A 71,574-nucleotide genomic window follows, 5' to 3' on the forward strand; every position below is an offset into this window, starting at 1 on the left:
AACTTCTTGAGAGTGTTTGGAGATACTTCTTTTCACAACATTAAGAACAAAAAGATGTTGACGTGTTCTACTGCTCCTTTCGTCTTTAGTTATTTTGAAGTCAGGGCTTCAAGTCCAGGACCAAGGAGCCAGGCGGGCAGGTTCGCCTAGGCCTGTGAGATGCTGCCATCTAGTGGCCAGTGTGAGCACTACAGAGGGAGGCTGACTGCCCTTTGTCCACAGGTTCAATTCAGCTCAGCTGCTCAGTCGTGTCCGACTCTTTGCGACCCCATGGACTGCAGCACGCCAGGCTTCCCTGTCCATCACCAACTCCTGGAGTTTGCTCAGACTCATGTCTATCAAGTCAGTGATGCCATCCAACCATCTAATTCTCTGTTGTCCCCTTCTCCTCCCGCCTTCAATCTTTCCCAGCATCAGGGTCTTTTCCAAGGGTCAGTTCCTTTCATCAAGCGGCCAAGATATTGGAGTTTCAGCTTCAGCATCAGTCCTCCCAATTAATATTCCAATAATATTCAGGACCGATTTCCTTTAGTATGGTCTGGTTTGGTCTCCTGGCTGTCCAAGGGACTCTCAAGAGTCTTCTCCAGCACCACAGTTCAAAAGCATCAATTCTTCAGCGCTCAGCTTTCTTTATAGTCCAACTCTCACATCCATCAAGTTCTAGGTTATTTGGCAAACCTGTGACCTGCGCTTCACCAATACTGCCACTAATTGTATGCCACTAATACTGCCATTCCTCGGGCCTCGAGTGAATCTTCAGTTTCCTCGGTAGGGAAAGGACAAATGAGCCGCAATAAAACTCTTAGATTGTTTAGGCTGAAGGGTGAAGGGCTTTCTTAGTGTGTTTGTTTCGGATGCATGTTTGAGCAGAAAGAAAATCCAGCCTTTATTTATTTATTTTTTTGCCCCACCTCACAGCATATGGCTTTTTCTTTCTTCTTCTTCTTTTTCTTCCCTTCTTTTTCAGGGCATACGGCTATCCCAGCGGCAAATAGTGGTAAAGAGACCACGTGCAATGCAGGAGACCCAGGTTCGATCCCTGGGTCGGGAAGATCCCCTGGAGGAGAGCATGGCAACCCACTCCAGTATTCTTGCCAAAAAAATCTCACGGACAGAGGAGTCTGGTGGCCCACAGTCCACGGGTCACAAGGAGTCGGACACGACTGAGGGGACTGAGCGCCCGGTCACAGCACATGGGGTGCATGTTCCCCGACCAGCTCTTGAACCAATGAGCCCTGCACTGAACCACTGGACCACCAGGGCAGTCCCAGAAAACCCAGGCTTTCACCCTATAAACATTGGAAGAAGCAGTGCAGATCCACTCTTTCGAGATGTGAGAGGCAGGCGCGCTCTGTGCGAATTCTGGGACTTCTGTGCGAATTCTGGGACTTCGCAAACCCTGAGGATGCATCAACATGTGTGATCAACAGGGCACAGACGACTGTCTCCACGCCTGGACAGCCCGCCAGGAGCTCTTCCCCTGGCGTCCCCCGAGGCTCCCACAGCAGCCCCGCAAGCTCTGCTCCGCCCTCCCAGAGGCTCGCGTGGCCGCAGTCACACAGCCACGAGGTGAGGACTCAGAACCGGGGGTCCATCCTCCCAGAGGCAGACACCCCTGCGTCCCGTGGGCTGCCGGGTCTTCTCAGCTGCAGACAGTGCCGTCACGTCACAGCTGCTCAGCACACGCCCAGGAACGGGCGAGCGAGTGGGTGAACGAGCCCTCCAGCAGAAGACGCCCGGGCTCACCAGTGTCGGGTGTCCCTTCCTCCCGGGTCACGCCACGAGACGGCAGTTTTTGTCTCCTTTGCAGTGAATGCGACCAGCAACCAAATTCTGGCCGGTAGAAGCACTATGTCCAGGCCTGGCCAACGGAAACCGCCCCTGCTTTTCTCTCCCCTCTGCAGGCTGAAAGGAGGGGCTCCGAGAACCTAAAGGAGGGTGGGGCGCCCGAGGGGTGGGGGCTGGGACCCTGAGTGTCTGCGTGAAGCAGAGTCCTGCCCCCGCTAGACTGCAAGAGGGTGAGGAAGCAAAGGGGATGTAGTGTGGGCCACACGATCCGAGGCCTGTCTGTGAGCAGTGAGTCCACCCAGACCAACGAGACTCCACGGCAGTCCTTTTGAAGTCATAAACTCCGCCTTTTCCGTACAAGAAAGACATCCTACATTGCTGTCATTTTAAGTTAAACCTCCCATGACTGAATAAAGAACTCAAGCTTTACGCTTATAATTAATTCACACCCTCATGGGAGAGTCTTTATTAAATCAGAGAAGCTTAAAGGGAGTTGATTCTCTCTTTCTTCTTCTGAGGTTTTCACTGAATGAACCCAAAGGAGAAAGCGTGATCTCCAAGGTGGCGTGAACGGCTGAAGCTTCCATCCACGTTTAAGGCCGACCAAGAGCTCAGCTGTGTTGCATGAACGCACCATCCACTGTCTACCTGCAGACCCAGGCCTCTGACTCTGACTCAGCTGCTTGAGCCACGCTTGACCTCTCTGATGACGCATCAACCCACAGGGTGGGGGCTGAGGGGACAAAGCACCAAGGCCGGGTGGCTGTGTTCACACCGACGGAACCCCACACATGGCTGTGCTGGGGGCCCTCTAGGTCACCTTGGAAACACAGGCATGCGTGGGCCAGGCACTGCGTTTACACCAAAGCCGCTCTAACACACCAGCGCAGTGGGGCGTGCGCCTGCCCACTCACCTCCCTGGAAGGCTGCAAGGCTTCTACTGACACGTCTTCCCCTTTCTGATTGTTCTGATAAGGAAGTAGCTCCTGCTCAGTGTGGCTTACCCACCTCTCATCTCGGGTCATCTGCCTACAGGGGCCCTCGTCTTGGATTGGAATCAAAATGCAGCTGAGAGGAGAAGCCTCGTGGAGAAAGACTATGTCCATTAGCGCATGGGCCTCTGAAATTCAAATACAATACCGCCATTTGACAAGACTATCCTAACAACTATCTGAGAAAACAGACAGCTGAGGATGGTTCGGAAGTTTTGTCAGAAAAGAAAAGTGAAGGAGGATTCGCCTGATTGAAACCAATAGGACGCTCCGCTTTTGGTTTTGGTTTTTTCTTTCTTTTTTTCTTTTTGCCACTGAAGACAGCGCTGATAGACTGCGGACTCCAAGTTCGCGACGTCTGATGCCTCTTCCTGGTTCTTTAAAAATAGGAGAGGGAACTTCCTGGTGGTCCAGGAGTCAGTGCTTTCACTGCTGGGGCCTGGGTTCCATCCCTGGCGGGGAACTAAGAGCCCACAGGCCAGGAGGAACGGCCAAGGGAGTAAAGAATAAGTAAAACAGGCATACGAGAAGGTGGGGCGGGTAAAGGTAGCGTGAAAGAGGCACCTTCGGAGACGCAGCACCAACAGCCGGCTGCTCCTGACCTGTCGAAGGCTCAGCTCTTGAATTCAGCCTCCCCACTGCCGCACATGCCAGACCCCTGCCTGGGCAGCTCCGTGTGTCTGCCCGTGGAAGGTCTGAACCTGCTGGCTTCCTGCTCACCTTACCGGGAAACCACACTTGCCTTCCCTCAGCTAATCCCTTTCCATTTCCAGCCCACTTTGTTGTTCAGTCGCCCAGTCGTGTCTGCCTGTTTTCAACCCCGTGGACTGCAGCACGCCAGGCCTCCCTGTCCTTCACCACCTCTCAAAGTTTGTCTAAGTTCACGTCCATCGCATCGGTCATGCCATCAAGCCATCTCATCCTCTAACACCCTCTTCTTCTGCCCTGTCTTTCCCAGCATTAGGGACTTTTCCAGTGAGCCAGCTATTCTCGTCAGATCACCAGTCCACTTAGATTCAAAAGCGTGCAGGACCCTATCAGACGTACAAAATGACTCGGTGCACCATTACCCTTTGATGCCTCGTTTGTGAAAGCAAAAGATGGCAACAACCCAAATGTCAATTTATGAGGGATTTGTTAGCTAAGTTTTGACTCAAACAGAGGACTTCCATGCAGCCATAAAATGGAATCAGGAAGCTCTTTGCAAAGTGATTTTGAAATGATTTCCAGGATCCTGTTACATGAACAAAGTTGAGTGTCAAAAGAATGCACCAATTGATTTAAAAAAGAGAAAAATTAAAACACGCCTGGATTTGCTTGTAAATGCATAAAATACCTACAGGAGGACCCATAAGAAACTGAAACTCTGGGTGACTGGGGTGCAGGGTGGGAAGAGGGATTTTAAGCAGACGATATTTGGTGCCTTTTGGACTTCGAACCTGGTGAGTGAGTTGCTTCATCAGAAAATAGATTTAACCCTTTCACTGGTGACAGCGTAAGAGGCTTTGTCCAGGGACACAGACACGGCCCCCACCCACCAGGAACCTGAGACAGAATCAGCTCCTAGTGACTGGAGAGGTCCCCAGACCCCCTCAGGGGGGTGCCCCAGGTCACGAGGCCGCCGAGGCCCGGAATGCTGACCTCTGACCTCTGCCCTGCGGTCCCTCTGGACTCGTGGGTGTCCACGTGCCATGAATTAGTCCAGGTCCATCTTCTTTCCCTGACAAGCCGACCTGATCTGCTTCGTCCTCCTAAAGGAAAGCAGCCCACGGTGTGCGAGCAGGAAGCGGGTTCGTCTCCGCAGTGAGAGGAGACGCGGCTTCCGTCCGAGACGCCGAATCTGCAGCCGCCAGAGCTGAAGGCCCCGCAGCCGCGAGAACCTGCGGGCGCACGAGGGCGTCCCGGGCGCCTCCCAGGGGCTCGGGGACCCCGCGGCTCGCTTCCCGCAACGCCCCTGCCGCCCTCAGGCCTCGGGGAAGATCTGAACTAATTAGGACTTTCGGAGGAGGCGCTCTCAGTGTGAGAAATGGGCTGTGAACTGTTTACAACACACGCGGCCCCTCGCCTGGGCTCTCCTGACACGCCAGCCTCGGCCCGCGCCCCTCACATCCCCGGAGAAAACGGACTTTCCGGGCGGCGCCGCCAGGGCCTGCAGGCCCCGAGCCGAAGAAGACCTGCTCGTGTGCTCCGAACGAAGACACTTCGGTGGTGTCTTTAAAAGTACTTAACAGGAAAGGATTCGTGAAATGTAAAACAGTAAACGAGAAAAGCAAACCTGGTGTGTGTAAAAAGACCCGCCTTATTATTCGTCACGTTTCAGAGCAGTTATTATTTCTGTGCAGTAAGGACAACAGGTGATATTTATTTTCTTTACTGCCTCGACTTATCTTACATTTTTACAAAAAACCTTCTTATATTTTTATGATCAGACCAAAAAACCCTCGATCCTTAGAAAAATGTAGGCGAGATGTGGGGGCCATAAAGTTTAGCAAGAAGTTCAGCAGCTCCAGGAGGCCAAATCCAAGATATTCCATTTGCTAGAGCCCTGCCCCACTGCGGGTGAGGGTCCCTGTGCTCTCAACACTCTCGTGAGGACATGGTCCGTGGCGGGGGCTCCTGGGCAGCTGTGGTCAGCGGCTCCCCCACACCCTGTCCCTTGGAGGTGGGGACAGTGGCTGGCCTGGCCCTCTGGACGGACCAAGACCCGCCGGGGGACCGCTAAGAGGACAACGCTGATGGACGGTGAACGGCACGTCGACACAGCCTCTTATCCTCTCTTTGCTAACCATTGTCCCAACCTGCTTTTCCATCCTCCTCCGCAGATCCCAGCACTGGGGCCAAGGGGCTTCTGCTGGTTCCCGGGACCCTCAGCAGAGCTGGGCAGCCTGGAGCCCCAGCGGCTTCTGGATGTCCCGCCTGCACAGTCGGGACCCTGGAGCAAGCACTGCAGACCTCAGTGCGGGAGGAACTTGCAAGCTGGCGGCTGGGGGAGGCCCTGTCTAGGCGCTGTGGAGGGCGCAGTGCAAGGAGGCCGCCAGGAAGAAGCAGGAAGTGTGGGGAGGGAAGAGGCGGAATAGGACAAAAGTTTGAAAAGCTCAGCCTTTTCTCTGGACATTGGCCTCTGCTTATTTACCCGTCATCCTCTGGTGTCCCCTTCTCCTCCTGCCTTCAATCTTTCCCAGCATCAGGATCTTTTCCAGTGAGTCAGTTCTTCCCATCAGGTGGCCAAAGGATTGGAGTTTCTGCTTCAGCATCAGTCCTTCAGTGAATATTCAGGACTGATTTCCTTTAGGATGGACTGGTTGGATCTCCTTGCAGTCCAAGGGACTCTCAAGAGTCTTCTCCAACACCACAGTTCAAAAGCATCAATTCTTGGACTGTAAAGAAAGCTGAAAGCCGAAGAATTTACCCTTCGCTTCTGTACAAAACTTGACAATTTAATAATTATTGTTGTTCTATTGTTGGGTATATGTTCATGAATTTATAAGTAGAAAACAGAATTTTTGAGATTTGAAGGACTAATCCATAGAAAACTATGTATAGTAAAAATTAAATTTTTTTAAATTAAGAAAAACTCAACAACTTAGAAACACTTGGATTCTATCAAAGAAGATAGAACCAAATGAAGTCGCGTCCTGGTTGTCTGTCCGCCTAGTTTCTGATTTGGGGGGTGTGCCCCGCTGTGATCACACTGCCTGGGGACACAGAAGCCAGCAGCGGGGACTTCCCTGGTGCCCAGTGGCTAAGACCTCACTCTCCCAAGGCAGTTTGGGTTCGATCCCTGATCAGGGAACTGGATCCTGCAGGCCCCAACCAAGACCGGAGATCCCGCATGCCGCAACTAAGACCCAAATTAATCAAATTATTGATTGAGCGGCCAAATTAATCAATATTTTTTTAAAAAGCAGTGGCAGCCAGCGGCAGCTGAGAAGCTGTCATTTCTGACCCTGGGAAGCTAGAGGGGGCACCTCTTGAAGAACAGCATCAGAGCCGGGAAGGGTCTGTGGGCACCCCAGGCCTCACCAGGACCAGCACTGGTTCCCCAAAAGCTGCCTCATGACCTGGGGCCCTGCCTTTTCTCTATACAAACCTGTTCTGAAGTCAACTCTATAGACCAAGAAGCGAAGGCAAACCCCGGAGTCCTCGGGTTCCCCAGTGCACGCTCTCACGGACGGGCGTCCCTGCAAAGGCCTCTCCCCACATGCTTCTGTAATGCTGTGCGCTCACGGCTCAGGGGACAATCCAGGAGCCCGGTCTCTTTGCATAAACCACTGCAGCTCTAAAGGAGACCATTCCTGCCGGAGGATTTAGAAAATACCCCAGGAGTCAAGCATCCATTACGTCACAGCGCGAGCATGTTCCAACGGCTATTACTAGGATTATGCTTGGGGGCCGGCAGATTAAAGGGTGTCAGCCCCAATACTTCACGTTCTGCTCGAGAGAAAGGCAAGGAAACCAGCCGCTGAGAAAGCAGCCTCCTACCTGCTGAGTCAACTGCAAGCGCATTACTGTGCTTATTCTCAAGCCTTCTGTGATGAGACGCAAAACAAAACAAAGAGAAAGGAAACACTAGCCGTTTCTGTTACAGAAACCAGTGAACTTTCTGATAATTACCTGTGTACTTTGCAGGCAAAGACACTAACCTAGAAAACGCTAAGCATATGTAAAATAGACGTGAACCTTCGGAAGGGCTCATGTGTTTCTGGCCGATCACGCGACCGACAAGGTCCGAGAGTATCCAGGTGTCTCCAGACGCGTGGTAACTTTGCTCCCTGACAGTGTTTCTTGGAAATGTCTCGTGAACTTTAATTAGACTTGACATTTTGTATGTATTTTCCCGCAGTATTTTCTGAGTCTTGGTATATAAATATGTGAATCCGCGACCACTCTTCAATGCCAAAGCAGCAATGTGTTTCCAAGGGCCATGTGACTAAGCTTTTAGACCCAGGTGGGAGTAATTGCTATAAACCTGAATACGCCCTTACAATGATCTAAAGCAAATGCGTTGGATAGCATTGTTCCCAGTGCTGGGTCACAGGACAAGGAAAAAGGGCCGGGGACACATTCATGCCTCAACAGACAGTGGGGTGGGGGTTTAGGGCAACTCCTGCAACACACAGGAGGATGGAGGCCCCTGGCCGCCCAGAGCCGGGAGCGCGGCTCGTCCCCACCGGCCGAGTGCTGGCCACTCAGTCACCTGCCAAGAGCTGGTGGAAGCCATGCTCGTGTGAATCAGCCTGGGGGCGCCGCTCGGGAGGCCTGCACCCCGACAGCGCTAGGCCCCAGCACCTCTGCTCTGACCTGGAGTTCTGGAAGCCAGGCCTGGAGCGGTCACGGCCTGCTGCGTGGCCCTGGGTCACGGCCCCCAGGTCTGGTCTGGAACTGGATTCAGAACTGTCCGTGGCCCCACAGGCTGGGTCTAGAGACTCACAGGGCAGGCCTTCCACAGCCCCTGTTTACAGAAGTAAATCCCACTCCTCCATGCACCCATGAGACAGACTGCTCTAGGGGCCAAGGAGGTGGGGATCTGGGGGTGAGGCTGGGCAACCCTGATTCCCCACGGCCCACGGCCCACAGCCCTCGGTGGGAACCCCCTGGAAGGTAGCGAGAGGGGGCTAAGGCCTGGCACCTGCAGTGAAATCTGCGTGTTTCTGTGTGTGAGTGTCTGTGTGTGTGCACGTGTGTGCATGCGTGTGTGCTCATGTGTGCATGCATGTGCGCGTGCATGCTCGTGTGTGTGCATGCATGTGCACGTGCGCTCGTGTGTGCATGCGTGCATGTGTGCATGCATGTGTGTGCTCGTGTGTGCATGCATGTGTGCATGCTCGTGTGTGCGTGCATGCTCGTGTGTGCATGCATGTGTGTGCACGTCTGTGCTCGTGTGTGAATGCATGTGTGTGCATGCTCGTGTGTGTGCGTGCATGTGTGCGTGTGCAGGACGTGGCGGTAAGACACATCTCCCGGTCTGACGGCCTGGGCCCCGGAACTCCCCTCATCCTCGCGCCTCCTGCAAGCAGACCCAAGGGCCCCTGCAGCCCCCGGGGCTGCACGGTGGGGGTTTCTCCCCAAGCCCATGCCCCTCCTTCCTCTGCAGATCCCCCGTCCTCCTACTGACCACACTTTGCTCTCTCGCCCACCCTGGGCTCACCCCCACCCCGAGTCCCCAGGCCCCTTGCTGCCCCGGGACTTGCTCAGCCTCAGCACGTCCTGGGTTCTCTGCTCACAGCTCCCCTCAAGCGAGGCCTCCCTTACCCACCTGGAATGGAACACAACCCCACCCTCACCACCCTGGCACCTTCCACCCCCCTCAATCGATTTGATTTTCTCCACAGCACTGTCATTACATACAGGTCTGTGACATTAAATGTATAGTATAACCCTTTATACAAAACAGCTGCCTGGGACGAAGCTAAGAGCTCACATACATTTTACATGTATTCAATCATATTTTAAAAAGCTTATCAGTTTCAGCTTCTGAAATTACACATATGTAATTCATAACTCCATTCAGTATTTAAATGTTAATAGGGTCAAAAGCTTTGGGCCAAAATCCAGTGTTATTCAGAATGATCTATGGTCTATATCAGCGCTGAGAATGGGATGGTCATTTTCAGATGGTTTCTGGTGCTTCAACTGCATTAGAAACATTAATATACTCAAAAGGACATGCACCGCTGTGTGTTGATTTATACTCTTGTTCTGCGCTAGCGAAGTAGGAAACCCACAAAGGAATGGCTGCTTCCTGATTCTCTGTGAACACCAAGTGGACACGTGACGGAGCTGATTGGGTGCCATCCTGCATTTGGCCTGCGTGTGGATTTGCGCTCTCAGCCAGGGAGAGCCAGGCTGGGGCGGCATCGAGAGTCCCTGGGCGGGGACCAGAGGGGGGGCCCGGCCAACTTGCTGGAAAAGACCCTGACACTGCAAAAGACTGAAGGCAGGAGAAGGGGACGACAGAGGATGAGATGGTTGGCTGGCATCACTGACTCGATGGACATGAGTTTGAGTAAGCTCTGGGAGTTGGTGATGGACAGGGAAGCCTGGTGTGCTGCAGTTCATGGGGTCGCAAAGAGTTGGACACGACTGAGTGACTGAGAAACAACAGTGGACATTCCCGCTCCGTGCCTCTGGGCATCAGGGCTCAGGGATGAAGAGTTTTTAAAATCTCCTCAGGTGGTGCTGACGTGCAGCCATGTTTCAGCCCCCCTCGGTGGTCCAGAGCAGCATGCCTGGATCCAGACCACTTGTGTTCATCATTTACCAGCTCTGTGACTATCGGCAAGTCACTCAACCTTCCGTGTTTCACTTTTCTCAACTTTGAGAGAGAGATAATAATAGCTAACTTGCAAGGCTGTTGTGAGGATTCAGTGAGATAATGGATGAGTAGTAAGCAGTGAGCATCACTTTTACATTTAATGAAGTCAGGCACAACTCTCAAGTCACCAGAACATTCTGTCCGCATCTAGCGGGAGCTGCTCGGGGATATCCATGCCAGAGAACAAAGCCTCTTCTCTCCTGAACAACAAAAAACATGCCCCCTGACTTGGGTCCTGATTTATTCCAGCCACCTCTTGGCTGCTGGTCATCGGACATCCCTATTCCTCCTCTGCCCAAACACGATGGGTCTCCGTAGGTCCAAAGTCTTGTGGAAGCTGTTAACACTTTATGCATCACGACTGCCACTCTGTTATCTAAACATGAGGTCAAGAGCGAGGCCGTCGGAGGATGCAGCTCCAGCCACCGAAACAGAGGGGGCAGAACCAGCGCGCAGCCTGCATTGATCTCCCTGGTGGCAGCAGAACCAGCCTGTTCTACTTGTGTGCAAAACTCTGCTCAGAGGCCAATTTTTAAATTTTTACTTTTACTTTATTTTACTTTACAATCCTGTATTGGTTTTGCCATACACTGACATGAATCCTCGGAGGCCAATTTTGTAGTGCCCCTGATGGCATACTGCGAAATGAAATGAAAGTATCAAGAACAGCAATACATCTTCCAAGGGTTACAGATGTCTACCCTGCTCACCCCTCTTTGCCTGAACCCGAGCTGTTGCCCACATGAAATTCCTTTCTAAATCAGAGGTAAACTTTGTATCATCAAACACCACTCCCAGCCACATCAGTCCAACCTGAGCCCACCTTTCTCTCTTGGCCCGAGCTCCTGGACCCCACGGCTCACACAGGGACCAGCAAGGCCCTCCCGTGTTCTCGCCCCAGTGGCGTCTCACACGAAGAGGTGACGGGGCTGCAGCCCACTCTGCAGATCCGTAGGGGCCATGCTTCAGGGAGGCCCTGCTCCCGGGGTGACGGGGAGCTGGGGGCCACTGGGGGCCGCACTGGTGGCCGATGGTCCCCACGAGCGCACCCACCGGGAGCACCTGTCCATGTGGCCTTGGTGCAGCCTGTAGGGGCAGAGAGAAGCCCCACGCGGACCCCTGGGACCCCACTCCCACCAGCCCCTCCTGTCTGCGGGCAAGTGGGCAGCCACACACAGAGTGTTCAACCAGCGACCTCTGCCCTTAGGGCTGTCTGTCTGCAATTAACATGCATCTTTCTGGAGGTTTGGATGAAATCAAAGGCCTTTCACTTTGGAGAATACAGTATATTTTTATAATAAAATTATTAAAGGAAATTGCATTCTATCTCTTTCTTCTATTCAGGGTTAAAATCTTGAGCTATCTGGGGAGCTGTAGATATGTGCACCAGCAGACAGGTTCAAGAAAGTCCGTGTCGTCACTGCTATAATAACCAAAGCTGGGGAATAAGTGGGGAAGGAGCCGTCTGCCAAGGCGACAGGCTGTGGGGCACGGTGGAATGCGGAGCCAGCTGTGCACAGGCTCTGCAGCAGCAGCGGCACTTGCTTTAGGTCATGAATTGGTAATATTCTGCCAGGTAGTCAGGACTGGCGGGGTCAGAGCCTGTGTCAAGCCCCTCTCATCCTCCTCCTATAAGCAGCCTGCACGTTCGGGTCCCGGGGCGACGGTGGTGGTACAAGAGCTAGCCAGCCCACCTTCACAGCACTTTTCCAAGGCTGTACATCACTTCTGCTACGGTCCTCTTGGCCAAAGTCAGTCAGACGACCGCAGCTGCGGCAGGGAACTCACTCGGCCTCAGGAGGAGGCACTGAAAGGCCCAAGGGCATGGGACCCAGGGTGGGAGTGGGGTGGTCAATTCACCCACACACATATAAGCTGTAATATGGGCACACAGTGGAATACTATACAGCAGGGAAAAGGAGTGACCAGCTGCTAGTCACAAACGTAACAGTGAGCAGAAGCCGGACTCTAAAGAGCTCACAGGCCAAACCGTCACAGCGAAGGATAGTGTCACAAGTCGGGTGGTGGCCACCTTTCAGGGGCAATGACAGGAGCGAGCATGCGGAGGGTCTCTGGTGTTCCGTTTCTTTATTAGGTCATGGCTACACTGAGGTCTTCCCGTGGTGAACATGCTTGCAGGACACGTGACCTGCGCATTTGAGGTATTTGTCATGCTTCAATTAAAAGGTCCATTTGAAGAAAACTGAGCTTGCCAGGGAGTATGTCTCACCAAGTGCGGACAGAAAACGAGAAGACATTTAAAGCGTGAATGCCCTGCAGTTGATGCTCTCGTGACGGTACCCAGAACGGCATGAGACAGTGAGCCGCTAACTTCCCTCTGTTTCAGCCGTGAGGTGTGGGGTACCTGTCACGGCAGCCGGGACAAGCAAGCCCACCTCCCCGCACTGACTCTGCTTCCTGCGCCAGGAAGCGGTGCCCAGCCCCCCTGCCGCCTGGGCCCCACACCTGGATTCCAGTCTTCTCCCTGCATCCCCTACGTCCTCCCTCCACGAGGTCACCACATCCGGTCCATTTGGCCCTCTGAACGTTTCTAGGACGCACTCACTGTCCAGCCGACAGTGAGTGACCCCGGCCCAGGCGTCCTGGTGACCACCCCCCAGCCATCCCACCCCACGCCCTGTCTCCCACACCGAGGGACGCTCCTAGAGTCCAAGTTTGCGATCCTTTCCCGGCTTAACCGCGCAAGGGCCAGGCTGTGGGGCCAGGTCTCTCCGATGGCCCATGAGACGCCCCGCCCCGGGCCCCGCCCTTCCCGCCTGGCCCCACCCCCGGGCCCCGCCCTTCCCGCCTGGCCCCACCCCCGGGCCCCGCCTCCGGCAGGGCGCACGCGCAGTTCCTGCAGCGGCTTTCACTCCGCCCAGACCCGGCCAACCGCCTGCCCACCGCGTCCCAGGCCAGGCCTCGCCCGTCTCAACCTGTGGGTGGGGGGCCTGCGGCCCGGCACCGGCCACTGCGCCGCACCGCTGCAGTGACCCACCGTCCCCTCCCGAAGGCCCGCGGCCGCTGTCTCCCGGCGTCTCGGGGCCCGGCCTGCCCGTCACCAGCACTCGGGGAACAAGACGGAGAGACCTCCAGATCTGGGGGCCGGGCAGGACCCGACAGCGGCGGCGGAGGAGGGAGGCTCCCGAGTCACCAACCCGAGGCCGGGCGCACGGCCCGCGCGGCCCGCGCCCACTGAGCCCCGCGAGGCTGGCGGCGGGAGTGAGCCACGTGAGACTGGGCGTCATTCTGGAGGCGGTTCTTGAGTGGAGGAGCCAGGAGATGAGCTCAGAGACTAAGGAGAGTCTCTTGGAGGCTGGTGCGGGGCAGAGCGGGCAGGGGCCCGGGAGTGACGGGGACCCGGGAGTGATGGGGACCCGGGAGTGATGGGGAGTGACGGGGTCCTGGGAGTGACAGGGGCCCCGAGGGAGCGCAGAGGAGGGGCAGGTGGGGTCTCCATGGAGGACAGGCGGCGGGGCTGGTGTCCGGTCGTGGGCCAGGATGAGCAGGGCAGTGGAGCGGGGCTGGCTCTGACACTTGACAGTGACCGTCCACACGAGGCAGGGCCTCCCTGAGGGCGACCTGGTGGGCACGGGACGGGGTCTCATGACTGGCGATGGGAAAGTCGGACACCGACATTACGGACAGGAGCGAGACCACAGACCCAGATGCGACTTTTCACAGGCATCCATTTATTATAACACATTCCATCAGCGCACATGATTCCAACAGAAAATATACTTACCAAAGTTGGTTTAAATATTGTGTAACAATCCAGAGTATAAATATATGTACATACAAAATTTTAAAAGACACTAAAAGGTTTCTGACCAGTGAAGTCCTGAGTTTAGAAAGCAGAAAGTAAGGATTAAATACTGACCATCAAGATTAAAAACTACCACACTACTACTGTAGGAAGTGCCTCCAAGAGGAACAGCCTTCAGGAGAGGTCCCTGCCTGCACACCTGCTCTTCCTAAAACCTGACAGCACAGAGCCCCTTGGCAGAGCACTGACTATGACAGATGCGTATGGACCCTCAGAGCAAATGCAACTCAAATGCCAGAAATAAAAGAAAACACAAGAGCACGTTTTTCAAACTGCACCGTTTTAAAGCACCTGAAAACACATGGTTCATTAGCATTATAAATAAGAACCAGTCACTGCGTGAGAATAAGTCTGCCCCTGGCACCGACTCCCACAGCCGTGCCGGGCACACACACAGCATGTCTGCACGTGTGGGGGACAAGGGGAAATCTGGTCACTCAAAATAATTCTTGCCCAAGACCTGCTCGACCTCACTCACGCCAGGTCACTGGGTATCTCTTCAATTTACACACGTTTCGGCAGCTGAAATGTCAAATGATCTCCTTGAGGGACGAGCCCCAAAGTGCAATATTACCTCTATTATCTGATTGTAGATAAAGGTTTTTTTAAGTTCAGAGATATAATGAAGGTCTTAAATCTTCATCAAATCATGTACAAACTCCATGTGCATTCATCAGACTAGAGTTATCAAGAGAAGACCTGGCCTCGGATTCCCCAACCCCATCCAACAGTTGAATTAATATTCAATCGGTTTGAAGTTACATTCACACAGCCCCTAACATGAAACCCCTGGCAGATAGAAGTGAGCTGGCATGCCAGCAAACCAGGTTATTAATATAAATTATACTATATTAGGAAGCTACTCATAATTTGCAAAGAAACAGGAAACTGTCCTGAACACACTATTCAGAATGGCAACCAGTTAATCTTCCAAGAAAAGGGCTGTCGATTCAACAAGGCAGGTTAAGCTGCCCTGGTTAGACTTACTTTGGCAGCTTCCCCATAAAACTCATCGTAGCTACTGTATTTGCAAGGGAATGAAGATACAGGCATGAAGGCGTCCACTTAGAGGAAATAACTTATCAGTCACCACAGCCCCATAAGGACCAGTACACACAGGCTAGTGAGCCAGCCCGAGGCCACACACTCTCGTTAAAGGCGACCATCGACACCTCCAGGCAACGGACAAGGACCACTCACTCGGTCTTGAACCCCAGTTCCAGCTGATTGCCACGAAGCTGACACGGTCAGTACCTGCCTTTCACCATCTGCAGGGAATCGCGGCTGCACATCCAGGCATCTGGAACCAGCGCCCACACCCAGCAGCAGGCTGCCCACAGAACGGCTGGCTCTGGAGCAGGCCTACTGCTCTCGAGCGGGAGGAGATCCCTCCCCGGCGCCCTCCCGGGTGGGCAGCACACCCTGCTCTGAGCCCCCCAGGGCCGGGCCCGGGAGCTCGTACACCCGCTTGGGCACTCGGGGGCCGGGCCTGTCCGACCTGGGCTGCTCTTGTTCTGCTGCTCTGGGACCCTGATCGCAAGCTTCCCAGGGCCCCCACAAAACAGGTCCTTCTTCAAATTCAAAGCCCAAGAGCAGTGAGGTGGCGCGGGACTCCAGCTCCCGGCGGCTGGCTTGGGCTCTGCTGTCCTCAGGGCACCCAGCCTGGTCGCCGTGGAGACCCCGGGCAGAGCTGCAGAGACGCTGCACACAGTCCTGGAGGAGGGCCATGTCCCCGCGGTGCCCTGTGCAAGGAGAGGGGAGAGGAGGTCACCTCGCCATCCCTCCCCAGGGGATGTGACTTGAGACGTCTATGCCAAAGTGAGCCCTCGGGACACCTCCAGACAGCTCGAGGGCATCCAGTGCACCTGTCAGACAAGCAGCTTGTTCCTCAGGACCTAGTAGTCTAGGCAGAGGAACTTTCAGGTGTTAAGTGGGAATTCAATCACCCAAGTTCCTACAGGTCCTTAAGGCCAACAAGGGGCACTGATGAGGCCTCAGTGAGCGAATCACACTAGAAATGAGAAGATGCCTGAGAGTCCTCAAACTGTCAAGTCCTGATTAACCACAAATTCCATGCGCACTACATACCTCTCAGCGCAGAAATAATAATTTGAATAGTTTGCTCTAAGCCACATTTTAACTTGAAGAATTCTTGGGCAAGATTGATCATTTTCTTCAAATCTTTATATTCAGAATTTTCTTCTTGTACTTGAGTTCTGAAGCTTTTCTGCATAAAAAAGTTCATAGTTTAAAAAATACATAATAGGTTACATGGAGGGAAGGCTCAGTCAAATAATTTAATTGCCAGAATTTTACCTCCAAATTGACAGAGTTTAATATCAAGACCAAAATGTGATATGAACAATTACTATATTCAAAAGAAAAAAAAAGTTTTAATTTAAAAATCAAAGTCCAATTTCCTGTTTTATGAAAATGAAATAAAATAGTACCTACTGTTTACTACCCAGTATCATAAGAGATTAATTTTTAAGAGCTCAACTTTATATCTCCTGCTTATTTTAACAGACATTTTCAAGCTACAGAAATTTTGATTCCATACTTAGTTTGTATTTTTCCATTTACCTGTGACATGAGTAAGATAATCTAATTTGCCTGTATTTATAATCTTTGTGCATACTGATCATTAAACATAATTTTTTAGCCTATGGTGATTATTCAAGCAAAAGCTGACAGCAGCAGAGAGAAACAGGCCCAACACATTAATATGCTCAGTTTCTGCACGCGATTTCATCCATCACTAAGCCTAACAAGTTAGACACCAAGAGGAAGATGCCTGAGAGCTCCTGCGCCTACTTCCAGTAAATGGGCAGAGAGGGGCCACTGGCGAGCGACAGAAACCAAAACACCAGCACATCTACGCCAGAGCCCAGTGAGAGGAAAACACACTCAGCAAAACGCGAGAGCAGTCAAGAGCTCCTCTTACTGTTTTCCATCCAGCGAAGAGGTTTCCGAGGGATTCGATCAGTCCCAGGGCATTAGCTTTCATCTGTTTGGTAACCTACCGAGAATGTTAAAATATTTTACTATACAAATAACTGTTTAGAAGTATAAAAACCCTGGCATTCTATGGGATCTGCCAGGGAGAGGAGTTTTCGTCCAGTGGTCACAAGGTTGGGGCTCAGTTACTGAGACTGCAAGTAAGCAGCCAGAGTGTCCAAGTTACAGAAGTGGGTTTCTTTCTAAATAAGTTGCACACTGGTCCCACGTTAAATGTGGATACCTGAGTCTTCCTGGTGGCCCAGTGGCTAAGTGTCCACCTTGCAATGCAGGGGACACCAGTTCGATCCCTGGTCCGGGAGGATCCCACATGCTGCGGAGCAACTGGGCTCGCGTGCCGCAACTGCTGAGCCCCGGCTCGAGCGCGGGGGAGCCGCAGCTGCTGAAGCCCACTCACCTGAACCCTGCTCTGCAACCAGGAGGCCACGTGCTGCAACGAAGAGCAGCCCCCATTCTCCACAACCAGAGAAAGCCACGCAGCCACAAAGACCCAAAGTAAAAAATAAAACTGTATAAAAAAAGAAATCATAAAAACAAAACTAAAGAAGCATAGCTCCCATTCTCAAGCAGAAAAGCAGAGCCCTAATCAAAGGAGGAAGAAGAGAAGTGGAAAGTGGCCACTAGGGGCCACTGACACGCCGTCCTCTCGGCTTCATCCGCAGGCTGGATCTCTCTCCGGCAGCCACCACGGCCACGGCAGGACCCACAGTGCTAACCTCGAGAGGAGCTGCCGTGACTCAGGTGTAAAACTGGGAAAATCACCAGGAGTGATGATGCCAACAGCCTTCTCAATAAAAAATAACCCAACTAAAATATATAAATTCATAAAGATCTCATTCACTGAGTTAAACCATCTTCAGAAACCAACTTTGCCTACTGTCTGGTGCTACACAGGGCATTCCTTCTTTTGTCTTACCTCATCTTGGGGACTCTGTCTTACGAGTTCACGCTCAAGCTCTTCTGCTTTTTCTATCCCAGCATCGAGGAGACTCTTTACTCCCATCTCTACACCATCACAAACAGCACCCACAAAATCATCCTAGAAAAAGTTTTTAAGCGTTAACTGGCAAATTCAATTTCTATATATCTTTTAAATTACCAAATAATTAAGTTAAATAGTCTGCTTATTTCAGGACTGTAGATAGGGAGGCCTGGCATGCTGCGGTTCATGGGGTAGCAAAGAGTTGGACATGACTGAGCGACTGAACTGAACTGAACACATTCCTGGCTTATTAATTCAACTAAAGATAGAATAAGAACTAACAGTATGTAAAGGAAAAAAAAAACACCAAATCTGTCCTTTTGTATCCTACGTACATTGCAGAGAGGGTTTGTCATCTTGGACACCATGTGGCTAGAACAAACACCTTAATATAACGCTGTGTTTTCAGTAGCATGAATAATTAAAGAAACACACATTTCCTAGACTCACACGCCAACGTCATTATGAATACACTCTCCGGGTTGGCTGGCTGAGCACCCGCCCTCCAGAGCAGACGGGTACCATCAAGCCAAAGACCCAGAAGATATGGGCAGGATCCCAAATCAACGGGTACATTTATCCCCTCAGACTGGAACAGCTTTCATCTTCTGCTGAACTAGTAAGGTATGAGCAGCTCTGGAAAGTAAACGTTTCTCCTGCTTCATGGCCCCCTGACAGGAAACGCTGCTGCTCCGAGCCGAAGGCTGTCAGCACGAGTGAGCGCGGCCCACTACCTGCAGGCCTGCGGCCCCGTGAGCGCCGCTCTCCAGCAGATGCAGCCGGCCCCCAGTGAGAGCCACTGACCGCCCCACGCACGCGATGGCTCGGCGCACGGTTTGGATCACTTGCTTTTGAGCCTCTTTGACCATCGGTGAAATATCCGAAGAGCATCCCTGTAAGACAAAAATGGCCCAAGGTACCTGAGATGACCAGGGGAGGGAAGGACAAGAAGTGGTTCTGCGGCCGCTCCTACAGCAGCTGTGCTTCACGAGAGTCCGATCAGAGCCAGACAGTGCGCAGCCCAGTAGCCTCTGACAGTGAGGGCATGAGGAGGACACAGGCCGCCCCCACACAGCTTCTGTACCAGCAGACGAGCAGGCCGCAGCGAGCTGTGCGGGTTCCAGATCAGTGCAGGAAAGTTACAGGGCTCAGAATCGCCTGGAGTTAAAGCTCCCCTCCAGGTCCTCCCCACCATTCTATGGAAAACAAAGAACTCTGTCACCCAAAGAAAAGAAAGGACGTTAAGGTTGATACACCCAGCTCCCAGCTGGCCCAGCCTCTGGCCGATCTCCAAAATTCCTCGCCCCAGCCGTTTAAGAGATAGCTACTCCAAACCACCTTGGAGAGGAACAGGCCTCCTGAAGACAGTGGCTTTCCACATACGTGCCTATACATACCTACTCTTTCCTCGGGTTATGCAGCAGCTCACTAATCTGACTGCTGCCCCTTCTCGCCTCGTTAAAGGTGACCTGTTCTGTAAAGTGCCCGTCTCCTTCTTTTTCTGAATCTTGCCTTCTCTAACTCTGTACCCTACAGTCAGTGCAGGAGAGTCCCCCCCCAGGAGGCGCCTGACATGACAAAGTGCCCGCTAGGTGAGAGGACTGGGAAGGCCTGGGAGGCACCAGAGGATCTGGCCAACATCTAGAAGCTTCGCTGTCTCTCGGGGTTTCCGCTTTGGCCCCTGGGACGTGCGGGCCCCTCTCGGTGGAGGTCTGGGCATCGGAAGATTCAGGGCCTCTGTTCCCACTTCCCCTCCTCCATCCTCACTGGGCACGTGGCTGCTGGAATAAAAATGCAGGTCCCAGGGACCCTGGCCCTACATGTGATGACACTCTGGCCAAAGACGTGTGAATAGAAACGTCACATGACCATTTCCAGAAACCTCCTTGAATGAAGACCCCCAAGGCCCCGACCTTCTTTGTCCCCTCTCCCATCCCATGCACTGACCTCCCCTGGGGCCCTGCCATGGGATGGACACAGAGCCCAGGGCGCTGACACAGGGTGGACACGGAGCTCAGGCCGGCCACGGGCTGCATGGAAGGAAGCAGGGCCCCAAGGCAGCCAAGCCCACCTCCAGATGTTATGGGCGAAAAGAAGCTTCTATCTTACATCTTCCTACAGTCAAACCTCATCTAAGGGAAGAGGCAACAGAAATACTCTCTGCCCTGGGTCGGATCAGCAGGCTTGTGACTAACTCACCGCCTTTGACCAGAGCAAGGCCCCGCCCCTCCCCAGGCCCAGAGCAAGGCCCCGCCCCCTTTCCCAGCCCCGCTGCGACCTGGGCGTCAGGAGCACTCTGGACTCAAGGCTATGGCCTATCAGTGGTGAACACTGGACACATCCTCCCTGGCCTTCCCTTCCTTATAGAGGAGACAAACCAGCGCGCACATCTGGGGCTGCAGCGAAAACTAGAGGAGTTAATATTCATAAACCGCACAGTACTGCCACAGCCTGGCCCACAGAAACCCCCGGAAGCCCTGGTTCATTAAGTCAATTACTCAACACCCAGTCTCGTGATTTCACACAGAGGTCTGGGCCTGGGCGAGGCACAAACAGGAGGAAGTCAACAGACACTTGCTAAGCAGGAGTCCTAAGGGGACCCACAGCCCCGTTACCTGCAGAAACAGCTGCAAGCGGCTCCCCAGCGTCCTCACTTCCTGCCGCAGCTCGGCCAGCAGGGCCGCCCAGCCAGCCTCCAGGAGGACACCGCTCACCCAGGGTCCCGTCAGCACCGCAAGCTGCTCGAACGCGCTTGTCACCTGGACTGCGAGCGACTGGTTTGCTCGGTCAGCAAACACTTGGAAAGAAGAAAAAAATTGATGAGCAGAAACGACCTCCCAGTAAAAGAGCTCACAGACGCTCGCCACGCAAACACGAGCGTCAGACAACGCACGGCAGAGGTGCCATGCCACTGAGGATGCGCAGGACACGGCGGTCCCCGCGGGCAGATCGGTGCGGACGCTTACGGCTACACTGACTGTCCTCGTCCTGCTCTTCGTGGGCTCTGGACATGGCCAGTACCCCGTCGTGGATTCTGAGGAAATTGCTCATCAGGCTGTCTGCCACGGTGCCTTCTTCATCATCACTCTGTCCAAGAAGCTCTAACGACGAGCCGATCAACTCTTTGCAAATGCCAGGAAGGAAGGGTTCCGCTGAGTCCAGGTAAACAGGGCTGGATTTCCCCACTAAGCCTGTGTCAACAGAAAAAGGCCATCCTAAGGCTCGTTTCCAGGGACAACGCTTGCAAACAAACGCATCAGAGCAAGCAACTGCAGAGCACTGGGCATGCATTCCAAGCAGGCTGCTCCCATTTCAAGACAGCCTCCTTTCTCCACGCCAAGGGGGAGACAGCCCCGCAGAGGGGCTCAGCCAGCTTCCCAACAGCACCCATCCGTCCACAGCCCAGCAGCTATGGAACCACACAACAGGGAAACCACAGAGCCCGCGCAACCACTGACTTCATGCAACACCTAAGGAAGTGTGAATTGGTGAAAACAATGGTAGTTGCATAAAGCAAAATAACATAAACACAATAAACAAAAGGAATAAACCACACGCTGGAAAAGCAGGCAGTCGTCGAGCAAACAACGGAAGGAGGGTCCCGGCAGCTCCTCCTTAACACTTCCTGCTCCAGGTCCCCTACAACCGGGGGAGGAGAAAGCCCAACGAGTACCCACAGTCCGTCTGCCACACCGTAGGGAGACAGACTCTCAGAACAACTTTCCAAGCACCGCCCAAGCCAGAGGTAGGCAGAAAGTGTGGAAGAGCTCATCGGCACCTCTGGAAGTAACAGCGCCCAGAATGTAGCCCCTGAGGAGGGCTCTCATTCGATGCACACGGTTTTCTGGTCCAACCCACAGGCGACTAGAAACAGCAAAAACTGCAGAAGGCAGTGGAATGCAGCACCGGGTGGGGGCTGCTGAGAGGAGCCGAAACAGGAGCTTGGGGCAGAGACGCGGCCAGGCCTGGAGCGCCGTCACTGCAGGGTGACGACGGCCAACTTCGCGACGGTGACAGCGACCTCCCGCCACCTGCTTCACGAGACGCCTGTCTGAATGCATCAGGCCCAGCTGCAGCCCGTCACAGAGACCTGTGCGAGCCTAGGTTCAGAACACAGCCCCTCGGGTGAGAAGTTCAGACACGTGCTGACCCTCTACAGGCAGGAGTGCTGCCCCCACCAGCCCCAGCAGGCCTGGTCCTGCTCCCACTGCGCGACCCGCCAGGCGGGGCCACACTAAGCACACGGGTGGGCTTCCATCTCCCTCTCGGAAAACTGCAAGCGGGCAAAGACCTCTCGCGGCTGAACTTCCCCTTACATCTTAATTTTAAAGGGCACTTAAAAATGACCCTTGAGTGCCTGAAACTAATACAACGCTGTAAATCCGCTATTCTTCAATTTTAAAAAAGACCCCAGAAGAGATACGTTTAGTTATCTGGAAAAGGTACGTTTATAAAACATCTTACTCTTAAGTAGTACTGGATAAGTAAGTTGCTACCACAGAAACACAGCCTTTTATTTTGCTGGTAAACAAAGTCTATGGCGTATTTTGCTTTGACTTACGTTAAACAAGAGTAGGATGATAAATGTCTTCCTAAAAGATAAGTCTATAATAAAAAAAAAAAGTCTATTGTCTTTATAGTCAAACGAAGTCGCTCAGTCGTGTCAGACTCTTGGCGACCCCATGGACTGTAGCCCACCAGGCTCCTCTGTCCATGGGATTCTCCAGGCAAGAACACTGGAGTGGGTTGCCATTTCCTTCTCCAGCAGATCTTCCCAACCCAGGGATCGAACCCAGGTCTCCCTCATTGTAGACAGACGCTTTACTGTCTGAGCCATGGCTAATCATATCCCACTGATATCGTTACAGATACTACATTACGTAGCAACTTTTAAACTCAAGTTCACTAAAGTACAGGTAACACTCTGAGAGCGTCCGCATCTTGAGTGTACAGCTTTTTTACTCACGTGCACCATGTAACTGCCGCTGAGGGGGAGGCACACCGCCAGCCCGTCGCTCCTGACAGGCTCGCTTGGGACCCACTCCTCTATCCTGTCACTGCAGCTCAATTGTCCCTGTTTTTGAACTTTCCATAAACAGAATCATATGGAATGTACTCTTTATTATATACTTTCCTATACTTCACGTGGGGCTTCCCTTGTGGCTCAGCTGGTGAAGAATCTGCCTGCAATGCGGGAGACCTGGGTTGGATCCCCGGGTTGGGAAGATTCCCCTGGAGAAGGGAAAGGCTACCCACTCTGGTATTCTGGCCTGGAGAATTGCATGGACTGTACAGTCCACGGGGTTGCAGAGAGTCGGCCGCGACTGGGCGACTCGCGTTCACGCTTCTCGCGGAGCTTGTGGGGCCCCCGGGCGGCGCGGCGAGGCAGTGGCTCTCCTGTCGCTGTGTAGTGGTTTGCAGCTACCAAGCAGCCACTTTAACTATTACAGGTACTTACACATATAAAGTGTACCCCCTCCTTATGAAAACTAACATTATAGTCAATATTGGCACTAAATAATCATTCAGTGGAATAAGTTCTCTAACTTCTTCTTTTAAACCATTAAAACTGGAAGTAATTTTGTGACAGATGATACGTGTGTGTTACATGAAATCCCGAAGGAAATGAGGGTGTGTTGTGCCGAGGACACCCCCTCCCTGTCCTGTGTCACCCCTTGCGCCCCGGAGAAGCAGGGCTTTCAGGCCAAGGGAAGCTCTCCCGGAGACCTTGTTTACGAGCAAGCACGTGTGTGCAGCTCTCTTCCTCCTCCTCACACAAGTGACATCCTATAGCACACCATCTTCCACACTTGGCCTCTCTCTACTCGGAAGAAAACAGTATCCTCATACATTTGTGAACACACACACGTCTTCCCCATCTGACCCAGTCACTCAGTTAACACTTGGGAATACACCACAGAGCGCAGAGCTTCAGGAGCAGGAGGGCCCCCGGCGCGCCCTCCTGTTTACAGAGGCGGCGGGAGCTCCCAGGAGACGAGATGCTTCGCACAGGACAGGAAACGGGACAGTGGCAGAGACAAGCCCTGCAGCTGCTCTCAGTGAATGGCAGAGGCCGACGGAAAATGACCTGCACAGCCTGAAAAACGCAGGTCCTGGCCCGCGTGGGCCTCGACGTCGTGCAGACAGCCGGAAACCCTCCTGTTGTTCAGCAGACTCCTGCTCCTGCAACAACAGACCCAGCAGGTTAGCAGCCACATTCATACGCCACACGCAGTAACGCTAGAACACTTGCTGCCAAACACCCTAAAGAAAACGGATATCCAGGAGTGTGCTTCCCATGGAGCCCTTCATCAAGGGCTAAGTGAATTTGGTCCATTGAGTAAGAATTTGACCATCTCTAGGTAGCATTCTAACCCCCTACTTCACTGAGCAGAATGAATATCTATAGAAAGCAGTTGAGCCTTGAACACAGGGGTCACAGCCCCTGGGCACGGTCAGCCCTGGTGTGTGAGGGTCCTCCACATCCGTGGGCCAACCAACCCCAGGCCTGTAGGGTTTCCTGTTGGAAACCCGTGTTGTTCAGGGTCAACCGTCCCGTTAGTCTTGGGCTCTGGATACGGTGGTTGAAGCACATCAGTGAGCTTCTGGGCTCACTGAGCTTAAGGTCCATAGGAAGAGCGAGAAATTAGGCACGTAACTACACTCGAGTGCCGCGCTGTGAAAGTACTGGGGGGCGGGGGGCGGCCTGCAGAGACTCTGGGGAAGGACGCGGCCCCAGAGCCTGGAGGCCCCCCACCCCCAGAGCAGGGGTCAGCTGCACGGGGAGGCAGGCGGGTTGCGGGGAGAGAGGGAGGCTCACGGGGAGGCTGGGCCCAGGTGGATTCTGAGCTGCGGCTGAAGGTGACGAAGTTAAAAAGAATGTTACCCAGAAAGACACTGCTCTCTGCGACAGAGAGGCTGTGATACGGTCGCGGTCAGGAGCTCGGGCATCGCTCAGACCTGGGCTTGAGCACCAGCCCTTCCCTTAGCAGCTGGGGGGCTTTGGACAAGGTTCTCATCTCTCTCAATCCTCGGTGACTTCGTCCGTGAACTGGGGGTAAGGAGGGCCTTTGCTGCTCAGCAGACATTCAACACACGCTCCCCGGTGACTATGCTTCCGGTGGATGAACTGCCGTGACCTCCACATCCTGAAAGCCCCCCATCTCCTCCTCGAAGCCTTAGGCCGCAGGAGACCCCCATCCGGGAACCTCAGCCTCACCGCGGCCACACCAGCCCCACCCGGCTCCCCCGCCCGCCCCCTGGCAGCATCCTCGTCACCCATGCCCAGGCCTGCCGGGACGCGTGTGAAGCCCGCTCTCCCTCGGGTCCAGGCCAGGCCCTCATCACCGGCCCTGCCTCTGCTCTCCTCCCGCCGGCCTGGCGCTCCCAGACACGGCAGCCACAGTCCTGCTTCCAACCACGCTGGGGGCTGGGCCCCGGGGCGAAGGCCCCTCCAGGGCACGTTCGCCTCTCTGTAGCCCGAGGGTCGGGGAAAGAGGGGCAGCCGTGCGTCTCGTCTGCCTCAGTTAATAAGCGGCACTTGTCACGCACGGAGGTCCTCGGTCACCACGACTGAGTGCCAAGGTGCTCGTACTAACCTGACTGCGTCTCACACTCCGCAAACTACGATAAAATATCACAGAATACGCCAGGCTTCTGAGAAAGGGTAATTTAAAGTAATAAACACTGCTCGTTTTTATAGAAAATTTGATTTATGCTAGTCTAAGCTGCTCTTAAAACTTCTATGGTAAAATACTGAGGACTTTTCCTTCATATACTAACTGAACATAAGCAAGCTAACGCCCTCACAGCTGTAATCTGATCACTGACACTCAGGCTTCCCCCCAACAGATACCCGCCGTGAGAGCAGACAGTTCTTGTGGACAGGGAGTGAGGCACGCCTCCACCCAGAGCGAGAGAGCCAGCAGCACCCACACCCTCACCTCCTCCTGGAAAAGGAAGAAACAGGAACATGGGTGATGTCGGGTTCCCACTCATCTTCAGGGCCACAAAAGACATCTTCACCCCGGCTACTGCCACGGCTCTAAGGAAATAAACACAGAGTTTCCAGCAACAAAGGGGGAAAGGTTTAAACACTTTGCTGCATTTATCAAAGTAAAAATGCACAGAAGTGGATGCGTTTCAGTGAGGTCTGCAGATTAATAGGTTCAAATGAGCCAAATTAAAAATGCCTGCACAGCTAAATGAAACCCTGGAGATGTCAACACAGCCAGGGGGGAAACGTATACGACAAATATAAAATAAAGGTTATTTTTCTTAAAATCAAGGTTTATTATCAAAATACGTTAAGAAAGCTTACAGATGTTAGCTCACTACTCACACTTCACTGCCAAAAAATTCAGAGGACGTGAACACACCCTTTACCAATAAGCAAACAAATCCTCAGTCACTAATTATGAAAATGTAAGTTAAACCAGGGACACTGATAAATGGCAACATTCCTGGCAAGCAATTTTTCGGTGAGAAAAACAGAAGAAGTTTATATTTTTTGATACAGTGTCAGAAAATGGAAGACAAGGAAATAAGATGTTAGAAACCAACATACGCAGAGCTGTAACTTTTCAAGCAGCAAACAACCGAAGCCCCCGAGGGCACAGCAGTGGGCTGGGAACACGAGGTCCCCAGCACGGGCAAGGACCCCGCCCGCTGCAGACTGCTCCACGTCCGCCACGCCCTTCTCCCCTTCAACTCACACGTAAAATTTAAAGATCACGCTACTATACCTGAACAGATTTAGTACTAAACTTCCCCATACAGCTATGACAGTGAAAGTGTTAGTCACTACGTCGTGTCTGATTCTTTTTGAGACCCCATGGACTGTAGCCCACCAGGCTCCTCTGTCCATGGAACTTTCCAGCCAAGAATACTGGAGAGGGTTTCCTTTTCCAGGGGATCTTCCCAACCCAGGGGTCAAACCCAGGTCTCCTGAATTGTAGGCAGATTCTTTATCGTCTTAGCCACCAGGGAAGCACGTCTCACACAGCTATAAATATATTAAAACCCCAAAAATCCCTTCTACAGGTAAAAGTAAATATACACAATTGTTAACACTGGTTGGTTTGGCTACTGTGGATGGCTTTTTATTAACATTTGTCAAATTTTCCTTAGTGAGAACATGTCACTTTTGTATTTTTCATTTCGAAAGTTTATAGAGATTTTGATGATACTACAAACCTCATAAAGTTCCTTCATTGCCGCAAGCTTAGACTCAAACTTTTCCAGACTCCAGACGGTTGAGACCCCGAGCTGCAGGTTACGGACCCGAATACAAGCATCAGAGCTGCTTCCTTTATCCGACACCACATGTCTGAGAGAGAAATCAAAGAAAAAAATGCTTCTCCTAAAATACACATAGCAAATACACATAACCGAGAGATTCTGGAAATGGAACAGCTCCCATAAAACTCAGTCCACCGATTAAGTCTCTCCAGAGTTAAGTACTTCTGTTATAGTTATAATTAGGTCTAGGATACACTATATACTAAAATAACTTCTGAATAGTAACTTTTTAAATTAAAAATTCAATATTGCACATTTCTTTAAAAATGTGGAATACTAATAAATTCTCAACTCAAAAGAAAATTAGTAAATTCCTAAACCAGCTAAAATTACTGTTTATAAAATATTTTAAAAAGCCTTATTCACTCCAGAATGACCTCTGAAAGGGGAGTCTGGAAGTGCCCCTCAGGGATTCTGATACCTGCTCACTCCTAGACGGGCATGTAGAGTACTAAAGAAACTCAACAACAACAAAAAAATCACATAAAGGGCAACTAGTTTAAAGCAAAGAATGAGTTTACTAATAAGATAACTGCTCACCTGCCAAAAACGTAATTCCTGTTTAGCCTGCTGCTGATGGCGTTGGCTTCCTGAATCATGACGGACAGCTTCATGGAGCTCCAACTGGGCTGCGCTGGCAGGAGGCAAGGGAGAAGGTTGAGAACAGGGGCGTGAGCGCCGACACACCCCCGGGCACACCCTCTGAAAACCCAGCTTCGCACAAACGGCGTTAACTGTGCATCACAGACGGGAAGGGTGCTAACTCAGGGACTTTCCTACAGCCCTCACGGCGAAATAAGACATTCTTCGCCCAAAATGAGGTCTTTCACCTAGGAGGCAGGGAAGGAAAGTAGAGTTCACAGAGGTAGGAAATGCCGAAGATGCTGCTTTTCCTCCTAATATCTCTAAAGATCTTCTCTTTTCCCTAAGGCCTAAGTTAAAGCATTAGATGAAGGATACTACAGCTTTAACTTACACAGAAACACAATCCTTTTATATTTTGCCTGAAATTTTAAAAGTATATAGATATAGACAGAGATAGAAATACATCAGGAAATAAAAACAATTTTAGTCCACAATTCCATGTTCCTAATTCGGATTTAAGATTTTACCAGAGACACTTTCTATGTTGTTCAGTCAAACTTATAACCAGCATTCCCATTAAAAGCATTTTTTTGAAAGAATAAAATTCATTATTCAGGTGAATTTAAAAAGAAAATCAGTATTCGTGGCAAGGCACTATTTTAGGACCTAAGAGCAACAAAAAGAGGAATTCACAAAATGTTCTTGTCTCTTGCAAGAGGCATAAGGAGCAGCCCTGCAGAGTAATTTGACAGAAACGCTGTGGGGAGGGTCGGGCACAGCTACCAGGTGTCCCTGCTGAGACAGGGCCTGGCCCACGCCCCGCGGGAACCCGCTGTGCGGCAGCCTGGGGGCCGCCACAGGCCACAGGCCCAGACCCGAGGCCCTCCAGGAACACCCGCTGGCTGCTCCTGGCCACAAGTCCCAGGGGGCGGAGCGAGCAGGCAAGAGCTGCCAGCAGAAGGACGCAGACCGAGAGGCACGCCTACCCAACGCGAGGGGCGGGCCGCGTTTGTGCAAACTTCGCAAACAAACGCATCTTAGAAATCATGACAGAACCCAGGAAGGTGAGCATGGACTAGATCCCCGTGAGTGTAAGAAGCTAATGCGAATATTTTAGTTGTGATAACAATGTCAGAGTTAAGCTTCAGGGAGTGACAGAGAAAAGAGGCCTTATCTCACTTGGAGACACACAGGGGCGTGTTTGCAGATCAAGTGATAGGTTGTTTGGGTTTTTGCTTCAGAACACTCCAAGGAGGCAGCGGGCTGAGCAGGGGCTGGAACAAAACTGAACTTGTGTGGGGAATTGTTGAAGATGGCGGAAAGTATGTAAGGGTTTACTGAAGCAATCTCTGGGCTTTCACAGTTTATTTGAGATTTTCTGTAGTTAAAATGAATTTACATTGAAAACATGCTGTGTTCTACATAGGAATGTAGAAATGTACAAAAAAATAACTTCCAAGTAAGAAAGAAAGTGATGTGTGCAACGATTACACACAACTTAGATAATTCTTATAAAATAAGAATTCAGAATTAGATTAAGACGTTTTAAAAAACATGATACACATGAAAATAATACTTGGAATTCTGTTTACTGTTTGGTCATGTAACTAAATATTCTAAAAATAGTAGCTCATACAAATTTATCTAGATCCAGAGAAGTCCGTTAACATGTAGAATTGAACATTCTGAATACACAAGGAGAGCTACCATCTTGGTGATTCTATGAAATGACGCACGTTTAGAACGCCTGCTAGGGTCGTCCTCCACTCACCTGCGAAGGCTTTATCCCTGTGGCTCTGATTCTGCTGCAGAATCTGCACTTCCTGAGCAATCCTTTGCTTCTCTGTTTCTAGAGCTTCCAGAATTTTTACATGCCGAATCCTGTGGTCTTCTAAAGCCTGGGTGACATTCATTCACGTGGAGCCACACACGAGAGCATGCAGAGAGAGGAATTATGAACCAGACTGATAAGGGCAGCACACAACGTAAGTCTCATTCCACAGGACGCGTTTTATGAAGCAGGAAACGCTTTTAAAAAACAACTTATACAGTATCTTTAGAAAACAATTTTTTTCCCTCCACAAAATCAGGAGGAATTTCCGATGACATAAACTTTTCCCTCCCACTGATAGGAGTATAAAAATCTTCAGGGAAAAAACTAATCAAAAAAGCCCACACGTAAGAACATCTGTTGACTAAATTAAACGGTTAAATGAAAACAGCACCAAGAAAGCTCGTTCAACACTAAGAAGCTACCTAATAGCCCACCAGTAACTGTTCACAAGATGTGACCTGCTCTTAAACTCTCCGAGGCGGTTCACTGGCCACTCGGGCTCTAGATCTGCCAATAGCCGTCTTCTCACCAAGCTCTAGCAGGGGTGTTTTCAGGTTACTGACAGTATCTTCTCTAACCCACCTCCACTATAAACTCAGAGAGAAAACAAACAAAGCTGCTGCTTGAGAGTCAAACTTGAAGGCGCAAGAAGTCGAAGCGGAGATGAGAGCAGGGGCTCTCCCTCCAGGATCAGCGGTGCCTGCTCTGGGGCCGCGCACGAGGGACTCAGGGCCCCCTCGGAGCTCTGGCCCAGCAGTGCTGGAGGCACCGGGATCTCACGTCCCCCGGGCGAGGCTGGGCCCCTGGTCCAGCACCTGGAGAGCACCGCCCAGAAGATGCCTCCGCCCTCAGAGAGACGAGGGACGCTGGGGCCCCAGAGCCTGCCCGCTGCTCCTCCCGTCCTGGCGCCGGGATGCAACCGGTACAGGAGTGAGCCGCGCCCTCTGCCCTGTGCCGTCACGTCCCTCGGCATCTGGGTGATGGTGTGACAGCGGGGGGGGGGGGGGGGGGAACGGACACTTCGGCCAGGGAGACTCGGCTCCCCCTCAGACCTGTCACTCCTGTGTCACGCGGCATCCACGTGATGACAGGGGAGGAGGGACACTTCGGACAGGGAGACCCCGCTCACCCTCAGACCTAGAGCTGGCCATCGCCCTCAACAGAACCTAAGTTCTTTAAAACAAAATCCAGGGACTTCCCTGGCGGTCCAGGGGTTAGCAATCCGCGGGCCAGTGCAGGGGACATGGGTTCCATCCCGGGTCTGGGAGGACCCTACGTGCTGCGGGGCAGCTGGGCCCGACGCCACCACCACTGAGCCTGCACTCTGCAACGAGAGACGCCCCTGCAACGAGGAGCCCGCACTCCGCACCCAGAGATTAGCCCCTCTCGCTGCAGTGGAGACGCAGCACAGCCAGAAATAAACAAATGGATAAATTTTTTTTAAATCCAGCTTCCCCTCCAGTCACACTATGAGGCCACCTGCTTCGTCGCCAGGGCCTCCATTTCCAGCCGCTTTCTGTTGGCGTGAACTTCCTGCTCAAAGCGCTGCTTCGCCTTTTCCAGCTCCTCGATCTTGTGATTCGCCTTTTCGTTGTTCATTTCCTGGATCTTCTTCCTTTGAGACTCTTCTTTCTTTAAGCAACAATAGTAAAAACTAAATAGGGCAAAACTACAGACCAATTCTTCAAAAACAACATCAGTTGGCAAAGAGTCTGCCTGCAATGCAGGAGACCAGGGTTCAATCCCCAGGTCGGGAAGGGCCCATGGAGAAGGAAATGGAAACCCACTCCAGTATTCTTGCCTGGAGAATTCCACGGACAGAGGAGCCTGGTGGACTAAAGTCCATGGGGTTGCAAAGAGTCAGACATGACTGAGCGACTCACACACAAATAGGGCAAAAATACAGAACAATCCTTGAAAAACAACATCAAAAAAGTAAAAAAGTTCCACTTTTAAAATCAATGCACAAGAAACTGACTCAGGGATGGAAAAGGGCCCTGGAACGTTCCCACCTCATCTAGGTTGACTGACCGACTGAAAATAACCACACCACTCGCCCACCCTCCTGAGCACTGGCCCCTGGACGGTGCAGGAAAGCTGATGTCCAGCAGACAGGAGAGCCGAGGCCCGAGGAGGGGATGGAGCCCCTCGGAATCTCCTCTTCCCCGAAAGCGGCGTTTCCCCGGGACGCCCCGGGCCCCGCTAGAACCCTGAGTTTCCCCGGGACGCCCCGGGCCCGGCTAGAACCCTGAGTTTCCCCGGGACGCCCTGAAGGGGAAGGAAAACGGCTCGGCCTCCTACCAGCTCTGCCTCCAGCACCTTGATCTTGCTCTCATACGCGGCCTTCTGAGAGGAGAGCTCTTGCTGGGCCATTTCCTTCACGATCTCGATCCCCTGCATCATCTCCTCCTTGGCTCTCACCTCAGCCTCCTTTATTTCCGCCTCAAGCCTGCAAGGCAGCGAACAGTCTCAGCGTGGGCCGGCAGGCCTTCACACCAGAGGAGCTCTCAACTGTACTGAGACATCTGCAGTTAAACCAAAGTTCAAACCTCAGAACTTAAATTTCTGACTTTCTGTCAAAAGCGTTCCTAAATTTTTATCAGCCTGAAAACTGTTTATGCAAAATATAAAGGAGAAAATACAAAAGGATGAACATTCACTTATTTCTGAGCCGCTCCGCTCTACACACACGCGTACTCACTGTAACCTCTGGGCCATCAGCAAATCGTTTTTGGCCGACTCGAAGTCTTCTGGGCCCTTGCTCACAGGATTCTCTCTGCTGGGTGGCTGCTCCCCTTTCTGGACTTCCATTGGATGATTAAATCTAAAATAATGATCGCCACCAAGAATCACCCGATCACCCTAAGGCACACAAAAAATTGACCACTGGAGGTGAATCCAAACCAGAAATCACCGTGGGACAGATGATCACACTCAACAATTCAATACAGTCTAGTGTCACCAATGATAAACATAGAATCACAGCAGCTAACGTGTGAAGTGCCTGAGAGAGTCAATTCCTAGGCAGGCTGGTAAGAAGTCCAGGCTCCCTGAGGAGGAGAAAGGGGTCCGGGGCTCTCAAAGAGGAGATAGGGGTCTGGAATTCTCGAGGAGGAAGAAAGGAAAAACATCTTTTTTTCCTCTACGTTCCTTACTCTTAGTCACATAAAACGTTTTTTCCTTTAGGCCCAGAACTGGGCTTCCCAGATGGCACTACTGGTAAAGAACCCATCTGCCAGTGCAGGAGACACCAGAGACGTGGGTTCAATCCCTGGGTCAGGAAGATGCCCTGGAGGAGGACACGGCAACCCACTCCAGCATCCTTGCCTGGAGAATCCTATGGACAGAAGCCACAGTCCAGGAGGCTACAGAGTCGGACGAAGACTGAACACACACACGCAAACACACACACACACACACATACACACACACGCGTACACATGATGACACAGAGCTGATGACCACACAACAAACAACTCGGTTTACACTCTGTACTGAGGCTTATATAACAACAATGTATCCTGCTGAGGACAGTTTCTCCTTCCTGAAAACCTTCTGGCCAATCCTGTTTTCTTAAAATGTAAACTATGCGAGTGGATCTAGTAAGATCTTTACAACCTTAAGACACTCTTTTGATTTACTGTAATAACCAGTTAAAAAAGCATATAACTCCCTTGCTAACACTAGCGAGGGGGGCACTCTCCGCCCCTCTTTTGAGTCTGTGTGAGAAGCTTCCTCTGTCCCTTTTCCACTTTAATAAAACTGTGCTTCACAAAAGCTCTTGAGTGATCAAGCCTGGTCCCTGGTCCTAAAACTAAATCTTCTTTGGAGATCACTAATTCGACATCATTCACCGTAAGCTACTGCACCGTCCATATGCCAAGAACTAGGGCAGACACGCTGCATACATGCCTATTATTAACCCAACTCTAGGAATGAGGGCACCAATAGAGCAGAGGCCGACAGTCGCGGTGCTGAGCGCCGGCTGAGCTCAGTCTGCAGACACTGCCCTAAGGACGGGGCACAAGCTGATGCTCCCAGCAGCCCTCTCTCCACCCGCCCTGAGAGGCAGACACACACACACCAAGTGACCATGGGCCTTGCTTCGCCTGCAACAGAATGTTCAAGCCTGTTCCCCTAATGTCATCGTTAAAGTGCCTGGGGAGGGTAACACAGTCACCTAGGCTTAAAAACGTCTCAAAGGTCAAACAGCAGCTGGTAGGGCTGAGGCTTGACCAAAGCCCAGCTCTGCCCGGGACATGTACCGGTGCTGCGGCTGGGCAGCTCCCGAGGGCTGGTCTCTGCACAAAGGCAGGCGGTTTGTGAAACGCCAGGAGAGAGAACTTGAGAGCCAGAGAGTCCTCCCCCTCGCTCTGAACCGGGCTCAGCAAAACCGAATCCCTTGCCCAAAGCAGAACAGCTTCTTGCGTCTCAGCAGCAGCTAACTTACATGGTGCAACACCGTCAGCTCCGAAATCAGTTTTCCATTTACGTATGTCTTCGCTTCCCCTGCCGGGATGATACTCACTGTCCCGTCGGAATTGGTGATGGTGCTGTGAAGACAGGGAGCCCATGGTTACGGTGATGGATAGACTGACGAGGAAGGAAAAGCGGGCCACATAATGCTCCTTGGGGTGTTCCTTCGGTGCTAAGGTTACTATCAATTTATGACAATAGTAACGTAGAAGAATCCCCTTATTTTCCTTCCTTAGATTTTGAAGCTTTGCTGAAAAAAGCCTGGCTTCTCTAACAACTCTATCCAGCAGAGGTGGTAAAGTTTTTCATTGTATGTATTATGATTAACACTACTTAAAAAAATACTAACCCCTCTCCTTCCAAAATGAAAAATGAATACACAAACATTAAAGGAAAATACATTAAAATACTTACAAGTACTGACCCGTGTACTCTAACCAAGGGCCAGGCAAGTCGGGGACCTCCTGGCCCCCTGCTGGACTCTTCGCTCCTTGGGGGCATGTTCTGTATCTTTGCCACGAGTGTTAATACTGCACTTATTTGTTACAGAAAACAGCTAAGAGAAGACTGAGAGGAGCTGGAGATCAAGGACCCAAACCACACCACGTACAGACATCACGGAGCTCAGATGACTAAGACCGTGCGGTATTAGTGAGAAAACCACTCTGTATCATTAGAAACTTTTCGTGTGAACACCACATTAAAAATAAAAAAGCCACATCTTATTTAAGATATGGTACTGGTAGAATTGGTTATTCACAGGGAAAATAAATGAATTTAGATCCCTACTTCACACCAAACAAAAAATTCCAGACTACTTAAGGACTTAAATGGGAAAGCAAAATTTCAAAACATTTAAAAGACAATTTAGGAGACTATCTCTATAACCTCAATACAGAAAGGGTTTTTTTTAACAAGACACAGAAACTGACAACCATAAAGGAAAAGATTCACTTGAGTGATAGACTAGGAACTTTGATCCATTGAAAGGTACCGCGAGAGAGAGAAAAGATGAGTCACACACTGGAAAAGCTATTCACAACGCATGAAACTCAAGAAAACCTGCCAACCAGACACAGAAAGATCCGCTACAAATTATGAAGGAAAAAACAAACAATACAATTGAAAAATGGACAAGAGACAGGAAGGAGCTACAAACGAGCACAAACGAGCTACAAACGAGCAAGCGAAAGCGGCCAAAGCACGTGAGGATTACCAGCCAAGGAAAGGCAAACAAACGCCCACCGAGACGCCGGTTTGCGTCCACCCAACAGTGCTAAGTGTTGGCAAGAATCTGAGGGTAACAGGAACTCTGAGTGCCAACTGCGGCAGAACTGACGATCATTCTGGAAGGCGATCGGAAATCACCTCATAAAGGAGAATGTGCGCACATCCGCAGGCTGCTCTCTCCCCTCCCAGACGCACACTTAGGGCTTCTTCCCAAACTTGGGAAGTACCGTGACACGGTAACTGCAAAGTCGCCACACTCATACAGCACGCGGGCCAATCAGAAGGGGGGCCCAGGCGCCAGGCTGCCCCGAGGGCTGTCTCGCCTGTCAACACTTACTCCAGGGACGCTCCACCCGTTTGTACCAGGAGACGTGTCACAAGCACTCACAGCAGTGCTGTGGGCGTGGAAAGTGAGAAGCCACCAGCCATCTACCGACAAAACAGTCCAGTAACTCCACACCGCGTGAGACTTCGCAGCCGGGAAAACACAAGTGCGTCCACAGAGATGGATCACGAAGACGCACATGAAGCTGACGCAGTGCACACGAGCCATCACCCCAGCAACACACGCAGCATCGCTCCACTCACAGGAGCAGAGGTGTAAATTCATCGTCCAACCAAAAATCCGGCCATAAATGATGGATACAAGTGTCATGCCTAAGACTGTAACTCCAAGAAATGACCCCTTGGCCACATCACATGCACAAATCAGAAACGCAGCAACACTCCTCACAGGAGAGCAGCGGGCCCACCGTCCACACGGGGCGCCCTGACCGCCGGCAGTCCTGGCTAGCAGGGCCCCCTCAGCGGCCGTCCTGGCTAGCAGGGCCCCCTCAGCAGTGGTCCTGGCTAGCAGGGCCCCTCAGCGGCCGTCCTGGCTAGCAGGGCCCCCTCAGCAGTGGTCCTGGCTAGCAGGGCCCCTCAGCGGCCGTCCTGGCTAGCAGGGCCCTCTCAGAGTCACACAGGGCCTCAGCGTGAATGGAGATGCGTGGGGAGGGAGCTGCAGGTGGGCAGGATCTGAGGGACGCACCAGTGGTCGTCGGCGATCAGCACCCCCGACAGCTGGATATCGTGGCTGGAGCCGGGTCCGCACTTTCCGACTGTGGTTGTCCCCTCTTTAATCATGTATAACAGGATCTCTGACAGCTGAGGGTCTTCATTGAGATTGACCAGGTTTGGCAAATGGTTGTCCATTTGAAAGGTAATTCCTGCTTTCTAGGAGAAGTCAGAAAAAAACAGTTAACCTTGATCAGGAGGATGAAACTGGTAAACCCCTAAAACGAAAAGCCTCGTTAAATGTGGAAGTCACAGGACACGTGACTTGGTGACTAACAGCCTCTTAGACCCTCTCCTCGCGATGGCCCTGGAAGTGTGGCCGGCATACTTCTTAGAAGCCTCGCAGGGTGAGGCTGACCCTGTGTCCCTCACCAGCCTCGGCCCACTCAGGGCTCAGCCTGGTGTCTCCATGCGCCTGTCCTCACCCGCAACCAACCAGCGGGTCGGGTCCTGCGACCGCGTCTCTGCGGCCACCACCAGGTCCCCTCACTGTGACAATAACCTCCTGATTGCACGATGCAGGGCACACCTTTCAGGCACCATTCCCCACTTCCCTGTCTACACACACCTCGGGAAAACCCTCTTGAGCCTGTCAGCTTCCCTCCTTTCCGGCCCCTGCACCCAGCCCCACAACACCAGCCAGCCCACCCACCACCTGCCCTGACTCTCGTCACCTCCTCCCGTAACCCCAGCCATAGCTTCAAGATGGGTGCCTTTCCCGGCCTTCGTCTTTCCTCCCTTGAACCCTCTCTCACACCCTCACCAAGAGAACCTGTCCAGACCCAAGCTGATGGTCCCTCTCCTTCCACCTAAAGCCCGCCGTGGCCCTCCCACCGACCCTCACTGCCCTGTGGCCCAGCTGTGGCCCCCTCTCCAGTCTGAGCCGTCCCTGCAGCCACACATCTGTCCCTAATTCTCAGGGCGTCAGGCTGCACCACGCCTGTGCGCTTCTAAGCGTGGTATTTCTCTGCTTAGACGTTTGACTTTGGAAACCAACAAGCTCCTGCTCATTGTACAAGATTTTGCTTAGTTGTCCCTTTCTGTTCAAAGTCCTCCCAGGGACCGCCCTCATCACGGAGAATTACTGCCGCTCCCCTGCCACTCCATCAGGGCGACTCACAGGGCACAGCCGGGGCCACCACCGTGTACCCACCAGATGGCACGTGCGTGGTTCAACCCTCCAATCACAAGGCACTTCAGCAAACCCCCCTCTGGGTCACAGGTTCTCTGGATTCACCTCGGCCTCCCCAGGCCTGGCACAGCATCAACACGTGATATTTGCTGAGCCAACGTGAAGAGAACGAGATTCCCACCAGCTCACAGGCTCTAAGCCGTGACAGTCCCGATCTTAAAGCTCCTCCCAAAAACTCCCTCTAAGAGTTTGCTCTGTTTGGTCGGTATACAACGAGCATTTGAGAAATTCCACCTGCGTCTTTGCTGGCCCACCTCTCTGCCGGCACACCTCTCTGCTGGCCCACCTCTCTGCCGGCCCACCTCTCTGCCGGCCCACCTCTCTGCCGGCACATTTCTTTACTGGCACACCTCTCTGCCGGCCCACCTCTCTGCAGACTTTCGAGTCAGTTTAGAGCTGAATTGATACCTGTAGCTCTTCTGTTACTTGAAGTCTTCTTTTCTCGGCTTGTTCAAGTTTTTCTTTCCACACTCTTTTCAAAGAAACACAAAAGAGTTTAAAAAAGTTAAAAAATATCTACATATATAAATCATTAAGAATCAAGACATAATGAACAAAAGTTAGAAAACCGCTCAGGAGTATATCAAACGTCATGGTCTGGGGACGAGCTGCTCCACTCGGATGGGAGGGAGGGCTGAACACAGACCCAGGCGCCTCCCCGCCAGCCCCCCGCCCGCCCCCGCCGGCCCCCGCCAGCCCAGGCAGCCCGGGGCCGGCTGCCTGGCGCCTGGTGCCCACCTCTGCATGTCTGCCATGTGTCTCTCCTGCTGATGCAGCTTCATTCTCAAGGAGGCTATTTCTTGCCGGCAGAGCCTGTATCGCTCAGGGTCAACGTTCTGACTGCTTCTTTGGGCAGCTTTTAACTTTTCAATCTCTGCTTTCAATTCTAGACGTTTGTAAAAAGGGGCCTGATTAATGACATTTGATATATGAGACACGAACATCCAATCTTCTATTTGAAGTCTTAACGACCACTAAGTGAAATAATTACTTACAAATCCCTACCTAGCCTTAACCTGAAAAACCACTCTCCTGTTAATGAATCCCTCCCTCTTAGCAGGATGGCCACGAAATGTATTCTCCAACACAGGGCACTTGTCTGGGACGAGAGGCGCGAACCAGCCCTGCCCCGGCACACCGTACCCATAAAGCCTGGGGACAGAGATCAAAGGTTTTCCAAGCCGGAATTCAGAAGACTTATGTTTAATGGAAATGGCCCCGCTGGTAGAAGAGAGCGGATGCAAGGGGGGAAAGACTGAGCGGGAGCCAGCCCGCACCCGAGGGCGCCATGCACCGTCGAGCCGCGGCGGGAAGGACGCAGGGCTCAGGCAGGACGCAGGGCTCGGGGAAGCGCGGCCTGCGGGCGCTGAGCGGTGCGGCAGCGCTGAGCCAGGGCGGCCGCTGCTCCCAGAGGCCCCGCCGGCCCCGCCCGAGCCCCGGCTCCCCCGCGGGCTTCCCGCAGTCAGCGTGGGAAGGTGAGGCGGCGCTGCTGCAGCCAGCCTGAGAGGAACACCCTCGACTCTCTAAAACCGCTTATTTTCACGACTGAAGAGAGTGAGACGAAACTCAAGTCTGAGCCTCACCCCGGAGGAGCCCGGCGCTGAGGTCCTCGTTGACCCTGGCGGCGGTGACGATGCTGCGGGCCTGCGCCGCGTACCTCAGCGTGCTCAGCGTCTCCTCCACGCTGCCGCCCGCCGGGCTGACCGCGGCCACCATGGCGGTTTTCGAGTTTCCGCTCAGGCTCTCCTTCAGCAGCCTGGGCGGGGAAGAGCAGCGACCTGACACACCGGGCGCCCGGGAAGCGCAGCGCACACCGCGGGGCAGTGTGACTCGGCGGCCCCCACTCAGGCACCACCGAGGAGGCTTCTGGGACTTGCAGCTCGGCTTAGGTCTCCGAGCACTTTACCGCCTCTCACGCTTTCTATTTTGTTTTGTGAAACAATAGTCTGTGCAGAGATTTTAAAACGTGGGTAACTATTCTATCTTTAGTGAAATTCCTCTCCCCACACTAGCCTGGGAACTGCTTCAGGGAGGGACCGTGTCTGGTCGGCTTTGGGTTTCTGGAGCCACCACGACGGTTCAAAGCACCTGCTTGCAAGTGCAGAAAATGATGGATGAACATCATAAACACAAGCTTTGTTCTCTGTTACTAACATATGCAAAAGCCTTATTTGAGAGGGAAAAATAAGCTTGAGACTAAAAAGCCCATCTTTACAAATACGGAATGAACCAGTCTCGGCTTTCCAAAGTTATTCTTAATTGTCAAGAGGCATTAAAGAAAATCAGACTGCTCTCTGACAGGCTTTGAGGTGGCAATTAAAACATAATAAAGTATCAAGACACACTGCTGTCAAGGAGAGATATGTCCTTCTCAGAACTGAATATTAAATCTATACGCACTCATTCATGAAAATCCTTTTTGAACCAGCCAGTGTGCGCTAAGCTTCCCTTTACACTCACAGGAGTGTCTGGTGACACCACGCATGCCCAACCATCAGGCACGAACGACAGTAAACACAGTAACAGAGGCTGACACCATCACAGCACGCACCGCGTGTTACGAGCATCTGTGCGTGCTCAGTTACTCAGCCATGGACATACCGCGTGTTACAAGCTTTTGTGCGTGCACGCTCAGTCACTCAGCCATGGGCACACCGCGTGTTATGAGCGTCTGTGTGCACGCTCAGTCACTCAGCCGTGGACACACCGCGTGTTACGAGCTTCTGTGCGCGCTCAGTTACTCAGCCATGGCTGACTGCAATCCCGTGAAGGGACTAAAGCCCACCAGGCTCCTCAGTCCGTGGGATTTTCCAGCAAGAATTCTGGAATGGGTGGCTATTTCCTTCTCTAGGGGATCTTCTCAATCCAGGGATCGAACCTGTGTGTCTCCTATGTCTCCTGACAGGCAGGTGGGCTCTTTACCACTGCACTCCCTGGGAAGCCCCCGAGAGTTTTTACATCCATCATTCACCCGCACTATCCCAGCTGACTCAGTGGTAAAGAATCTGCTGGCCAACACAGGAGACTCGGGTTCAGTCTCCGGGTCAGGAAGATCCCCTGGAGGAAGAAATGGCCACCCACTCCAGTATTCTTGCCTGAGAATCCCATGGACAGAGGAGCCTGGCGGGCCACAGTTCACGGGGCTGCAAAGAGTCAGACACGCCTGCGCGACTAAGCACACACACACACAACCCTCACAGACAAGTCTGGACACACACCCGCTATTACAGGCGAGGAAACAGGCGGGAGGCTATCAGGGTCAAGTCCAGGCAGCCTGGCTCTTGCACCCACACGAGAGTTACATGAGTCGGCCTATGCCCCTTTCCCACACTACTCTCTGTATCTTGTACAGTTCTTTACTCTTCAAGAGCTACTTGCCATGTGAGGACAGACTCGCGGTAAGGAATGAACACACTCCGCCCACCAGCCTGCTCGGACAGTGCAGAGATGACCTTGCCCAGGGTCAGCAGCGACTTGTTAATGCTCACGCCTTCCTGGGGACAACATCAAACATTTTAATCAAACGTAACTGCTCCAGAATAAATTTATTTCACAAAATATATTTCTTCCCTAATTGCTCCTTGGAAGAAAAGCTATGACCAACCTAGACATCATATTAAAAAGCAGAGACATTACTTTGCTGACAAAGGTCCATCTAGTCAAAGCTGTGGTTTTTCCAGTGGTCATGTATGGATGTGAGAGTTGGTCTATAAAGAAAGCTGAGCGCAGAAGAATTGATGCTTTTGAACTGTGGTGTTGGAGAAGACTCTTGAGAGCCTTCTTGGACTACAAGGAGATCCAACCAGTCCATCCTAAAGGACATCAGTCCTCAATATTCATTGGAAGGACTGATGCTGAAGCTGAAGCTCCAATACTTTGGCCACCTGATGCGAAGAACTGACTCATTGGAAAAGACCCTGATGCTGGGAAAGGTTGAGGGCAAAAAGAGAAGGGGACGACAGAGGATGAGACGGTTGGATGGCACCACCAACTTGATGGACATGAGTTTGAGTGAACTCCGGGAGTTGGAAGGACAGGGAAGCCTGGAATGCTGCAGTTCGTGGGGTCGCAAAGAGTCGGACATGACTGAGCTACCGAACTGAACTGATAATCACTGAGTAATTACTTTCTTTCAGAATCTACCAACTTCCTTTGGATTCAAAGTCTACTGTTTCTGAAAAGCAATCATAACCAAGAACTATGGATCCCTTTTTGAGCCTCAGATCGCAGTCTATGAAGTGCAGGTTCAGAGAGGGTTTTTTTCGGCTAAGTATGCTGAGCTTGTAATCTTCTAAAAACAAAGCACAGGGGGCACTTTACCTTCAGCCGCTCCCCGCTGGTCCCGGTCGCTGAACACCGCTCACTGCCAGCCAGGTCCACGAGGTTTATGCGGCTCCGAATTCTGTGGTCCAGCTCCTGCCCCTCCACAAATTCTGTCTGGAGCAAAAAGGCATTAAAATAACACATCATAAGTTCTTTCATGACTTGCCATCAGCATAAGTCTGCAAAACAGAAAGTTACGCAAGATTCAAACACAAGGGATAAAGACACTTTGTTTCCTTGACTCCGTGACAGTTTACGGGGACAATGCCAAAATAAAAGAGACGACTGTAAAGGGCTAAGAGCCTGTAACTACTCAATTACATTAAGGAAGCAACGATAAATCGAGAAAAAGCCTGATTTATAAAAGTGTTGCTTATCCCAGAGCTGAAGTAGCAAAATGTTTAAAAGCAACATAAATGTCCAACATCAGAGAAAAACCTGAGGACTTTTAATAGTCAAAGGAATGCTATGTAGCTATGAAAAACAGTATTTTGCAAATAATTTTAAAGGCATGAAATCATTACAGATTTTGTAAATTTGTGATGTGTGACTGTGAAACAATTGAAAGATTATACACCAAACTGTTGGGGGGTTTATCTGAGTGGAGCCTATGGCTGCATCTAGTTTGGCTGCGCTGGGCCTTCACCGTGGCTGCTGGGCTCCTCAGCTGCAGCAGGCAGGCTCTGGAGCAAGACGGCTCAGCAGTTTCGGTGGGCTGGGTCTTAGCTGCAACGTATGGAATCAAGCCCGGTCCCCGGCTTTGGGAACGCAGAGTCTTATCCATTGGACCACCAGGGGAGTCCCTACATTATTTAAAATCCTTTACCTTCTGACATGTTTTTGCAAACACAAGTATTATGTGTTATTGATAATATATTACCATATATTGATATGATGTGAGTCATTGCGTGTATGTGCTAAAACCCAATCATGCTACATACTTATGTGACTTTGCTTTTACCTTTGATTTAAAGGAGGAAATAAGGACAACATACAACTTGAAGACAGCAAGCGTCTTTCCTAAGAAAGCCCTCAGCGACACGGTACCTTGGCCTGGGTCATCACCAGCGTGAGCACGGAGTGAGACCGTGAGCTCTTGTCATTCATGCCGGTGGCGGCTGTGGCCTTCTGCTTGTTCCCCAGCTCCAGCCAGACCTGGCAAGGGAGGCGGGTCAGAGCTCAGACGGCGCCAACCAGGGCCAAGTGCAAAGCAAGCACATATACACACACCAATAATCATAATCACTTTGCAAAATAAAATTATCAATATATATTTATTTACTCATTTGTATTACCATTTTCTAGTTGTTCGTTTTCTCTGTCTCAGAAACTTGAATCAGGAGATAATACCTTGAAAAGGTTATTTCTATAACTCTAAACTGACATGATAATCAATTTAAATTTTTAGTTTAGAAGAGTATTTCTTTTTATTAAAGTTTACACAAACAAAATCAGTTGATTACAAATTAAGATTAACCTTTTATTTATGAGAACAGCAAGTTAGGGGAAATAATCTTGTATTTATGACTCTGATTTTCTATCTAGTGGACAGAAAACAAAATACAATCAACCTTACCTGGATATCAGAATAAGAACTGACAACATTCCTATTTTAAAAGAGCAAAAAAACAAAATCCATTTTACTGATGATCAATCACACTCCTGCTCTTATAAAACAACCACCTTTCAATTACATAATTATTCCATGGATATCACAATGGAATAGACATTATTATATTGATTGTGACAGTCTTTCATTTTCTCCATTCTTAGGTAGGAAATAAAATATAATGCTTAATTTTGTCTAATTTTTTAAAATATGATTTTTCTTGATATAAAGAACCTTAGCATTTGAACACTGGAATATCCAAGTCTAAGTCAGGAGACCAAAATATAAACTTTTAACCCCTATGTTGGCGTAGGTACCCGTATACACACATAGGGTGTGGTTCGGCAAAGGTGCATGTTTAAGTACGGGTGCACGTGGGTGTGGGTTTGCGGGTGCCGTGGGTCTCAGCATAATTCCAGATTTACTAAATGGAGTTAAATCTTTTCTCACCACTTTCCTGCTCCCTTAAAAAAGCATTTGGAGTTGAAAGCCAAACACATGACTGTCAGCACAGTTCCAACTCCAAGCATCGAACTTGGCGCCTTCTCCCCACCGCGGCTTACAGGGACACCTAAAACAAGCGGCTCGAGAAGGCAGGCTGAACTCAGTGGGTGAGCGGGGAACGAGAGAGGTCAGAGAAGGCAACTCCACTCGGTGTGATTAGTCCTCTACGAGCGCTCACAGAGAGAAGCACGAGCAGCAGCTAACTCTCCATTTGGAAAGAGGAGGGACGTCTGACTGGAGAGCATTAAGGCCAGAAGACAGCGGAGAGGCAGGGCCTCCTGGCCGGGGAGACCCTCAGGAATACAACACGCCGCGCCCGCCACCGAACTCACGTGGACAGGCCCCGCCCGCCCGCCGCCCACCCGCCGCCCACCCGCCGCCCACCCGCCGCCCACCCGCCGCCCAGGCTCGCGTGGACAGGCCCCGCCCACCCACCGCCCACGCTCGCGTGGATAGGCCCCGCCCACCCGCCCGCATGCAGCACTCACGTGGACAGGCCCTCGATGTACGGGCCCGAGGCAGGGTGCTCCCGCACTCGCAGCTGTGGACAAACACAAGCTGCGTTAGCACAATACAAATATTCTATATAAAATGGACTTCCAATTATCTTTTTTTCTATATTTTGAGTCTACAGTAAAAAGACTTTTCTCCACTTTGCCCAGACATAAACATTAGCTTCTCACAGAAACATACCTGCAAAGCACCAGGAAACTGCCTCAGGATCACAAACCACTCACGTTCTCAGTGTTTGACAGTAGATTTACTATGACACCAAATCTAACGGCTTTCTTGGTGGCTCACGATGGTGTGACCACTCACCTAGAGCCACACATCCTGGAAAGTGAAGTCAAGTGGGCCTTAGGAAGCATCACTACAAACAAAGCTAGTGGAGGTGATGGAATTCCAGTTGAGCTGTTTCAAATCCTGAAAGATGATGCTGTGAAAGTGCTGCACTCAATATGCCAGCACATTTGGAAAACTCAGCAGTGGCCACGGGACTGGAAAAGGTCAGTGTGCATTCCAATCCCAAAGAAAGGCAATGCCATAGAATGCTCAAACTACCGCACAACTGCACTCATCTCACACACTAGTAAAGTAATGCTCAAAATTCTCCAAGCCAGGCTTCAGCAGTATGTGAACCGTGAACTTCCTGATGTTCAAGCTGGATTTAGAAAAGGCAGAGGAACCAGAGATCCAATTGCCAACATCCACTGGATCATGGAAAAAGGAAGAGTTCCAGAAAAACATCTATTTCTGCTTTATTGACTATGCCAAAGCCTTTGACTGTGTGGGTCACAATAAACTGTGGAAAATTCTGAAAGAGATGGGAATACCAGACCACCTAACCTGCCTCTTGAGAAACCTGTATGCAGGTCAGGAAGCAACAGTTAGAACTGGACATGGAACAACAGACTGGTTCCAAATAGGAAAAGGAGTGCGTCAAGGCTGTATACTGTCACCCTGCTTATTTAACTTCTATGCAGAGTACATCATGAGAAACGCTGGACTGGAAGAAGCACAAGCTGGAATCAAGATTGCCGAGAGAAATATCAATAACTTCGGATATGCAGATGACACCACCCTTATGGCAGAAAGTGAAGAGGAACTAAAAAGCCTCTTGATGAAAGTTAAAGAGGAGACTGAAAAGCTTGGCTTAAAGCTCAACATTCAGAAAACGAATATCATGGCATCTGGTCCCATCACTTCATGGGAAATAGATGGAGAAACAGTGGAAACAGTGTCAGACTTTATTTTTTTGGGCTCCAAAATCACTGTAGATGGTGACTGCAGCCATGAAATTAAAAGACACTTACTCCTTGGAAGAAAAATTATGACCAACCTAGATAGCATAGTCAAAAGCAGAGACATTGCTTTGCCAACAAAGGTCCGTCTAGTCAAGGCTATGGTTTTTCCAGTGGTCATGTATGGGTGTGAGAGTTGGACTGTGAAGAAGGCTGAGTGCCAAAGAATTGATGCTTTTGAATTGTGGTGTTGGAGAAGACTCTTGAGAGTCCCTTGGACTGCAAGGAGATCCAACCAGTCCATTCTGAAGGAGATTAGTCCTGGGTGGTCTTTAGAAAGACTGATGCTAAAGCTGAAACTCCAATCCTTTGGCCACCTGATGCGGAGAGCTGACTCATTTGAAAAGACCCTGATGCTGGGAGGGATTGGGGGCAGGAGGAGAAGGGGACGACAGAGGATGAGATGGCTGGATGGCATCACCAACTCGACAGACATGAGTTTGGGTGAACTCCGTGAGCTGGTGATGGACAGGGAGGCCTGGCATGCTGCGATTCATGGGGTCGCAAAGAGTCAGACACGACTGAGCAACTGAACTGAACTGAACTGGTGGCTCAGATGGTAAAGCATCTGTCTGCAATGCAGGAGACCTGGGTTCGATCCCTGGGTTGGGAAGATCCCCTGGAGAAGGAAATGGCAACCCACTCCAGTATTCTTGCCTGGAGAATCCCATGGACGGAGGAGCCTGGAGGGCTACTGTCCATGGGGTCGCGGAGAGTCAGGCACGACTGAGCGACTTCACTTTCACTTTCCAACATCTTACAGGTTTGTTATTCTCAAGTCCTGCCGTAGCCACTGTTCATGTGCTTTTAAGTGGCTTCCAGAATACGTTCAATTAATTTCAGTTAACATCTTTTTCAGTTTTACATTATACATTTTACACTTCATGAGCAGAAAATTTAAAACACACAGAAGTCTTAGAAGGAAATGCCAAGTTTTGCTTAAGTCTGTAGATGCTGCCAAAGGCAGACTGAGTGACTCTGAGCAAGTGACCTCTTCAAATTATAGGTTCTCAATCTCCACAGTTCTTTACAAAACTAAAAATCTTTTCATTATAATAACAGGTTTTTAAAAAGTTTATGCCTTGTGAAACTTTCTATTGCACAGAAAATATTATCCATAAGACATCAGCTTGCTAAATAATCCAGTGAAATACATATGCTTCAAAATCAAGGCAGTTTTTTTTAAAAGTTCTACTCTTTTTTTGGCTTCACAGCCTTTTAGGCATTTGATATTTGACATGTGTGATCCAACTAAATCTTGGAATATATGATCTTTAATATTGACACAATACTTGGTTAAGTAAAATGAGGTTACAGTTAATAACTCATTTAATGTCCACTAACAATACTGTTCAGCTTATTCAGTAAGTGGCAACGCAGGTAGACTGCACATCGAAGCATTTGCTATCATACAGGAGCACTGCAGTATTTAAGCCATGTATCATCTTGAGAACTAATATCATTCTATGCATCAATAAAAACAAATTAAAAACACCAAGTTTTTAAATCTTACCGTTTGCTTTCTCTGCCCATTTTCACCTTTACAAACGAGAAGGTCATGAATTCTTTCATTGTAGACTTCAAAGAAGCTCATCTCAAGGTGGTAGCTGGCCTAGCAGAGACAGAAACAGAGCCAACAGCTTAGCTGAAAGTCCTTGCGCTCCTTGCACCTCAGATCTCTTACGGCTCTAGGGTCCCCATGCAAGGCCTTCCCAGGTGGCTCAGTGGTAAAGAACCCACCTGCCAAGGCAGGAGACCAGAGACCCGGGTTTGATCCCTGGGTGGGGAAGATCCCCTGGAGGAGGAAACAGCAACCCCACTCCATTACTCTTGCCTGGAGAATCCCACTGACAGGGGAGCCTGGTGGGCTACAGTCCATGGGGTCGCAAAGAGTGGGGCACGACTGAGCAACTTAGCGGGCAGCAGGCACGCACACATCTCCATATAAAGAACTCTTACAATCCAACCACAGAAGGACAATCAATCAGTTAAAAAACAGGCATTTCTCCAAAGCAGATGCACAGCCAACAGGCACAAGAAAAGGTGCCCAAGAGCGCAGGTCAGCAGGGAGAGTGGGTCAGAGCCACAGTGAGAAACCGCTCCACACCCACGAGGACGGCTGCAATCGAGCAAACGGAAAGCAGCGAAGCTGGTGAGAGCTGGAATCGGACCCCGGGGCTGCGGGTGGGAATGTAAGATGGTCCAGGTGTCGAGGAAAACGGCTGGCAGTTCCTCAAAGGGTTCAGCATAGACTTACTATATAACCCAGCAATTTCACATCTACCCAAACGAATTACAAATAAATTAAAATTACTCATAAAAATTGTACACCAATATTCATAGCAGCACTGGATAGTGCGTTGGCCAAAAAGTTCCCTTGGGTTTTCCATCAGATGGTATGAATGAACTTTTTGGCCAACCCAATAACCGAAAGATAAAAACAGCCTAAGTGTCCATCAGCAGATGAATGGATAAAGAACACGCCGTGTATACACACAATGGAATACTACTGAGCCACAAGGAGGACCGAAGAGTCGATACCTGCCGTACCCACATGAACCTCACGCTGCAGACACTCATTTACAGGAAATGTCCAGAACTGTAGGAAAATTACAAACTCCCAGACTACCCTCCCAACCAACCGAATCAGGATCTCCAGCAGCTTTTCAGCAAGTAAACACACACACACGCACGCGTGCACACATGCGCACGACTGCCTCTTGACACATTCCCGGGAGCTCTTATCATCAAGCAAACATGGGAAAAACTGGTCTTGCAGGCTGCCTGCAGACGGCTGACCACAGGCGGGACTGGGTGAGGGCATGGGCCCCCGGCACCGGGGCGGGATGGGGCGGGCGCGAGCGGCTGGGGCCACCCCTGGGCTGAGTGTGCAGGCCACTCCCCAGCCTCCTGTTGCTGCCGGCACAACACTGACCCTGCTGTCCTCCGGGAGGTGCGCGGCTCCCGACTGCAGACACGCACGACGGGGCAGGGCAACCGCACACGTCCCACCACCCGCACAGGTGGCAGAGCCGAGGAAGCGGAGAAGCCGGCAAGAAAGCCCCTCTGTCTCTGCCCACCAGGAGGAACGGCCCACGTCTGAGCCCGCTCCCGCTCTGGCCCCAGGGGACAGGGCAGGAGTGTGCCGTCTGCGGAGTCGGCCTCAGTGGCCTCAGCTCTGACTTTAACGCGGTCCGCCTGTTCTCTACTCGAATACGAAGGCTTACAGAGACCGTGAGAACATACCTCTTCCGTTTGTTTTTTGGCTATTTCAGCAAAAAGATCTTCACAAAATCTTGGAATTATTCCTGGTTCTTCACTAAAGCCCATCATCCTAGAAAATACATTTATGAGTTGGGGGGAGTAAAATTAATTAGGTTTTAAAATTCTTTGAGGGGAAAGTAAACCTGAATTTCCTTTTCTATAAAGTGGGCTAAGTAAGAACTATCTAATTCAGAGCCTTCCAGCACTGGGCCTGGAATACAGTAAGAACTCGATAAACGTTAGCTGCTATTAAAACTCAAGTATCTCCTCCCAGGATGGGTAGTAGAGCCAGACCACTGATGAGATGACTTGCTTGTGATTCTCACTACAGGGCTTCCAAAATAACCCGAGCTTCAGTTTACACAGCAGATAGAATTTACAGTGAAACAGGGCCGATGATGCCGACAAGGTAAACAGTATCTCACGATAAACAGCAGCCCAGAGATAAAGCGGCCTGCAGAACTGCAGTGTGAAATGGGTGAGACTTGAGCCCAGAGCAGCACAGTTTCAAAAAGACATTCCGTCAAACTGCTGTTCTCACAAAAGACACAGATGCTTCAGGATGGTCGGATTCACAACACAACTTACGTGTATGACTTTCCAGAGCCAGTCTGGCCATACGCGAACAGACAGGTGTTGAAGCCTTGGAAGGCCTGTCCTAGCAGCGGGGCCGCCAGCGCCTGGTACACAGCCATCTGGCTCGCGAAGCGCGGGTGGCGCTCGTCCACGGACCAAAAGGAAAGATCGTAGGCAAAGCTGTACACCTGTCGCGTGCCGGGGTGCTCCACAACGATTTCCTCCCCATCCAGGAAGACCGCCTGAGCCGCTCCTTCTCTCTTCTCCCTTTCAAAAGAAGTGCAGGTATTTTCATTGCAATTATTGTGAGTATTATTTCCACAGAATATAATAAGGACTTCAGACTACAGCAGAACATTCCTCCAGGGCAAGACGGCTCTTTAGTTTTATGCGGAACATGCAGAGCAGCACACATCATAATAGCGGGTTTCCAAAATCTATTTCCCCAGCTCTAGTGCCACTGCTCAAAGGAAAAATGGAATTCCAGATTTCTTGTCCAGAAAATTCCCCTACTTGCATAGAATTTTCCATCTTCTTCCCTTTCCTCTTAAGTTCTCCCTTTTCTCATCCCGTCCACTGAAATCTACCTGTACCTGTAGTTCTAACTGGAAATGTATTTGAAAACATCATAAAGAATTTCTAGAGGTACGAATCTATACAAAGCGGGCAAGAAACAAAAGCACAGCTTCAACAGACTCAGTCAGACACAGGTCTGAACTGAAGTGTCTTTGGGAGACAAGGTGCGTTTCTGTGACTCCGAAGGTCCTTCCTGCTTTAAAGCATCTCCCTTAAAACTCTGGCTCTTTGCACCCACTGTGCTTCTATCTCAGACTCAGGAGGAAATCTTTTTGCCCTAAGCTGCAGAAAAGCACGAGTCCTTGTCTGGCCACACAATTCTTTTTGCCGCCAACTCTGCTTAGATGTGGAGAAGGCAATGGCAACCCACTCCAGTACTTACCTGGAAAATCCCATGGACAGAGGAGCCTGGTAGGCTGCAGTCCATGGGGTCATGAAGAGTCGGACATGACTGAGCGACTTCACTTTCATTTTTCACTTTCGTGCATTGGAGGAGGAAATGGCAACCCACTCCAGTGTTCTTGACTGGAGAATCCCAGGGACGGCAGAGCCTGGTAGGCCGCCATCTATGGGGTCGCACAGAGTCGGACATGACTGAAGCAACTTAGCAGTAGCAGCAGCAGCTGCTTAGACGAGAATTCACTGTGGAATCCACCCTTCTCGTCCTCCCAGTGGCCCTGCTGCAGGCTGCTCTGGGGCCCACGCCCCGTCCCTCTAGGGCCGCCACCTGTGCGGGCTGTCCTGCTGCTTCTCTGCCCTGAGCAGTCCCGAGGCTCTCCCTGAGTTCTCTCCCCTCATCACTCACCCACATTCTCACTAAAAGGCTCAGCGCCCTATGGAATCCACCTCAACTGCTGGCCATGCAGGTTCAGGCCAGGGGCCTGCCCACACTGCAGTCATCACGCACGTGTGAAGCGTCGGTTCAGTCACGCTGGACTCTTCACTGCAGCTGCCAGGCCCCTCCTTCCATGGGATTCTCCAGGCAAGAATACTGGAGTGGGTTGCCTTGCCCCGCTCCAGGGGACCTTCCCGATCAAGGGATCGAAACTGCGTCTCCTGTGTGTCCTGCATTGGCAGGTGGATTCTTTACCGCTGAGCCACCTGGGAAGCCACAGGGTCACCATAGCCTCCTCCAACTCACTTAGATCCAAACAGACTTAAAAAAAACTACTGACTCTGTGAAGTCTTCACAGTTGTCCTCAAAGCATTTAAAGATAATCAGATGCTACAGTCACACCAGGCGAGTCTGTCCGTTTCTCGCCCACAGGCACTCATGGGGAGAGATTTTTTTGCGGTCAAAGTCAAACATCACAGATCAGTGTGTGTACAACCACGACCTGTCACAGATGATACGGTGATAACCACCACCCTGGAAAGGGTTTTGGAAGGACCTGTTTGGGGAATGAGCAACCAGCTGTTGCTCTTTTTAAGGGGAAGGTAGAAGACACCACCATCTATGACAGATTTGAAAGCAGACTGCCTTAGAGACTGACGTCAGTCAGACGTTTAAAACAGATATATCTGGAGAAACTTCCATTTGCAAAATGTGGTTTTGATTTTTTTGTTTTATAGCCAATCATCGAAAATATCCACATACTACCACTGAACCGGGAAGTTCCGTCTATAAATAGGCAGTGCCAGCCAGCATGAACACGCACCAACACGCAGAGCAGGTTGGCCTCGGATAAAAAGCGGGTCACGTACCGGCTGCTGAAAGGCCTGACTCTGACCGCCACTGTCACTTGGCTGCTCTCCACCTTCAGGAGCCCTGTTTCTGCAGAGGTTTTCTGAAGTGCGGTTTCTTCCTCAAGAAGGAATGTATTTTCCCGTGACCTTTCCCTCTGACTTGCAAGAAGAGAGCTCTGGGGCGTCTGTTTAACTTGCAGGGTGGGCCTCCTGCTTCTCAGAACCAAGGCAGTGGGGCTCCGAGGCTGCAGGACGCCACGCCTAGGTGTCGACCTGGGCTCTGAAATACACTTGAAGGGTGTCCTTTTCTCTAAGCTTTCAAATCTACGTGAAAGTTTCGTGGCTTCCTTCTCAGCACCCCTGTGATGCAAGGCCCCTGCTCCTGACACTCTGGTCTCCAACCTGCTCTCAGTGGGCCTAACTGCCAGGCACGGTGCGCGAACAGCTTCAGTCTGACTCTGGGAACCGGCGGGCGCTCGCTCACGTGAGGACTTAAGGGCAACGTTCTCACCCAACCCACTGAGGGCAGAACGCGTCGCTGCGCATTTTCCATCAGCCTTCATGTCAGGGTCTTTTGGGTCTGGAGTTAAAGGTACAGAAGCTGCAACAGGCAAGTCTTTATCACTGCTTACAGCTTTTACATTCATACCAGTTTGTGGTGAAGGCCAACTATTTTCTGTCCTGCCGCCCACATCCTGCATTCCTTTCCACTTTTCCATGCAATCTGTCTTAGTCCGACGCTGTAATGCAAGGCGTGTTTCTGCCGTTTTTGCACCGGCATCTCCTGACTCACGACCAAGCAAAGACGGTTCCTTGCTCCTGGTTGCTCTCCTCTGAAGTGTCAACCTCCCCACAGGGTTAGGAAGGAGGGGTGTGTCTTCTGTTTTCTTACAGGCAGAAATAACGTAAGTGCTGTTGATGTCTCTGACTTTACTTGCAGATCTCAGTAACGGATCATCATTTTCACACTCTGACGAGTCTGACCTCGGATGCAGCTTCAGCTTGCTGCCCTGGGGGAGGACACTCAGGGACGACGTCTTCGTGGAGGAAGGAACGCCAAGGAGATCTCTGTCGTTTCTGCTGTGTGCAGTGGAGGCTGACATGGTGGCAGAAAGTTATTTTTAAGAAGAATGTTGCTGAAGAAATGCTAAGCTCTTCTTTAGACATTCATTTGACTTCCGGCCATTTCTTATGCAACAGTTTCCAAAATTATCTGCTAAAATAAAAGAAATAAATAAAATTTAAACTGCGCAGATCACAAACAGGCTTTAAAAACACGAGGACCTTCCATGGGAAAGTGACTTCTCAGGGGCATACATTAGGTCATGATCTCCACTGAGAAATCATTCCCAGGCAGCTTCGGACAAATCTCTGACCTCAAAGACCATACAGTCATTGCTCAACAAACATGTGCTAAGATCCCATGAGGTGCCAGGCCCTCTGGTGGACACTGTGAATTTCAAAGACAAAACTTTATTTTCATTTTCTTAGTCTAGAAAGAATGCACAGATAAAGACTGCATCAGGTCAAATGTGCCAGGTGACTTAAAAAGATGTAAAAAGCACATGTCAAAGAAGATATAAGAATAGTCAATAAGCACATGAAATGATGCTCAACGTCATGGGTCATTAGGGAAAAGCAAGTCAAAACTATAATGAGATGCCACATCATACCCATTAGGATGGAAACGATCAAAAAAAGAGCAGAAAACAAGTATGGACCAGGACATGGAGAAATGGGTAAGCTTGTAAACTGTTGCTGGGAATGTAAAATGGTACAACCACTGTGAAAAACAGTAGGGATGGCCTCAAAAAATTAAAATTAGCATATACTAAGTCGCTTCAGTTGTGTCCGACTCTTTGCGACCCCAGGGACTATCGTCCACCAGACTCCGCTGTCTGTGGGATTGTCCAGGCAAGAATACTGACTGGAGAGGGTTGCCATGCCATCCTCCAGGGGATCTTCCCGAGCCAGGGATCGAGCCCACCCCTCTTACGTCTCCTGCGTTGGCGGGCAGGTTCTTCACTAGTGCCACCAAATTAGCATATGATCTAGCAATTCCACCTCCGGGTATATACCAGGAAGGATTGAGAGCAGGGTCTCAAATGAAGGGATATCGGCCTACCCGTGTTCACAGCAGCATCATTCATAACAGAGAAAGTCGGGAAGCAACTCAAATGTCCAGTGACCAATGAACGGCCTACCAAAACGTGGTATATCCATACAATGGAAAACTTCTCAGCCTTCAAAAGGGAAGAAATTCTGCTACAATATTGGTGAACCTTGAGGACATTATATTAAGTGAAATAAACCAGTCCCCAAAAGACAAATAATATATGATACCACTTATATCAAGTACTTATAGTAGTTAAAATCAGCAGCAGAATGTATAATGGTGGTGGCTAGGGAAGGGAGCACGGAGAGTTATTATTTAATAGATGCAGAATTTCAGACTGACCAGATAACTAGTTACAGGGTAGATGGCAGTGATGACCATGTATTTAAGGATGTACATTTAAAAATGGTTAAAATGAATAAATGCTAGAAAAGAGAACATGTCAGCAGAGATTTTTTTTAAGTGCCCCCAGTTTGGGGAGCAGCAAGGGGTACTAACAGACACCCCAGCACCAAAGTTAAAGACCGGAGTGAAGCATTTCTGCAGGTGCTGAATGCACTCGACATGCAAGAACGCCTCGGGGAGATGAGCCTGAGAGGTGTCACAAGGCAGCTCATACCCAAATAAGTACCAGAGACAACAAATACAAGCACTGTAAAGTAATCGCTTGTGTTGAGAAACTTATGCAAGATCAGTTAAGTATTCAGCCTGCCCTCTAGCAGTTAGACAACAAAGTTGACAGGAATGTAAGCAAATACGTGTCACCAATATCTATCCAGTAGTTACGGAGAAGGCAGTGGCACCCTACTCCAGGACTCTTGCCTGGAAAATCCCATGGGCGGAGGAGCCTGGTAGGCTGCAGTCCATGGGGTCGCAGAGAGTCGGACACGACTGAGCGACTTAGCGGCAGCAGCAGCAGCAGCAGCAGCAGCACCAGCAATGTTTAGAAGAAAAGAGAACAGCAGACACAGCTGAGGTCTGACTTTCCGTCAACGCTGCATCCAACTGGTTATACTGATGTGAACAAGTCTTTAAATTTGCATGTCTGATTCTAACTTGCAAAATGACATCTGATGAAACTATTTCATTGTGAAGGCAAAGAAAGGAACCGTCATTTAAAACAGAGTGAGGGGTGGACGTGGAGGGTATCTGAACAGGAGCTCTCATGTTTTATCCCTTGCTATACTCACAGACTCTACAGGAAGAAGCTAGTTCACATCCCAGGGCAAAGAGGAAGGTTGCATCCTCACCTAGCAACGGCCCAGTCAATGAAAACCCAGCAGCTCAGCCACTAGGAGGTCAGCACCACCCAGGCTGTCCCTCTCCTCTGATGGACTGTCATTGAATTCCCTCCTTTTCTCCACACAAGCAGGCCTCATCTGGCTTAGGGGCTTCGCTTTGTTGCCCCTTCTGCATTTTTGTTACAAACTGAATGTTTGTAGCAACCGTGTGTCAACAAGTCAGTGCCATTTTCCCAAGTGAGCATCTGCTCTCTTCAGGTCTGCCTCACAGCTCTGGAAATTCCCACACTTTAAACGTTTCCATTAGATGCTACTGGTCAAGGCGATCTGTGGCCAGTGGAATTGATGTTAGTAGGAGGACTCCTGAAGGTTCTGATGATGGTTACCGTTTTTACCAACCAAGTATTCTAAATGAAGGCAGATACATTGTTCTTTAGACATAATACTACTGCACACATAACAGGCTACCATATAGGACATGTGTAACTCTTCAACGAAACAAAACGTTCAGGAGACTGGCCAAGCGGTCCCCCTGAGCGCACACAATCTGGGAGGCGGAACCAGCTGCCCCTCTCCTGGGGCTGGTCCCCACTTGAAGCTCGCGGTGAGTTGCAGCTCTCTACTGCTCCCACGGAGACTCGTCCTGCTAATACAGCAACTAACCGTCGTATTTTTAAAAGCAACCCCAGAGATCATGACTCTGGAGGTACAAAACAACAGAGGTTCATTTTTAAGTAACCTGTGCAAGTGCTAAATCATTAACAATCATGCCAGGATCGAAGCATCTCCCATCACCTTCTAACTAAAAGCAGGCAATCTTTTAGTTAAAGATTTCCTGATACGGAAGTAAATACAGAAGCAAGAAGAAACCGAGGACTTGACCCGCAGCTGAAAACCGGCTGCTATTTACAAGGAGCACGACAGCTCGGGGTCTGAGGAGGGGCGGGGGTACGCCCCGGGACACTGGGGGGAAGGGGTGCCCAGACCCCGGGGTGGACTCTCAGCGGCCACCCCGCCGCCCGGCGGCCACGCGCCCGGAAGACGCCCTCCGAGGGGTCCGCGGCGGGGAGGGCGCGGCCCGATCCCGCCCCTGGCCCTCCCGGGAGAACCCCGGCCCGCCCCCCTTGGAGACCCTCGCACCCGTCCCCGGGGACCCCCGGCCCTCCCGGACTCCCGAGCTGTCCACCCACCCCACCCTCGCCCGCACCGAGGCGCCGCGCCCGGACCACAGCCCCCACCTCGCAGGCTCCTGGCCTCCTCGCGCCGCTCACGCCTCCGCTGCCGCCCCGCGGTTTGAATACGCGCCCCGCCCTCTGATTGGCTGCCGGGCGCCGCGCACGCACGTCTTCCCGGAAACGCGCGCGCATCTCCTAGGCAACGGCCCCGCCCCCTGGGTTGCGCGCGCCGCGCAGGGACGCGGGCGGCCGGGGCGCGGACTGCGGGCGGGGGGCGCGCTCGAGGGGGCGGGGGCGCGGACTTCGAGCGGCGGGGGCGCGCTCGGGAGGGAGCAGGGGCGCGCTCGGGGTGCTTGGCGGAGGACGCGGCGTTGATGACCTTGTCCAGCCCCGGAGCAAAATGAGCACCGTCCGTCCGCGTCGCCCCAGGACCTCTGTGCAGAAATAACTGCGTGCCCCCTCGGTAGCCACAGCCATTCACGGTTTTCTAGGATTTCCGGTGCAAAGCCTAGTGATGGGAAGTGCGCTGAATGTCTTAGATGGAAGTTTTTCATTTAATCCTGAATACCTCACCAGGTAAATATTAACATGATCCCCCAGTTTACCAATGAGGGGCTGAGGTTTACAATTAAACTTGTGAAAAATTAGACAACTAGCTGGCGGTGCAACTAGAATTACAAGCCCACCTCGTGAGATATAACTCAGTTTCTAGAAATATCCTAATAAGGTTTTGAAGCACGAAAAAATAAGTATACTTGCTGAAAATTAACCAGATGAACGAGACGAACTCTAGTCGAAAAGATATTTTAAAGTAACTTTTTTAAATAGCGAAAAGTGCAGGTAAAGAAATTGGATTCAGCGGGATAGAAAGAGAAATTAGAAGGGACTCTGAATGCATAGAAAAATTGAATGTATAATAAAATGCTCATTCTAAAACTCTCTCTAAAAATCATTCTAAAATTTGTTGAAATTAAGTTATAGAGCAACCATCAGAAAAAAAGAATGTAGTATTTATCAGGTCTATGGGAAAATAATCAAGTCTAGAGAGCAAAAGAAGATATGGCAAAGGAGAATACCGACAAACACAAATACATAAAAATTCTAAACTCATACATAGTTCACAATAATGAAAATAAAGTGTAGTAAACTACAAAAATACATTAAATATGACAAGATATAAAGATACCTTTCAACATTACAAGTAAAAAAAGTTTATAAGTAGAAACGGATAGTTCAGTTCAGTTCAGTTGCTCAGTCATGTCCAACTCTTGGTGACCCCATGAACCACAACATGCCAGGCCTCCCTGTCCATTGCCAAATCCTGGAGCTTGCTCAAACTCATGTCCATTGAGTGGGTGATGCCATCCAACAATCTCATCCTCTGTCATCCCGTTCTCCTCCTGCCTTCAATCTTTCCCAGCATCAGGGTCTTTTCCAATGAGTCTGTTCTTCACATCTGGCCAAAGTATTGGAGTTTCAGCTTCAGCATCAGTCCTTCCAATGAACACCCAGGACTGATCCCCTTTAGAATGGACTAGTTGGATCTCCTTGCAGTCCAAGGGACTCTCAAGAGTCTTCTCCAACACCACAGTTCAAAAGCAGCAATTCTTTGGCACTCAGCTTTCCTTATAGTCCAACTCTCACATCCATACATGACCACTGGAAAAACCATAGCCTTGACTAGACGGACCTTTGTTGACTATGTAATGTCTCTGCTTTTTAATATGCTGTCTAGGTTGGTCACAACTTTCCTTCCAAGGAGTAAGTATCTTTTAATTTCATGAACGCAATCACCACCTGCAGTGATTTTGGAGCCCCCAAAAATAAAGTCTGCCACTGTTTCCACTGTTTCCCCATCTATTTCCCATGAAGTGACAGGACCGGATCCCATGGTCTTAGTTTTCTGAATGTTGAGCTTTAAGCCAACTCTTTCACTCTCCTCTTTCACTATTTACTCAGCAAGTGTTTACTAAGCTTCTTTTGCATGTCAGACCTTAGACTAAGCAGTAGGGGTAGGAGTGAGTGGGTGTGGACCCTCCTCTCAAGCAGCTTACCGATTTCTGTCGCTAGAAATGTGCACTTTTAATTCTGATGCAAAAATCACTGGTACTGAAATTTTAAAACTTTTTTTACACTTATACCTAATTTTTTTTTTTTACAGTTGCATTTAATGTCTGGTTTTTACAGTTTATTTTTTTCTGAATTATTTTTGTGTGTACAGCCACTCACTTCTATCCCTACTGCTTAGTGTAAGGTCTGACATGTAAAAGAAGCTTAATAAATACTTGTTGAGTAAATACCAGACCCCTCTAGAAAGCAATATGGTCATTTATAGAAGGAAACATAAAGAGATTCATATTCTTTGCCCTAGTTACTGTACTACAAAAATTTATTCTTAGAAAATGTTTCAGTAGAAACCAAATAGTCTGTGCGCCCCAAACAGAAAAACTCTCTGTGGCTTACCATGAAAGCATGCATTAAATGATTAAAAATAAGGGGGAAAAATAATAAACTATATTAAAACAATTAAAGTCATTAAAGTTACAATGACAAATTAACTAGCAGACAGTGCATGGCCTAAGGACCTGCTTCCACCCCAGACTGTGAGCACAAGATGGAGCAGGGCTTTGTCTGTGTCCCCCTGGGCCCCCCATGCCTGGCACAGAGCACCTTCACAGGACAGGCTTCCTGGACACACTGCCCTCTTCTCCTTCTTGCTCTGCATGAAGCTGCTGATTTAAGTCCAACTATGGGAACAATCCTCAACAGAATCAAGGGCCCCCTGAGCCAACTCCAGGTTACGCAAGAGGGATTTCGGTCTTTTATTTATTACACTGAGATGGTGCTCCTCTCTTCAGATCCTGCCCACAGCTCGCCTGCAGGGAAAGTCACTTCTGGGGACCTCTGCTTCTGCATCTGGGAATTGCAGATGCAAATGCCACCTACCTGAGAGAGTCACGTGAGGATTAAATTAGATTATGCACACAAAGTGCTTAGTGTGGAGCTGGGTACAGGATTATGCTCTACAAATGTAAGCTACTAAATTGCATTGCCTAAAAACATCTTCCAAAACGCTGCAAAGCCCTGGCCAGTGCTGACGAACTGCAATCATGCATGCGCAGGCTGTCTGCTACAATGAGGACACATTTTACTTTACGAAGGTTAAGGATTATGACTTAATCCCTAGAAATAACCGCAAGATGGAATAGCTCATTCCTTTGTGCTGGACTCACCGGACTCTATTAAAACTCAGGAGAGAGCAATGAAAAACCATCTCCAAGGGGAAGCAGAACTAATCTCCATTTTGCTCTAATATAATTAACATTTTTTAGAACTTCGGATCTTCTATGCTTTTTGATGGAAGACAAGAAAAAGGAGTCTATACAGCTGAAACTAACATGGTGTTGTAAATCAACTATACTTCATTAAAAAATAATAATATTGAACTAAAAATAAAAAGGAGTCTAGAAAATGCAGATGTGACCACACAAGGTTCAAGGGTGAGCAGCCCGCAGGCACCGAACTTCATCTCAAGCCCTGGGGCCTCTGGTCTAGACTTTGCGGACACGTCATCTCCTCCAACATCCATACATGTGGCCTCAGAGCACTGCCCCCTCCCCCCGTTCAGGCAGACGAAGTATTTCCTCACTATGACACAGCTGCTGGTTAAAAGGCCCTGTAGTTCAAACCTGTCTTCAGCTTTGACTCATTAAAATAATAGCTCCTCCAGGAATCTAAAGTCATACAATCTGCTTGCCACTCGGATTACTTTACTTCTCTATCCCTTGGCTTCTGGGCCTGTAAAAGGAGGAGATGTCAATAATAACTAGAAAAACCAAACCAAACCATGTAAGAGAAATTTTTAGAAACAGATGGCACATGACTGTAAATTTTAATTGATGCATTTTGCTTTATTGATGACACCAAAGCCTTTGACAGCATGGATCATAACAGACTGGAAAATTCTTTAAAAATTCTTAAAAAGATGGCAGTACCAGATGACCTGACCTGCCTCCTGAGAAATCTGTATACAGGTCAAGAAGCAACAGTTAGAACTGGATGTGGAACAACAGACTGGTTCCAAATAGGGAAAGGAGTACGTCAAGGCTGTATATTGTCACCCTGCTTATTTAACTCGTATGCAGAGTACATCATGAGAAACGCTGGACTGGAAGAAACACAGGCTGGAATCAAGATTGCTGGGAGAAATATCAATAACCTCAGATATGCAGACGACACCACCCTTATGGCAGAAAGCGAAGAAGAGCTAAAGAGACTCTTGATGAAAGTGAAAGAGGAGAGTGAAAAAGTTGGCTTAAAGCTCAACATTCAGAAAACAAAGATCATGGCATCTGGTCCCATCACTTCATGGGAATAGATGGGGAAACAGTGGAAACAGTGTCAGACTTTATTTTTCTGGGCTCCAAAATCACTGCAGATGGTGACTGCAGCCATGAAATTAAAAGACACTTACTCCTTGGAAGGAAAGCTATGACCAACCTAGACAGCATATTAAAAAGCAGAGACATTACTTTGCCAACAAAGGTCATAGTTAAAGCTATGGTTTTTTCAGTGGTCATGTGTGGATGTGAGAGTTGGACTGTGAAGAAAGCTGAGCGCCGAAGAATTGATGCTTTTGAACTGTGGTGTTGGAGAAGACTCTTGAGAGTCCCTTGGACTGCAAGAAGATCCAACTAGCCCATCCTAAAGGAGATTAGTCCTGAATATTCATTGGAAGGACTGATGCTGAAGCTGAAACTCCAATACTTTGGCCAGATGTGAAGAACCGACATTGGAAAAGACCTTGATGCTGGGAAAGATTGAAAGCAGGAGGAGAAGGGGACGACAGAGGATGAGATGGTTGGATGGCATCACCGACTCGATAGACATGAATTTGAGCAAGCTCCAGGAGTTGGTGATGGACAGCGAGGCCTGGCCTGCTGCAGTCCATGGGGTCGCAGTCAGACGTGACTGAGACTGAACTGAACTTCTTTAATCCACCAGAGGGAGACAAACCAAAAGAAAACGTGTAGAAAGTGTTCAGAAGTGAAGTGAGCACGTTCAAAGACTTCTGTTATGTTAGGATAAAGAAAACTGATGAACTCATGCTAATCAGTGGTCGTAGCACATAAATCTATCTCAATTTATCCAAACTCATAATTTTTAAATTATTAAAATAAGGGTATGTTATCTGGCTGTACAAAAAAAAGAAAAACAACACCCACAGGTGTTTGTATTTGGTTGCATTTTAGGCTCCGTGATAAAAAAAGAAGAAAGTGTGACAGGACTATGGGAATTAATTTTAAAGCCCAGAAGAGCAGTGGAGGAAAAGTGGTCAGAGCTGAGCTCCATCACCGCTCAGTGGAGGGGCCCGAGGCAGGCCTCCCTGTATAGTTCCCTCACCTCTGACTCCGATTTCTGGATTAAATTATTCAGTGAGAGTGAAAGTCGCTCAGTCGTGTCAGACTCTCTGCGAGCCCATGGACTGCGGCCCTCCAGGTTCCTCTGTCCATGGAATTCTCCAGGCAAGAGTACTGGAGTGGGTAGCCGTCCCCTTCTCAAGGGAACTTTCCCAACCCAGGGATTGAACCCAGGTCTCCTGTGTTGCAGACAGATTCTTTACTGTCTGAGCCACGAGGGAAGTCCCTAAATTATCCAATAAGCCAGCACTTCCTAAGTCCCTTCTTTATGTAAGGTGTGTCCGTTATCTCATTTAATCTCCACAACCCTATAAGGGTGGTGCCATGATCACATTGCTGCTGTTTTGCACATGAGGAAACTGAGTTTCCAGGGAGCCAGATGATCTGCCTGGTAGTATTGGCCTCTTTAAGTCACAGAGCCAAGTTCAGAACTCAGGGAATGGGGCTTCCTCCCCGGTGCCCTGCAGGGCTCCCCTGAACTGCTGTTTTTACAAAGATTCTTTCTGAGTCCCACATTTCTGTGACAGTGTGATAAGCACAGGAGTTAAACAAACTTGAGGGTGGTTTGAATCCCATGGATGGAGGAGCCTGGTGGGCTGCAGTCCACGGGGTCGCAAAGAGTCGGACACGACTGAGCGACTTCACTTTCACTTTTAAGGGTGGTTTTAAATCTGTCATATTTTGTATTTTCTCTCTAAATTCTGATACACATTAGAACGAGAGTCTTAGAAGCAGGCACATCACAGGCTTGTGTTTGGATGCAGCTGATGAAATCTTTATTATCTACTCAGCGACATCAGCGAAATACATTTAGCAACACTGCCAGGATTTTTAAAAAGAAACAATTACATTAAGCAAGTAATCCTTTTTTTAATAGAAAAAGAAAAGGACTCAGGGATTAGTCAATGTTCCAGACACTCTTTTCTCTTTGAATGGTTTGCTGGTTTCATTCCAGAGAAGATTAGTAAGATTTAGAACTGTTGGCAACCCCAAAGCCTACGGGGTAACCTAATTCTACATAAAGGGAGCTCTGGGACTCACGAAGAATGTTTCTGTTCTTTTTTTTTTAAAAAAGGCTGAGCTTGACCTTCGATCAGGTGTCTTCTCCCCAAGGTGGTTTGCCAACGTGGCCCAAGGTCATTTCTGACATCTTGTTAAAAACGCTGCTGATGCTTCCAAGTAGAATTGGAGCTGTTTTTCTAAAGTGAGGAATGAAAGGGTTTGCTGTCACGTCACTTTCAACAAGTTTAAAACCATGGTCTCAGTAGGAATGTTGAATTTGTATAAATCATTCAGCTCTGCATCTTAAGCCCCAAGTAGTTTACACTCACATAGCATCCACTGGTAAACTGAGGATACAGAATTGTCTAAACTGACACAAAGTGAGTTTGTGTGTTCACATTAATGAGTCTTCTCACTTAAAAAACAGCTTAAAAAAGATTGTGCCAAGTGACTGCTTGCCTTACTTGTGGCTTTCAGAGGGCAGCTGCCAAATGAGAGGCCACCTGGAAAGCAAGAATCATCCATCACAGCCTTGCAGTGGGAGAAAGGCATGCTCACCAGCCTTGCACCTTCATGAATAATTCCACACCCGTCCACAGGCCTTTGCTCGTTTGCAGAAGGCTTAATTTTTTCTTTTCTCTTAGACCACAGTCTGTTCTCTGACTCGCTCAGGGCAGAAAAAAAAGAAATCCGCCACCAGAAAGAGTTCTGCATTTCTTTTTCAGATCCAGTGGTCCGGATGCAACAGAGAGTGTCGTGTCTGTTTGGATTAATGTTTCTCAGCTCCGGCAGCGCGGGGATGAATAAGGGTGGTGTTCTCTGTTCTGTGATGACAGTGTTCCCCCACGCCGTGATGGGGTTTGTGTGCACTTTATGGGTTTAATTCATATGAAATGACATGAAACAATGCCCAAAGAACTAGTCTTCTCCACTGTCCTTATTTCTCCCAGCTGCGTGTCTCCAGTGTTACTAATTAAATCACCACCATTCACTGGCCCCAAACGTCCACTCCAGACAACAACAACATCAGGCCTGAGCACTCTGACTTTATCTTCCTGAGAAAAGAAAGCGAAAACAAACTTCTGACTGATCAGTTTGCTCCGTCTCCTGAATTTAATAAGGGGAATGAAGTCTGCAGCCCTAGAAATCTGTTCCACTATGTGAATGTTGAAAGCAGCGCTGTCCAATATAATGAGAATTGTGAATCGGAAAGCAGAGATGTGCCTGCTGTCCAGAGGTTCAGACACCGTGCTCCTAATACAGAGGTCCTGCCTTCGACCCGTGGTCGGGGAAATAAGACTCCGCATGCTACAGGGCATGGCCCAAAGAAGTTTAAATCTCAGAGCAGCCATAGTAAGAAAAAAAAAAGAAAAGGGTAATTCTTTTTAAGAATATATTTTATTTAACCCAACATAGCAGAAATGCTATTTCAATACATAAGTAACCTAAAACTCTTAATTGAGGTATAGGTGATTTACAATATTATATAATTGTGTACAACGTAATTGTACATACAGTGTGATTCACAACATAGTGATTCACACTTTTTAAAGACCACACTCCATTTATAACTATTATAAAATATTGGTTACATCCCCTGTGTGTAATACATCCTTGTAGCTTATTTATTTTTCGCATAGTCATTTGACCTCTTAGTCCCCTACCCCTGTTATGACCCGCCCCCCTCCCTCCCTCTACTGGTAACCACTGGTTTGTTCTCTGCATCTGCGGGTCTGTTTCCTTTCTGTTATATTCGCTATTTGGTTGTACTTTTTAGATCGCACGTGTAAGTGCCGCCGTTCATTCCCCTTGTCATTCCGTATGGCCTTTGTCTTTTCCTGTCTGACTTAGCAGTCCCTTCCAGGGCCAGCTATGCTGCAAATGGCAGAATTCCGTTCTTTTTTATGGCTGAGCAATATTCCATTGTATGTATACATATATATACCTCATGGGCTTCTTTACCCATTTATCCGTTGACAGACAATATCGAAATGATTAGTGAGAGATTCTATGTTCTCAGACATCCAAGTGCGTATCCCGCGCTTACAGGACCGGCCACACCCTCAGCGCCCAAGAGCCACCGTATTGGACGGGGCAGGGTAGAAGCGCCCTCTCTCTCACTGCACGCAGAGATAAGAGAACAAGACCTTACGATGCGGGTTCGGAATCAGTCATGGGATAACAGCATTCTAGCTGGACAAAGGGGGCGCAGTCCTTCAGCACCGAGCTCTGGCCGCACACCCCATGGCCTCTCTCTTCATGTGTCTGGGCTTTAACTGGTCCTGCTGATGGCAGGTCTGTAGTTTGAGGCTGTTTCTGATTTCACGAAGTTGTAGCCTGCTCGAAGCTCATATGTATCTGACTCTGCTCAATCAACGCGAATTTCAAAATTCATTCCATGTGCTTTTTCTCGGTTCAAATCCCTGGCTTTCTCCCTGCAATTAATTTAGGAACTCTGCTGCAAAATTACACAGCAGAAAGAAGAACCGAGTCAGCAAAAGAGGGAGGGAACCAATGGGAGGAATCGCGGGGACCCGGCTTTGAAACTCGCGACACGTGAGCCAAAAGGGAGAGATTCTCTCTGTGCCCGGCTGGGGAAGAGGGTGGAATGCCTTTGAGAAATGTTACACCAGGTTCAGAGCTGCAGGCCAAGCCCCGCTCATTTCTCCTGCTGCTCTGTAACATAAGACTCCGTTTCTGAGTAGCTGCGAGCCCAGCTTCGCACCCCGGATTCTAAATGAGACCTGAGAGGCCACGGTACCTTGAGGACCCAGGACCCCTCTGGCCTGGAGGGAAGCCCTGTGGGCAGCTAGACTCTGGGTGATGTTATGATCTTGCCCCCAGCTCCTTCCTCACCAAGCTCAGTGGTCTCCTTGTTAAATACATTTAAATGTATTAAGGGTTCTTCTCCAACCCCTGACCTTCCAGCGCTGAGACTGAATTCCATTAGCCTGGTTCCTGCCATCTCCCTGAGCTGGCGGCATCTTTAGTAATCTGGCCCTTTCCTAGAACGTGGCACCTGATACTCCTTCCTCACCTTCCTCCCCGAGGACACGATGGGCTCAGGGCGCCCTCTGTGTGACAGGTGCCAGGGCGAGGTCATCAGGATGGCACGGGCCCACCCGCAGGGTGGTGGGCGCGGCTGAGGGCGGTGCTCCTGGCTGCCCCCAACCCTGCTCCCTGGAGGTACAGGGAGGGGAGGTGGAGGCCACACGGACAGACCAGCGTTCTCTCAACGCCAGGCTTCCATTCCTGCTGTCGCCCTCCACCCTGCAAGTCTCCTTTCTGCTTTCCCTTCTAGGAGGGGAGAGGTTTTCCCTGAGAAATAAGACGGGCAGTGAGGGGGCTTCCCTTTCTCTGCGCCCCACCCCTGCTCCCCGCAGGGGCCTCCGTCACCCCCACCACTGGCTCTAAGATCCGATCCATCAGTGCAGCTTTGATCCCTGCGGGTCTGGGGCCCTGGGCTGAAGCCTGCATCCTGGGCTCTGCCTTACCGGCTTCTGGCACCCCCAACCTTACAAACACACTAACTCCACACTCCCCTCCACCCCCAAATCTAACAGAATTGCAAGGAAATTTAGTCATCATTTATCCACAAATAAATATGAAGTCTGCATTATTTTATTTTTTGAACCCTTTTTTAATTCGATATAGTCGATCTACAGTATTATGTTAGTTTCAAGTGTATAACATAGTGACTCAGTATTTTACAGATTATGCCCTATGTAAAGCTATTATAAAATATTAACTATATTCCATATGCTAGAACATTACTTCCTTGTATTAATAGATTTTTTATTTTGTATCTAGTAGTTTGTATTTCTTTTTCACACTTTTTATTTTGGGAGCATAGCTGATTTGCAGTGCTGTGTTACTTTTTGCCGTGCAGCAAAGTCATCAGTCACACATGGACTCGTGTTTGTCGGGTTCCTCTCCCAGTTTGTGCACCATTTTAAAAGGGCACGTGGTGGCAATCTTGCAGCTCTCTCCTGATAGGCTGCATGTCTGCCTTATCACCATTCTTCCAAACATACTTTCTCTCTTTTCACACGTCAGTTCAGTTCAGTTCAGTCGCTCAGTCCTGTCCGACTCTTTGCGACCCCACGAATTGCAGCACGCCAGGCCTCCCTGTCCATCACCAACTCCCGGAGTTCACCCAAACTCGTGTGCATCGAGTGCCATGCAGCCATCTCAGCCCCGGTCGTGCTTTTATGTAAAACGTTATTTTCAGTTAGGAATTTTCGCGCCTCCTTTGTATTTTTGCATTTGTAAAAGTCATAATTTACTCTGTGGGAAACGTCTTAAAACCCTGACAATTGTTTACAGACATCGTAATTTCCTTCCCAAAGCACCATGTTTAATTAAATGCACTCAGTTGCCTAACTCACATGGCAGCAGCTTTGTCAGCTCTAAGATGCTGCCTGGCTTCAGAATCACTTTGTCATTATTTCCCAATTCCAAGCACTTACCATCCTCTGTGATTCCAAAGTAAACATCACCAGGCATGAAAACAGAAAAAAAAAAAAAAAAAAAAGTGAAGCTTTCCTTCCCTAATGAAACCGTCCTTCCATTAGCAGACTCTTGGCTGTCCTCTAGGTGAGGGCACCACCCGCGATGCACACGTTCCCGACGGCCGGCTGCCGGTCGGGGTGCTGAGCCGCGTCCCCGGATGCGACAAGGCACGTCTTGTCTCACAGCGGCAGGGGCAGTGCGGTGACCGCTGCCCCATGGACTCAGTTGGAGCAGGGATCCCAGCCAGGCCAGGAGGGCTCAGCAGAGCCCTGGGGTTCCTGCGCGAGGAAGCCTCAGGGAAGCCGTGCAGTTATCCTCTGAAAATCTCCTCCTGCTCCCGACTGGACAGCTCCAGAGTGACAGGGTTCCTAGAATGAGCTCATCCGGCTCAGAAGCAGCTAGGAGAATTGGACTTGAGGCGATGGCTTCCCCCGGCTTCCAGGCAGCACGTGAATGTGGACATTTCCAATGAAAAAATTGAAGGACTTGGTGACTGAGCTGATTCAGAGACTAGAGAGAGAAAGGAGCTGATGACGACTCCCCGATTTTTTTAAGTGAAGTGTAGCTGACTTACATGCTGTGTGGATTACTGCTGTGCTGCAAAGTGCCTCAGTTATGCATATGTGTGCAGTCTTTTCCATACATACAGAATACATACGAATACACTTTTTCCCATCATGCTTTATCACAGGACATTGAATATAGTTCCCTGTGCTGTGCGGGAGGACCTTGTTATCCACTCTCTCTCAGTTCAGTTCAGTTCAGTCGCTCAGTCGTGTCCGACTCTTTGTGACCCCATGAATCGCAGCACGCCAGGCCTCCCTGTCCATCACCATCTCCCGGAGTTCACTCAGACTCACGTCCATCGAGTCCGTGACGCCATCCAGCCATCTCATCCTCGGTCGTGCCCTTCTTCTCCTGCCCCCAATCCCTCCCAGCATCAGCGCTGACCCCAGACTCCCCTAGGCAGCCACAGGTCTGTTCTGTCTGGAAGACTCTCCCTGGACCTGGAGCACAGGAAGCAGCCGCAGCACAGGCAACAGGCAAGCTGGAACGGGGATTTCGTAAGAAAGGGTGTCAGTTTGGCCCTGTGTGTGCTGAATCGCTTCAGCTGTGTCCGACTCTGTGTGACCCCATGGACTGTAGCCCGCTAGGCTCCTCTGTCCATGGGATTCTCTAGGCAAAAATGCTGGAGTGGATTGCCATTTCCTCCTCCAGGGGATCTTCCCGACCCAGGGATCAAACCGGAATCTTTGCATTGACAGGCGGGTTCTTTACCACGAGCACCACCTGGGAAGCCCCAGTTTGGCTCTAGACAAGTCAAATTTGAGCCAAGACTCAGCGGAGAATTACAGACCCGTACCTACGGCACAGATCTGTCCCAGAGAGTCGGACACACTGGGCGACTGAACAACGGAGGCAACTACAGCCGAGATCGAAGGGCAGGATCGGAGGCGTTACGGACTCACATAGCTTTACTACAGAATACAGTATTTCAGACTCATGAAATGCAGACCCAGCCACAGGGAACTTCCGTGTCCCCAGCACTAGGCTTCAGGATGATCAACCCCTGGCCAATCGAGTTTCCTCCAGGCTCCCCCGCCCTTAGGATTCTGAAGTTTATTCCAGGGAAGGGGCGATATAGAAGCAGCAAGCATAGAGCACGTAGCTCTGGTAAGACCTCAGGGGAGCTTCAAGCGAAACTTCTCATCTCACAGCTGAGTGAAGCTCAAGATCAGAGTTAGTAATTCATTTTCTCTAATGGAAAAAATATTTGCAAAAGGCTTTGCCAAGTTTTCATCTTTCTGAGACGAAGTATGAAAAGGATATGCAAATTTTTCAGAAAGCTACATTCCGCCTAAAATCATTGTTTGCAAACATTTTATAAACAACTGTCAACACTCAAGAAGTAAACATTCCCCTTATCCTGACTTCATTGGTAATTCTGTCCAATAACAAACAGCACACATGCCGATAAAATAGGTCCCCACATCCACAGCGTAACAAGAGAGTGTGCTTCCGTAACTGTCACTGGCGGGGCCCCCAGAGCCTCTAGGGTCACTCTGCACACACCTGGGAGAGAACACAAAAGGCCTGTCTCTGCGGAGTCAGCTTACCTGCGGCCGCCAGCAGAGTCACCTCGAATGTCCCGCCGCCTCCGGTTTCACACCTACCCAGTTTATGGAGCCACCTTTGTGCTGTTTGTGGGGAGCAGAAGATACAAGCAGGCAATAAGCACTGTTGATATTAACTACACAGAAGGGCACAACCTGGATAATATTCAGCCTGCCGACAGAGAACAATACTGTTTGATCAGAAAATATGACGGTTCATGGAGCCCAGTTAGATTCATTAAATTCATCAGTGTGAGTCATAGTTTAAGTATGTGGTGATGTTCTTCATAAAGATGTTATGAAAACCACACACACACACACACAAGCTTGGGTTTTGGGGGAAAGAAATTCTGATTTTAAAAATATGCTTGGTCTATTACTAGAAAAAAATTTTGATTTAAAAATACGCTTGGTATTAGAAATATGAATAGAACGGCATTGAAAGTATCTCATGAAATGGTGCTGCACACTGCAGCGTCTAAAAGACACTTAGATTCCATCAAGGTGTCTAAACACAAGAGGTGCTTGCTTCCCATCTGGCAATAAAGCAATTGAAAAGTGAATTTGGTATCCCGGTCATAGATCACAGTTAGCAGAAGGGCAAAACAAACATCTGAGACCACAAGTGACCAGTTATCCCCTCATTAAAATTTAAGCTGTGTAATAATTTGTCACAAACGTCTATGACTTAAAGTTTCACCACGCGACTCTGCAGGGTCAGGCTGCCGTCTGCCTTTCGGGGGCGCTGCTCTCATTCAGAGTGCGTGCGTCCTTGCTTCTTCTGTAGTTCATGGTTCAGCTTCTTTCTTCCATGAAGTGAGAGCTGGTAGCCTTTTAAGAAAAATAACATCTTTAATTAGGAAAAATGACGAGCACCCCTGGACCATTGAAAACAATGGTCTAGAAGGACTGCCTGCAGCCGCCGCCCCAACAGGAGGGAGGAAGGTTCTAGGAGGGGGAAGCTGAGATCTCCAGGAGTGAGAGGCTGAGATTCCGGAATCGGAATCGGAGGAACTGAAGGAGAATCAGAGGTGGTGTGGGGGGCGGGAGGCGGCGGTCCCTCCCTCCGCCCCCTCCTCAGCCCCCTGCCCCCGAGCTCTGCACAGCACTGAGCTCCCGTCCCCATGGGGAGCCGGTGAGTCAGGGCTCCTCCTCTCCGCTGTATCCTCCACCTGCCGCCTTCAAAAGAGTGGGTCCACGTACCCCAACATGGAAGCTGAACCTGAGAGGCTTAACAGAGACGTTGACAGAGACACGAGGTCGGGGGACCTGCGGCGGGGGCAGAAGGCACGCACCCACTTGCTAGGCTGTCCAGCGAGGCGGTGGTGTGGCCCAGGCGGGACTGTTTTTGCTTCGGGACGGTGTCCTGCAGACAAGGTTTGCAAAGCTGTCTTGCTTTTCTGACCACACTGCTTCCATCTGTCAAGTTTGAGCCTTGTGAAAAGCTGCCCTTCCTTTGCGAACATCGTTGAAACATGGACGTGGCCTCATAGGTGTGCACACCCGTGCTCCCTGGCCCCTGTGCGGGGCCTGGAGAGCGGCCGTGCCTGCTCCCTTAAGTGGGCAGACACAGAGGGCCAGGGCGAGGGGCGTCCTGAGGGGTGGCACACTCGGGAGACGGTGACCCCACTGCTCGCCTTGGGTGGAGACGACAGACGCTAGGCTTTCTGTCACTCTCACGCCCAGGAGGATGCGGAGGACACAAAGCCTAAACGCCAGCCTTTCCATAACACACCGTCTAACTGACCCAGCTGTGCAGATACCAACAGTTCTCAAAGCAACGAAGTGCCGATGGATCAGAGCAAAACTCCATCCTTCCTTCCAGAGTTTAAAATCATCAGCTGAGGGATCTGAATGCCTGGCCCCATACAGGCCAGCCCTGGAGGCCTCGTGTTCAAGAGGGTGCCACCAAGAGGTGGAAGAGCTCGGCCCCGGAGGAGGGCCGCCACGCCTCGGCTTCCTTCAATCACCCAGACTCTAAGGCTGGTTTATGATGTAGCCTGCACACTGAGGGCAGGGACAACGCCACTGTCTCCTGAGCACTGAACACGCGTCCAGAA

At 50.2% G+C, this 71,574-nt stretch overlaps 1 protein-coding gene across 1 annotated transcript; it reads right to left on the bottom strand.

Moving 5' to 3' along the window:
- Positions 1–15,283: 15,283 nt before the first annotated feature.
- KIF14 (kinesin family member 14) lies at positions 15,284–53,037 on the bottom strand. The gene is made up of 29 exons (XM_068985799.1): positions 51,953–53,037; positions 49,685–49,939; positions 49,079–49,166; positions 47,346–47,444; positions 44,519–44,571; positions 43,494–43,524; positions 42,965–43,072; positions 41,915–42,031; positions 40,973–41,088; positions 39,178–39,350; positions 38,333–38,480; positions 38,003–38,066; positions 36,377–36,561; positions 34,091–34,193; positions 32,342–32,502; positions 31,942–32,089; positions 31,120–31,272; positions 29,578–29,704; positions 27,762–27,855; positions 27,117–27,249; positions 25,865–25,965; positions 24,010–24,104; positions 20,888–21,112; positions 20,537–20,718; positions 18,656–18,814; positions 17,856–17,978; positions 16,866–16,940; positions 16,010–16,148; positions 15,284–15,663 (listed from the first exon to the last, which is right to left on the bottom strand). The coding sequence occupies exons 1-29, from the start codon at positions 53,035–53,037 to the stop codon at positions 15,284–15,286; spliced, it is 4,920 nt and encodes a 1,639-aa protein (XP_068841900.1).
- Between the last annotated feature and the right edge of the window lie 18,537 nt (positions 53,038–71,574).

The sequence above is a fragment of the Capricornis sumatraensis genome, chromosome 14, assembly GCF_032405125.1.
Source record: "Capricornis sumatraensis isolate serow.1 chromosome 14, serow.2, whole genome shotgun sequence".
Classification (NCBI taxonomy): Eukaryota; Metazoa; Chordata; class Mammalia; order Artiodactyla; family Bovidae; genus Capricornis; species Capricornis sumatraensis.

What these genes read in the sequence shown, in the direction of transcription:
- KIF14 (XM_068985799.1), bottom strand. Translation starts at nt 53,037, where the DNA reads ATGTCAGCCTCCACTGCACACAGCAGAAACGACAGAGATCTCCTTGGC. An exon ending in CCAGCGGGGAGCGGCTGAAG is followed by an intron (nt 41,089 to 41,914) that starts GTAAAGTGCCCC and finishes TGTTGTCCCCAG; the next exon opens with GAAGGCGTGAGCATTAACAA. An exon ending in CTGATCGCCGACGACCACTG is followed by an intron (nt 34,194 to 36,376) that starts GTGCGTCCCTCA and finishes CTGTCTTCACAG; the next exon opens with CACCATCACCAATTCCGACG.